Source organism: Peromyscus eremicus, chromosome 9, assembly GCF_949786415.1.
Source record: "Peromyscus eremicus chromosome 9, PerEre_H2_v1, whole genome shotgun sequence".
NCBI classification, from domain to species: domain Eukaryota; kingdom Metazoa; phylum Chordata; class Mammalia; order Rodentia; family Cricetidae; genus Peromyscus; species Peromyscus eremicus.
This window is the reverse complement of record NC_081425.1, coordinates 44,116,310-44,177,257: the sequence shown is the minus strand read 5'-3', so window position 1 is coordinate 44,177,257 and position 60,948 is coordinate 44,116,310. Positions and strand designations below refer to the sequence as shown.

Below are 60,948 nucleotides of genomic sequence, written 5' to 3'. Positions count from 1 at the left end.
GGTAACCATTTTATTTAAGAAGTGGCATTTCATCCAGGTTCTCTCATTTGCATACTTGTGATTTCATTTGCATATATTTTACTGTGCTGTTCCCTGGAAATATATTCACTTATTTCATTCCCTTCTTTAAATTCTGTGCATCCTCTACAATACCAAGGAATGTAAAAGAACAAATATGGAGGAAAATATTCTTGCTAGAAAGGGAGACCATTCTGGAACACTTGTATTCTATCTGCCATGAGTTTCTTCCCTTCTTTACCTGGTAACTAATCCTTCCTACTTTCTCTTACAGCTACGTCACAGGAGACCAGGGTTTCCTCGGTTCCTAACTGACCTGATCTTTAGCCCAAACTATCCAATTCAATCTATTTTTTCTGCGTCCTGAATATTTTCCCACTCATCCAGTGCTCGGGGGCCTTTAAAGTTAGTAACCAAATGTCACTCATTCCACTCATCACATTCCGGATTCGTTTCTAGAATTTAAAGGCTTTTTTTTTAATTTGATGTGTATTAGTATTTGGTTTGTATGTATGTCTGTGCTCCACCTATGTGCCTGGTACCTGTGGACACTAGAAGAGAATGTTGAATCTCCTGGAGCTGGAATTACTAACAGTTTTAAGCTGCCATATGGGTGCTGGGAATCCAATCCAGATCTTCTGAAAGAACAAGTGCTCTTAACCACCGAGCCCTTTCTCCAGCCTCTCATTCCAGATTCCCAATTCCTACCACCCCATCATGAAGTTGCCAGAATCAATAGCTGTATTTAGAACCCAAAGTCCCTTATTCCAACTCTGCTTCTCCTCTCCTATCTTCTGTGCAGCATCTTCCTCCTCTGTTCAGTTCCTTCTTGGAAAAATAGAGAAATGATTTTCAAAGTGAGAACAATGGCAGCATTAGAAGGGCTAAAAACTTCATTATCATTTCATTTTTATATAAGATAGGAAAGGCCAGAGATAGAAAACAGATAAAGACTTTAAGACACAGAAAAAGAACTTAAGAAAGAATTGAGTTAAGAGAACATTGTTGAAAGTAAAGCTATGAAACATCTGGGATATTTGCTAACTCAAAATCAGCTGAAGAAAATCAGTTCTGGGGGTAGAAACCTGAATACTAAAGGAAAAGTGAGACATGGCGAGGGCAGGCGTGAGACAGTTACTTACTAGTTTATTGCTTTAATGGTGTCCAAAATCCTATGAAATGGATGGAACATTGGATTGAAGGGAGTCCAGGATAGCCATGCTCTATGAAGTTAGCGGCGCTGCCTGTGCTTCTCTTTCTTGTTCTACTGGCATTGGTATAGTCTGGGTGGTCAAAGTTGGCCCAAGCCCTCAATAGTCCAACCCAGTGAGGAAGGGAAGAGGAAGCAAGAGACAGAGGCTTCTTGTACGAGGAGAAACTGAATTGTGCACACCACTGTTCACATCTGTGGACATCATCAGATGGTGGCACCTAGCTGCAAGAGAAGCTGGTCAGGGAGCTTGTCAGTTAAAGAGAAAGGAGAATAGTATAAACCAAGGGGCAATTCATAGCCTCTGCGCTTAGTCATTGCCTAAATCTAAATACATCTGTATAGACTACACAGAGTTTCAAGGCTGACATACATTTAGGTGGCAGAAGTGGGGTATGCTGGTTTCTGAGGGGAGCAGTAGATGAGAAAGGAAATCCTTAGAAGATAAATCTTGTTATTATGGATATCATGCTATAGTAATATATTCTGAAATCGGGCAGTGATGGCACATGCCTTTAATCCCAGCACACGGGAGGCAGAGGCAGGCAGATCTCTGTGAGTTCAAGGCCAGCCTGGTCTAGAGTTAAAGACCTGATTAACTAAGGTACTTGGATTCAGAAACAGGGTAGTTACTTTCCTGTGTTCTGGGAAATTCAAATCACAAAATCAAAATGGACAAATACAGAAGTCCATATAAACACTAAAACAGATATGAGACACAAAGTCAAGCTGAAGCTTGTCTATGTTAACAGCAGACTTCACTTTTTGCACGGAAGTTCGTTTTAACTAATGCATAGAATTTGGCAATTGCCTGGTTCATAGTCTTTATAAGATGAACCATCTGTGATTTAGAAAAATCTAGTGGGTCTTGGTCCTGGGATATGAGAGTTTCCAGTGACAGGTGGCAGACAACTTTTCTAATAATCTCATGATAAAAATAAAATCAGCTTCAATGGACTGCTATGTCTTTGGATTTTCAGAGCGTTGGGGTATAAGTTTGTGCAACTGCAAGTTTACGTGAGCTTGAGAGTTCCTGATCCATCTTAAGGTCCCCAGGTTGATCATTCTTCTTGGTTGCCATGGAGAAGAGAGATTGGACCAAGTAAAGTTCATAAAAAGATAGTTTTCCTCTCTTATCTTATGAACTTTGTTTAACTTTCTTCTCTTATATTTATACACTTAAATGATTTCTTAAAGAGGTCAACTTTGAGAGGGCAGGGGTTTTCCACATCATTAGATGCAGGCAAGAAAAAGCTTTTCACATTGTAAATCTTGCAACTAGATTAATGGAACACTGTTTCTATGAGCCATTATCTGGGACATGGGAATGGATTTTCCCTGGTCTATTATTATCTAGGACTTTTACCCATCTCTGCTAAAAGCTTAGTGAGTACTCCTAGAGTCAGAAATAGAAGAGAGGCAGGCTCTCAATCTCTTCTCACAAAGAGCATCTCCCCAGTGTTTTACCATCTGGGTTTCAGTTCCTACTCCTAAGCAAAACCAAATCCTTGCGGGATCTGTGAAAACATCCTTAGCGCAGTGACCTGCATTTGTTCATAATTATCCATCAACCTTTGGTGACTGAGAGATGTTGGGACTTGAGATGTTAAAGGGGATCGAGTCTAGGAAGGACATATGCAGACCACAGCTGCAGGTGGGACACATGGCCATGCAGAGTGCTGAAAACCTTCACTCACCAAATTGTTCTTTGCATTTGTCAACACTTTCTAATCCACACGTGGCATGAGTTTAGGGCCTTTTGGCAAACTATAATACACGAAAAGGAAAGTGATATAACATAAATATAGATCATTATAAATTATCAAGAATATGAATAAGCACTTTAAAATATCCACTTGGCAGACCAAGACATGATTGGCAGATTTGCAGGACTATCTCATATTCATGCACACATCCCTTCCCAATGGAAGCCTCTCTGTGCCACCGTAGTCATAATCTTCACTTTTATGACAGCTTTTGGGCATCCATAAATGCTGGCATTTTGAATTTTATATAAGTGTAATATATATATATATATATATACACATACACACATATACATACACACATATATATACACATACATATACATACATATATATATATATAGATATATAAAATCTAGCTTCCTATGGTCAGTCTTATACCTTTATTATTTATTTGTGCCACTGTGTGCTGTGGTTGCCATTTTCATAGCACTACAATATGTTATTGTTGTACAAGACCCAGTTCCTTATCCACTTTATTATTGGTAAATCTGAGTAATTCCTAATTTGAGTAATTGGTACATCTGAATGATTCCAAATTTGAAGACTTCCCCATTGCATTTTTCAATGACCCACATTGCTCTTCTTTGATAATGAACTTCATTAAATATAATGCGGTTTGAAAGCTGCCAACAGCCTCAACAAACTTTTTTTCTGGAATTGTCTTCTGCCAGATCATTTGGCCAAACTTATCTTCTTTAATTAATTAATTTTATTAAATATTTTCATGCAATATATGTATGTGTATCAATAATGGATGATGCTATTTGTTTGGAGTCATCCACCACTCTGGCTTCTATAATTTTTCTACCTCTTCTTCCACATAGATCCCTGAGCCTCAAGGGGAAAGCAGTTTAATAAAGACATCCCATTTAGGGTTGAGTGCTCCAAAGTCTTTCACACTCTGCGCATTATCAGTTGTGAGTCTCTGTGTTAGTTCCCACCTACTGCAAGAGGGAGCATCTCTGATGTGAGGTTAGTGAAACATTGACCTATGGGTAGAGTAGAATGTCATTAGAGGCCATTTTATTACTATATTCCTTTAGCAGAATAATAGTATTTGGTTTTTCTCTAGACCTGTGACCTATCTAGTCTTGGGATCTTGGCCACCTTAGCAGTGTATATGTGTGTTTCAATCCAAATAAACAGATGTTACATGGCTAGCAAGGGGCCATGGGTCAGGAGCAGTTCTTACAAGGACAGGGAAATAGAATATAGCATATACCAAACTTACCTTTTGATCACACGTGATGCTTATGACAGTGTCTTGTAAGTGGTAAACACTAAAAATAGTGAATAGTTGCTCTGATGCTGCAAGTTTTACACTATCAAAGTAAGTTTACCTCGATAACATTCGTGAATGTACACAGTGCCAGGCATTGAGTGCTAGCCTTTCTGATGCTCTGTGAAGTAGAAGCTAAGATAGTCTCCATTTTCAGATGAGAAACTGAGGCACAGAACTGGTTTCTCTTATATGCAATCATGCAGCTGTTTAATATCACACCTAGAATTTGGCTTAGAAAACCAGATTCCATGTTTGTGCTCCCAAGGTCAGACCAATACCTCAAACTAAGAGCAAGCATTGAAAAACCATTCAGAAGGAATACTCACGTAATTAGGTTTGGAAACACTGCATGATGCTTAGTTCTGATCAAAATCTTACAAATCCATACAACTGTCGAAACCTATGTCAGGGCACAAGGATTTACATGTGACTCCCCTGCAGTCTCCTGGGACTCTGTTTTATTCATCCACTGCAAAGATGAAGGCCTTGGGGGAAAAGAGGCTCAAAAGGCAGCCTCAGCAACTGGCAGCCGGACTCTCCAAGCAAATAGGGAAAGCGGGAAGAATAAGCTACCCAGCAGCCTCTCTTTCCATACAAAGTCTTTAGCGCCAAGCACAAGAGCTACTTGCTTGCCAGCACCATTCAATGTCTGGTAGATGAGCTCGAAGAAAACATGATGAGTTTCGGCAGCTCCCTCATTTTGCAGTTGGTGGGAATCATTAGAACTCATTCTGAGCAAAGCTCAGCTTGCTCATATCCTTCCTCCCTGGGAACACGCCGGGGGCATGCTCCTAAGCATCCCATCCTGGGACTCTGTCTGGCAGAGCATTTGTTCTTAGCTTTGCAGGCACAGCTGTGAGGTGTGGCATTGTCTTCTTGCCTCCAGAAGCAGAAGCAGTCAATTAAGATCCTGATTTATTTATGCCTCCTTCGTGTTTTCAATTGAATCTCTTGTTAAGCAGGGTTCTAATAATATGATTTATCACAATAAACAGCAGGGCTCCTGCTTTAATTGATTTATCTTTTCTCCACATAAAATCCCCCTGTTTCTGGGTCTTTGGTATCGGGCTTTTCCATCCTTCTCAACCCCCTGATCTTTGTTGGGTGATAAATTCTACAGGGACTAGATTTTCTTTAAAATTATACATATGGTCTCTGTCTTAAATCATTCATTTTCCCATGTGCTAAGTGCTGACTATAATCATTCCTTGCATTTACCGAAATTAGCATGGGGCTTCAAACCATTAACTACAAAGAAGAGGTTTGGGAAAAAGGCTCCCGCTGGTCTCTGAATGAAACAGTCGATGTTGTGTTAAGAGGTTTTGATCTGACGTTAATTTCCTGGCTTTAATGTATTCTTAACTGTTACACACAGAGTGGTCTGTCTTAAAAGGCAGTGTATTTGTGGCGGCGCCATTATAGCCATTCTCTAAAATGTATCATTTCGTTTCACACATGCTATAGAATCTGGAATTTCACCTTTACTCACCTCTGTTTCTTCACTGAAAACTACTCTGTAGCTCCAAATTCCTCCATCAATGGGTTGGCTATGCGAATCCATAGCAGTAATTGTTCATAAAGTCATATTTCATAGCATGTGCTAATAGAGTAATGAAATACGTTGCAGTAACAATATGCTCTATGGGCTAGGATTCCATGGTGAGACTCTGTCACTGTGTTTGGTGGGCATCGGCTTTTCAATGTGCCTTCCACTGTGAGGAAGTAAAATGCTCTGTACAATGGAATAGAGAAAGTGGGCTTCAATGGGAATTTCTAGAAAGCAGAAAGTAGAACAGCCAGTGACTAAACACTCTGACATTCACTGTACTGTCACCTACATTTCTACTCTACCACCTGTGGTGGTTTGGGTAAGAATGGCCCCCACAGGCTCAGATGTCTGAATGCTTAGTCATCAGGGAGTGGCACTACCGGGGAGGGATGTTGGAGTAGGTGTGGCCTTTTTGGAGGAAGTGTGTCATTGGGGTGGACTTTGAGGTTTCAAAAGCCCAGCCAGCCAGGCCCAATGGCGGTTTCTTCTTCTTCTTCTTCTTCTTCTTCTTCTTCTTCTTCTTCTTCTTCTTCTTCTTCTTCTTCTTTTCTCTCTCTCTCTCTCTCTCTCTCTCTCTCTCTTCCTGCTGCCTAGGGATCCAGATGTAGAACTCTCAGCAACTTTTCCAGCACCATGTCTGCCTGCATGCCGCCATGCTCCCTGCCATGATGACAATGGACTAAACCTCTGAACTGTAAGCCAGTTCCAATAAAATGTTTTCTTTTGTAAGAATTGAGTGCAAACTTGTACAGCCACTTTGGAAATCAGTATGGCGACTTCTCAGAAAATTGGGAATCAATCTACCTCAAGACCCAATGATACCATTCTTGGGCATACACCCTAGGGATACTCAATCATACTACAAGGACACATGCTCAACTATGTTCATAGTAGCATTATTCATAATAGCCAGAACCTAGAAATAACCTACATGTCCCTCAACCGAAGAATAGATAAAGAAAATGTGGTACATATACACAATGGAGTACTACTCAGCAGTAAAAATAAATAAATAAATAAATAAATAAATAAATAAATAAATAAATAAATAACGACATCATGAAATTTGCAGGCAATGAATGGATATGGAAAATATCATCCTGAGTGATGTAACCCAAACTCAGAAGGACAAACATGGTATGTACTCACTCATAAGTGGATACTAGATATAAAGCAAAGGATAACCAGACTATAACCTACAGCTCCAGAGAAGCCAGCTACTAAGGAGGACCCTAAGAAGGATGAATGGATCACTCTGGGAAGGGGAAATAGATGAGATCTCCTAAGTAAACTGGGGGCAGGGGGGGCAAAAGAGGGTAGGGGATGGGGGATGAGAACATAAGGGAATGGGATGGATGATTGAGCTGGAACAGGAACCGAGTGGGAGAGCAATGAAAAAGATATCATGATAGAAGGAGACATCATGGGGATAGGGAGAAACCTGGTGCTAGGGAAGTTCCCAGGAATCCACAAGGATGACCCCACCTTAGACTACTAGCAATAGTGGAGAGGGTGCCTGAACTGGCCTACCTTGGTAATCAGATTGATGAATACCCTAACTGTCATCATAGAGCCTTCATCCAGTAACTGAAGGAAGCAGATCCAGAGACCCACAGCCAAGCACCAGACTGAGCTCTAGGAGTCCAGTCGAAGAGAGGGAAGAGGGATTCTATGAGCAAGGGGCATCAAGATCATGATGGGGAAATGTACAGAGACAACTGAGCAAAGATAGCAGAAACTCCCGAACTTTAGACTACAGATGTGGAGCCTGCATGGGACCGGACTAGGGCCTCTGCATCCAGAAGACAGTTATGTAGCTTGGTCTATTTAAGAGGCCCTGGCAGTGGGATCAGGATCTATCCCTGGTGCATGAACAGGCTCTTTGGAGCCCATTACCTATGGTGGGACATCTTGCACAGTCTTGATACAGGAGGGAGGGGCTTGGACCTGCCTCAACTGAATGTACCAGGTTCTGCTGACTTCCCAGTCACCAAAAGAGAGGCCTTACCTTTTCAGAGGAGGGGATGGGGGTGGGTTGGAGGGGAAGGCTGGTGGAGAACTGGAGGAGAGATGAGAGGGGATCTGTGGTTGGTATGTAAAATAAATAAAATATTTCTTAAGGAAAAAGGAAAAGAAAAAAAGAGTTGCTGTGGTCATGGTGTTTCTTCACAGCAAAAGAACACTGGCTAAGACACACCGCTGGAGTCCAGCTGCTCTTCTTCCTGAACTGAGCATCTTTCCCAAGCCCAGCAGTAGGCTCCTGATTGGCAGCCTCAAAGGCCTGGTCTGGCTCTTCATCTTCCTCCTGCCGGCAGGTGTTTCCTTGCCCCCGACCCCACACGGGTTTTGACTTCTGTGGACTGTTGCTCCTCTCCTCTATTGACCTCTTCTGGATCCTCCGGAGTTCCACACTGCGCACCCTGCCCTTCCCCGCCCCCCCCCCCCCACCTCCCCGCCCGGCCCGGCCCCGCCCCGGCTCTGTTCTCTTGTTCTCTCATCTCTGCTCCTCTCTGGTTTACCCTACTTCCTCTCACCTCTTTGCCACTCCCCTACCCACCACCCCATCCTCTTTCCCCACCTAACCATAGATGTGCTTCCAACAGACCCTCTGACAAATGGGTCTTCACCTTCTACCTTTGCTTTTTACGTCAACATAATGCTACACATATCACAGCTCGTTGATTTTACAACATATATTTATAAGATTTTTTTTTATATAGAAAGCTAGACTTCTGAAACATCACCGACTTCCACTTGATTTTTTAATTAGCCTGCAAAGCTGCAGCTTTCTTTATGGCATTTTGTTACATACTAAGTTTTAGTAAACTGTTCCCTGCCTCCTCTGTCTCCTCTCCCCCCATCCCTGTGTGTACCCTTCCGCCCTCACTATTCTCCCCTTCCGTTTCATGTAATGTATGCTCTGTTACCCTCACAGACTGTTCCCTTTAACACCCCACCCCCCGCGCTATTTTCATGGTTCTCTTCCTGGTTTCTTGGCATCTACATACCCCTCCCACATAAATACACATCAGTAAAAATTAGAAGGCAAGATTTGCATTGTTACCTCACCTAATATTTTCCATTTCTATCCATTTTTCTTTATGGCTGAATAAAACTGCATTGTGTGTATATACTACATTGTTCTTGTCTATCCACCTGCTGAACATCCTTAACATTTAATGATATCAGTTAAATCATTTCAATTGTCTTCCTGGACTTAATGTTTAAAGAAGAAATTTGGTCTGGTGAGATAGTTGACTGGGTAAAGGCATTTTTTTACCAAGCTTGGGGACCAGAGCTCAAACCCCTGTTCTCACATATGTGTGGAAGAAGAGAACCAACTCCTACAAGCTGTCCTCTGACCTCCACAGGTACACACACACACACACACACACACACACACACACACACAGATGTAATCTTAAAAATTAAAGGAAGACATTTCTTTCTCTAGAACTTTTGTTTCTAGACAGGTCTTAGGTGCCTTCAGATCTAAGCTTCATGAACCAGGAAGTTTGTCAAGAGATCATGCTGCACACCCCAGTGTTCAGCCTTGTACAGTGAGTTTACTAATTGTCCTGACCTATTTGAACTGTGGTTTTCAGTAGCCACAGAGGTTCCCTTTTCTGGCCTGACTAAGTCCATTGTATAACTGGCACACTAGAATAGCTCTAACGTGGAGAAAAACACACAAGCATCCTCCAGAGGTAGATGGGGATTGATTTCCAAAGCAGGGATTGATTACACTTCAGGCAACGGACTGATTTAGGGAGAAAAGCAGAGTCAATGAGGCTGATAAAATGATTTCTTCTATATGGTTTCTTCTGTGAGCACCAATGCAATTAGGAACTCATGTTAATTGAAAAGGTGCGAACCCTTGGACATTTTCCTCTGGCCTTTATCACAAATAGGGATGGTACTGAAAAGATGGGGGGTTGCTTTAGAGGAACTGCATTGTGTAGTTAGTAATGCCAGCTCCAGGGGAAAGAAAGCGTTTTAGTAGACTCAGTGTTGTGCTGTAGCATGCCTTGGCTTTTGAATCACAATAATATGCAGTTGATTCATATGGGATATTGAAGGCTATCAGGGAGGTATTTCTCTTGCCTCTCCCTCAACATCTCTTCCATCATGCAGTTTCTACCTCTCATTTTAAAAATCAAATTTATCAGGGAGAAATTTATCTCTTCTGGGTTTAAGCACATTACTTTTTGAATCACACTGTAAATGTAAAAGGATGCTCTGCTTTACCCTGCTTAGGTATTAAATACCAGGGATGCTATCTCTTATATTCTGATTAATTGAGCCTAGGAGGGACACAAGAATTTGCATTTTAAAGCATCCTCACTAAGTCTGGTATATGGATTAATAGTCTGATAAATACTATTCTAACTGTATATCTTACACAGGAACAAGGCATCAATTATCAAATGTCTTCAGTTTACTTGGTATTGCTTTTCCCCTACAGTGTTTTGGGAGTTTTAAAAAACAAACTTCAGGAGGGTCATGCAGGACAGCGCCTGCAGTGTAGAATGGTTGCCTTCCAAGACAGCTAACCCTGACTAGACTCAGACGTTAGCTTGGGAACGCACTGGGTTTGTGTGGCCAGCAGTGAGACGACAGTGATGCGGATGGGGAATCAAGTTGGAGTCCCCTTCTGGGCTTTGTAAGAACAAGTCTTTCCTTTCCTTTTGCACATTAAGCATGCCAGCCATTCCCCATCGCCCATAAAATGACACCCAATGAGCCCTACCTTCTAGCAGCCATACCCTTGGGTAATACCCTACCCTAGTGTGGAATTTGGACCTGGTGGTTTAATTCTAATGCATACAACATCAACACCAGAAGTTATAGACGAGGTTATAAGTGGCTGTGACTTCTACCTCACACACATTCTGACCCTGAGGCAGTAAGTCACCATTTTGAGTTACCTTATTGAGATATCTGTGACTGGAAAGAGAGGACTGTCTCTAGCTAGTAAGAACCCCGGCTCTGAGTGCACTAGATCCCAATGCACAAAATTCTGCCATAACCACCTGAGTGAGCTTGGCAGTGGGTCCTCCCCTGGATGAATGTGTAGACATCACAGCTTCATCACACACCTCCATTGCAGCCTTGTGGATTGTGGCTAACTAACACCTCAGTTAGCCAGCTAAGCCATGCCCAATTCTATGCCCCACAACCAAAATGTGATACGATAAATAATGCAGTTTTAAGTCACTGACCTTTGGAACAATTTAGTATGTAATGATAAGTAACTACAGATTTGGGGAATGAGAGGCCTGAAGGAGAATGTAAACAAGAAAGGTGAGGAATTAATGAGCCCATGCTGACGCTGCACCATGCTTCCATCCAGGGACGGTCCTCCCTGAAGAGGCTGCTTCTGTCCACATTCCTCTGCTGGCGCTGAAGGGTTGCCTTTCAGGGCGAACTGCTAAGCCTTGCTGTTTCTTCCATTACATCTCCAAGAATCACAGCAGCACCACCCCCATAACACCCATGACTGTCTTCTCTAAAACCTGCCACTGAGAAAGTGGCCATCACTCATAGTGGCAGTGTTGTCCCCAAACCCAAGCTGCTGGGCAGCAATAGTCATTAGAACACAAACATTAAACCGTGTAACATTTCTAGGATGGAGAATGGCACAGCCACTTTGGAAAGCACCATGGCAGTTTCACATATACTGCAATGCAATGCAGATATAACATATGAACCAAGTGTACTTCTAGATATCTTTCTAAGACAATCTAATGTTCAAATAAGACTTACATTCACTATCTCTATCTAGTGCTGTGTTCAAAGAGTTCAAAACTAGAAACAACACAAATATTCATTAATGGGTGAGTGAATGCTTGAATTGTGGCACATCTAAGCAACGAACATCACTCTTCAATGAAAAAGAATAAAGTACTGATATATGTAACATGATGAATCCTAACAGAAGCATTACACTAAGCAAGAGAAGCCAAACAAAAGTCCCACTTCTGTAAAATTCTAGAAAGGCCAGACTACAGTGGTCAAAGCTGTGGTGTCCTTCCGTCACAGTTTGGTAGAGGAAACTGACTACAGAGAGCCATGAGGGGAATTTAGAGGAATGTAAATACCTTGACAATGCAGAAGAGCTCCCCCTGGTGGTGAAGACAGGGGAGAGTTGGCGGTCTGACCAAGGATGCAACTACCCAGGCCCAGAACCAGGATTATGCTTTGGCCTACCCCAGCAACAACCCCATCTGTGATCTGCCAGAGCATGGCGGGGGAGGGAGAGGAGCTGGTCCTGCAAACACAGGGCTGTAAGATCTCCATGACTCAGGGTAGCAATGGGATGTTCAGGAAGAGTCCCAGGGAGGGCCCAGGGTTGATTGTGTAGCAGAGACCAGGGGCCTTGAACCAGACCAATGATTCTTTAGGATGAACATCTGCATGTAAAAAAAGAATCTATGGATAAAGGGTTTTACTGCGTGACTCACTGTGTCACACTGCAGCTTCCATGACGAGATTCTCCCTTTCTTCCTCCCTGCCCCTTTCTTCTCTTAATTTTTTTTGGGGGGAGGGTTGGGGGGAGTTGGGTGAGATTGGGAGATATGATATGGAGACATGATGTTAAAGACACAATGAGTAAATAAAAAGAAAAGATTTTTAAAAGAAGCATAAGCTGTACAGTGGTTAGAGACACATCAGTTGATAGTGTGCATACTGTGAGTCAGCCAGGTAGCAGGCTGGATTAGGCTGCTTTCTTCTTTGCTGTAAGGGATTAGGCTGCTTTCTTCTTTGCTGTAAGGAAATATCATGGTTTTGGAGACTGCGATTCTGAACAGTATGATGTTCCTTCTGGCTCTAGGGTCCTCTCCCTACACTACCTCATAGTAACCAGTATCATGGGGGGTTGGGGGGGAGAAACCAAGAGATGAGCGGCCTATTGGAGAGCCTCCTCCAAGACTGCCTCCAAGGCATGTAAAAAAAAAAAAAATCCACAAATGCTGTGAGCGCTAGACTTTTCCATCTGAGGGGGAAATAAGGAAGCACACACTTTCTGATCGTAGCTTTCTCTTTTACCTTGAAAGATCTCTCTTCTACATAGCTACACATCTTTCCACATTGCTACATCTCTCTCCTCAACAGCTGCATCTCTTCTCTACATCTCTCTTCCATACACATGTCTTCTCTCTACTCTGCTACACTCCTTCACACATTACTACATCATTCACGCTCACTCTCTCACTCACTCACTCACTCTCTTCTATACACACATTTCTGTGCTACATACACAGCTCTGTCTCCACAGTAAAAACTCTGGACAAACATGAGTTACATTTTCAACATCACAAAGTATTTCTTGAGAGAGAGAGAGAGAGAGAGAGAGAGAGAGAGAGAGAGAGAGATTGAGAGAGAAGAGAAGAGGGAACATGTCAAACAGGGAAGCCATTGTGCATTTGAGCATATTCAGGGATCAACACTTTCATTTCAAAAAATTACTGAGTATGGTTTATTGGGCACAATGTTTTGTTTCCACAGTCATGCATGAGAGAATATACAATTGTCTAAGAACACTTGGATATTTACAAAATGGCTGCTCACCAAGAGGCACAAGGAGGTATCAGAATTGCTGTCTCATGACTGCTGGGCTTTGTGACAGCCTTTTCCTGAGAACTACCTGGGGTCTCATAAGAGTCACATCAAGTCCCCTGAGAGCGATGTCTCCCATAACTCCCCATAAACCTGTGAGATTCCACATCACAGCAGCTCTGTCCCATCTCCACACATCAGCACACTGAGGACAAAACTCCCGACACAGGTCCCATTCAGTTCAATCAAACAATATCTGAACCATAACACAAGAAGTTTTCCAAACTCTTTCCAACAGAGACAAGAAGGATAATTAAAACCCAGAACTCGTGTTCCCTTAGCAATTGTTTAGGATTTATAGCAAGGAAGGAGCGGGGAACACATTCTGTCCCTGACTGTCTTACGGCAATTATAAAATGGAGACCAACTTTACCTGGCTTTATTATCTTTTGAAAATTCTTTGCTGCCCCACTATTGCCTGCACCTTGGATGAACTGTTCTGATCACTTCCCCCTGATAACCACTGCCAGGCCTCCCTAGTAGTATAGCTTCCTGGGACCCTTGAAGCCCATCCCAAACCCAGAGGCCAGTCTGATTGCAGACTTTGAAAACATCAGTATTGTTCAACAAGCATTATGGAGCTTTCCACAGTCAGGGTCCCTTTCAGGTGTCAATTTTAGATAAAATGGATCCTTGATATCCATGTGTTGATGGCGGCCATTGTGAGCCACAGCAGCATAGTCTCCAATTGGTCAAAGCACTAGTGTTACCTAAAACCTTCGTGTGTCCTTTCTACCCCCTTATCTTTCTCAGTTTTCTTTTTGGTGAGCATCTTTTTATTTTTTTTTTAAAGCTTTCTAACCTACCACATCTTTACAAGCTTGAAATGTGGGGCTCTAGCTGTAGGGGAAACATCTTCTCAGAAGGGGGAATCAGCAAGAAGGGATCCTGCACCCATTTACATCTATTAAACCCATTTGTCCTTCTTACGGGCCGGTGACATTCAGCTGCCCCTAGGATTGTGAAAGCCTCTGTTGGAACAAACGCTCCAGAGAGATTTTGATACAGGGTTGCAGCACGGATCCTCCATGCTTGTTATTCCTGTTATTCTGTACCACAGGCTAACGCTGACTCAGCAGGTACCTAGGCCAACCAAGTCACAAAAGCCCACGATAAAGTGCACCTCAGCAGTTCACAGAGATAAAAGGCTCAGAGTGGAAACAGGGGAAGGTTAATGTTGACTGTTAGGGCTACCATCATCCTCTACCTCTTAGGAGGGTTACCTCACAGCTCACCCCAGTTCTATGGGGTTTTTTAAAGCTACCTAACAACCCCTAATATAACAGTGTGATCTACACAGAGTACTTGAATCAGTGCCAGGGTGCTCAAGAAGCTGCTTCATGATTAGGCAAATGGCCCCTTAGTCTCTCCACGCTGATGATGGACAGTATGAGCCACAGCAGCATAGTCTCCATCTGGTCAGAGGTTGTTCCTGCTTTCCCAAGACTTTCTGACCGACGGGTGGGACAACCAGGCCCCTCACACCATCCAAAGAAACGTCAGGTGGAATCATAGACCCGACAATGAGGCTCTTTAGAAGCCTTCGACTGATTTCATACCTTTTATGTTAATGGCTGCAGAGAGAAGGCAATTATCAATGAGGGAATTTTGTGTTTTTGCTATTTTGGGTTTGGGCTGGAAAGGGTGTGTGTTAGTATTGTAACAACTTCTTTTCGAATGAATGTTCAATCTCTCTTGTAAAATAAGATCTATCTCAACAATTTCTTCATGGGGTAACAGTCATTGGCTGACATGAGTGGCATTAAAAATAAAGATAAGGAAGTGACAGTTTTTAATTTGACTGTATAGGATCACTAATTTTTGGCACACACGGGAGAAAAACTGGTGAAGAAAGTCATTATTAAACATAACTAATATGACACTGTGCCATTTGCAGAGAAACCTGACTGGCCGTTTCTCATCTGCTCATTTGCATGGGCTTGTATGAGTTCTTAAGATCTTCAAAGACAAGACTTGAGATCAACTCTTTGGGGCTGTTTTCTGTTCTGCTGAGAGTGTTTGTTACTGCCAGGGGCAGGTGTGTGCATGAATTAGCTTACCCATGTCAAGGCCAATCACAGCTGTCTAGAATCAGCCTGGCAGTAGCAGACTGAAGAGCACAAATTTCAAAAATGACAGAAATGTGATTGAGTCAAGAGAACCAGAAACTTCAGGACCACAGTGAATCTCATTGCCTGGTAGGGATAAAGGTGGGAAGAGGCATGTGGCGCTCGTCACTGACGCTGTGACTCCGGAAACCTCCGTAAGCAGTATTGACTGTGTGGCTTTGTGTATTTTCAGATGTGCAATGGGCAGCTTGCTGGCAGCTGTCACCCAGGGAGAGGGGTCCAGTCACTTGTCCCCTTCTACTCCTCTGAGACTTCACTGGGACACTGGAACTCAAAAGCAGCTTTTACTTTGAAAGCTTTGAAAGCCCCTTCATTTTACAGATTATATGTGGTAAACCTTTGTTATTATCTGCTCTATAGCTTGCAGATCTTCCAACTTCTTCTTGTTGGTGACATTTATATGAAGATGGGATTATGTGTAGGTCTGGAGTTTATATTAGTATTCTTTTATTCATTGTCATACAACAAACAAATACCAAGTACCCACTTGCTAGGAATACACAGATAAGCTATCTATTTTAGAGATTATGCATAGTTTCAGGTCTTGATGCTCAGTGTGCTGTGCTGGGGGCCCTGGGTCTAACTCTAGACTCTGGTTTTGCTGGTCGGCGTTTTCTTTGCGTGGCTGAAGAGTTTCGGGGAATGGTCCTTTGAGGATCTACCTTGGTTGAGGCTTGCATGGTTGAATGTCTAAGCAGAGCAGCACAAGACAAGGCCTCCTGCTGAGTGATATAGCCTGAGCAAAGAAATGAGAGGAATTTCAAGGTCAGTATTTTTCTTTGAAAGGTTTATTTAGTTTTATGTGTATGAGTATTCCACATGTGTGCCTGCTGTCCCCAGAGGCCATAAGAGGGTGACAGACCTCCTAGAGCTGGACTTGCAGGTGGTTGTCAGCCAACTGGGTGATGCGAAATGAACCCAGGTCCTTTGCAAGAACAGCGAGTACTCTTAGCCAATGAGTACTCTTAGCCGACTCAACAATTTTATAGAACAAAAATATTCACAGAGGCAAACAAAAGTTCTACTTCCATGATTAGCATGCCCTGGTTATGCTGTCTTTGAGGACAGGAAGTGTTTATTTTTTATTTTGCATTTTACCTTCAGTGGGCATGATGGTTAATCTTCACTGTCAACCTGAATGACCTGGAGTAACCTAAAGATTGTTGAGGCACACCTTGTGTGTCTGTGAAGGTTATTTCTAGAGAGGATTAACTGGGGGAGCCCCTTCCTGAATGTGGGTGAGTACCCATACTCTCTGTTCTCTTCTTCCTGGCTGTCAGGATGTGAAAAGCTGTCCTATATTACCCCTTCCATGTCATGATGGACTGACACCCCTAGAAACCATGAGCCAAAATAAGTCCTTCCTAACCAGAGTGGTTTCTGTAAGATATTCTGTCGCATGAATGAGAAGAGCTAAGTAACACAAGTTACTATAGTCACCAACTAGCATGTCAAGACATTTGGAAAGAAACTTGAGTGATGAGTAGCCTTCTCACGTGACTTATCTTAGTTATCAAAACTTTCTTCAATTCAGAGAAAGATATTCTCTGGTTAAAAAGATAAAAATTATTTCTTTCAGTGTTTCTCAAAATGTGGTCTTCACTGTACCTACTAGATGCTCTGAATCCATGTGCTTTTTAAAAAAAATCCCATTATAATTCAAAACTCTACTCTCTTCAAAGACCTTCTGAAATGGAAGCCCAGAAAGCAAGGCATGGGAATCTGCATTTTAGTAAGATGACAATTAGATTTTATGAACATTACTAAATGCCTCTGCGTTTACGTTGATTGGCTTCTTTGGCATTTGGCTCTGAAAACAAAACCACCAGATGGGGCTTCCACCATACTTCAGACACTCTTCAGTAATCACCAAACTCCAGGTCCTCGTTTACTAGTTTTATGACTGTGGTAAAGTTATTTAACTCATCTGAGTTTTAATTTTCTACCTGAGTTGGGAGGACTGTGCAGCGGAGGGGACAAGCAACTAGAGACCTTCCTGTAGGATAAAGAAATTGACAGCCATGAAGCCTTGTAGCAGGTTGATGCTCATGATGTGTTCATGTCTTTTGAAACCACGGTTTCATCTGAGCTTTGTAAAATCTGAGTGGATTTGGTAGAAAGGGAGAAAGCAAAGTGTGAGCAGATGGAAGCCATGGTCTTTGGAGAAGTCACCTCTCGCCTGAAGTCCTCTTTGACGATGGCTGGCTGAATGGTCTTCATCACATTACAGAACTGTGTGGGATCCTAGTTCTATAACTATATTGAACACAATGCCCTTGGCAGGATGTAGGGGCTATGCCAAATGCTGAAACACACAGTTGTTATTGTTGGGAGTAAACTGTCTTTGATCTTACACAAACAGGAAGGAGGGGAGCCATTGTTTCAGCTTGTGTTGGCTTTCCAAGTCCAGTGTATCGATCTACTAGATCAAGTTCATATAAATCTCAGAGAGTTGTTAACATTTTATAAGAATCCATACTCTAATTTCTTTAAACCCTCTTAATTCACCTATAAAACTTCACTGTCTATTGTCAGGGATAATCATTTTTAAACTTGGCTAGCCAACCATTTTGATAAAATAGGCCGGCAGAGGCCATTCTTCTTGGATTATTTATCTGGAGATGTGACTTCTAGCTGTAATAAAAAGTTCCCTGCTGATATGCCTGGTTCTGGTAAGGTAGTTAAACTCACCCAGCTGCTGCTGGTACCCAAGGCTGTGAATGTAGCGGGTCTGCAGGGCCTTCCACTGGGGCCTGGAGTCATAAATCCTCATGATGCTGTAGAAGTAGCGTTGCTGCCCTTGATTTAGGTCCTGTTAGAACAAAGAGGTGACTTTGATAAACCCCTATGTAATTAAAAGTGTAACACATTCCAAACTAGTGTCCACAGGAATAAGACGCTTCTCTTAAGGCGACACATATTTTTAAGGACATTCCTGGGACATGAATAATCAGGAAATTTCCCTTCACCATTTGTGTAAACAGTCTTCTCCGTGTCTGGATGACGATGAAGGAAAAGGTGTGGATGACAGGGAAGGAGAAGGTTCTAGGTGCCCTAAGTCATAATTGTATACTGAAGGAGATATAAACACTTCCAGGATGTGAGGATTTGGGTGATCTTTATTGAGAAAAATAGGTTGTGGGAATCTACACAGGGCGGAGGAGGAGGCTTACAGATAGCTGAGATGTTCAGTGGAAGTTCCCAGTAAGGAACTGGAACAGACAATCAAGTGGACAATGTGCTAGGAGATTAACATTGGCAGTAAAAAAGGGCCATGGGAACAGAGGAGCCGGGCATGGTGGTACATGCCAGCCTTTAGGAGGGAGGGGACACAGGAGCACAAGTTCAAGGCCAGCCTGATCTACCAGTGAGTTCTATGCCAGCAGGGCTACATAGTGAGATCCTATTTCAAAGAGAGAGAGAGAGGGAGGGGGCGGTAGAAAGATCAGAAGTTTCAAGTCCTCCTTAACCACATAGTAAGTTGAAGGCCAGCCTGGGCTACATGAAACCCTGTCTCAAAAATAAGTGGGAAAACCGTGATAATGGCATGAACCTTCTAGAAAAGCCAAGTTAAAATAAGTTTGTCCTGGATACAAAATACCCAAGACACAAATTTCAAAGCCAACTGGAAACCATATGGGAAAGCTGCTCTTACACTTTTACATATATAGGTTAAGGCAACTTACTGGTTAGACATTTTGTGTGGGACTAAAATCTGAAATCTGTGAGACAATTTGTTGTAGTACGAATCTTAAAAGGTCTTATTAATAAAAACAAACCCAGGAGCCAGGTATTGGGGTGAACGCTGGAAGATCAGAGAAGCAGAACAAGCCACAGCCACCTCACCTTGCCAATTCCTCAGCTGATCCTGTTTCCTCAGACTGGAAGCCTCTGAGTCCTCATCCAGAATGAATCTCAGCTGAACTACTGCTAAAAAGCCTAAAAGCTTAACCAGCTCTAGTTCCTGGTCCTCACGCCTTATATACCTTTCTGCTTTCTGCCATCACTTCCTGGGATTAAAGGCGTGAGTCACCATGCCTGGCTGTTTCCAGTGTGACTTTGAACTCACAGAGATCCAGGCAGATCTCTGCCTCGGGAATGCTAGGATTGAAGATATGAGTGTCACCATTTTCTGGCCTCTATGTCTGTCTAGTTGCTGTTCTGTTCTCTGACCCCAGATAAGTTTATTAGGGTGCACAATATTTTAAGGAACACAATATCACCACAATTTGTTTTTAAGTCTAGAGTCTTTGAATATGATATTAAAAGTAAACCCAGAGTAAAAGTAGCCAGGCCAAGAGCCTCACAATGCAAGACATCAATTCACTCCCTGTTTCTATATTATGTATGCTTGGGGATAATACATTTGAAGAAGAGAATGGATTTCACTCCTGAGTAACTAATTAAGCCTTTCACATGATTGCAGACAAGATAATAGGAAAATTGCTAGCCCACTTCAACAGCAAAGCTCCCCAGTACAATGGGAATTTTCCTTATATCAGATAAAAAAAATCTTGAAAGTTACAGTTTTTATTTTATCAAGAAAAACTATGCCTACTTCCTTCCCTGTGTAAAACTTTAAACATCCTAAATGAGAAGTCAGTAGCAGGTTACGTTTCTCATATTCTTACATTGCCTCCTATCTTTCTTGGAAGAGATGGAAGAAAAATGAAATTGCTACAGAGAGTTCCTGTGTGAATGCTATAATTAGCTTGGTGGGAAAGACATCTCAAGCAGGAAGCCACGATGTTGATGTTGCCAATTAAGTGAGTTCCCATGGTGGTGGGACAGCCAAGAAAGGAGAAGACCGCTTCTCAGACTCCAGCCACTGGGGGTGTTTAGGGTTAGGCGGTCCTGATCCACCTTCATGCACTCCTTCAGCAGGCACTTACTGTGGGGTCAGACAATACCCACTTCCCACACAGACAGTCGAAAAAAGTCCTCAACCCTCCAAAGAAAGAAGATCAGGCCTCCCTCTTCCAACAAGATGTGGCACCTTCAGTAATGAATTGTCAACAGCAGAGGCAGGTACTTGGATGCGAGGTATTTGTGGAACATTCTGGGGCTGGTACTGCTTTTTCAAGTTTCTCCTCATTTTTCTTTGTCTTGTACCTCCAAGGAATAACAGACACAGAATCAGTTTTCATTCTGTTTAACCAGCTTTGGGATGGACCTAAGACAGTTAGTAAGCAAATAAGTAATATTTTTTTTCCCCAAGAAGAATATTTTCTCCTATTTCCAAGTAAGGAGATGTCTGCAGTCTTCTAGTATCCTGTCTTTTCCAATCCTCCCTCATAATGATGGAAGGAATCATCCAGAGTTCTTGTCTTCCTGCTTCCCTGTGTGCAGAGTGGGTATCTTATAGAGAGACATTCCAGTCTGTAGCAGTTACTTCTTTACAATTTTAAATAGTGCTGTAAGCTTATCTGGCTCTAAAAGAAATGTCTATGTCTTTGCGAGTTTAGGGGGTGAGGGTGGGGTACGCAGAATTCAAATTGGAGAAGAAAATAAGATTATCCATCCTTAAATACTGTTGGCATTTGATTAGTTTCCATTTATTTATTTATTTAGTAAATATTGTATTTGATTTTAGGAAAAGGTGATCACAATACAGATACGTTATGAACCTCCCTACGTCATTAAACGTTCCCTAAAATACAACTGCTAGCAGACACAAAGTATATCCATTTCTTGCACCTTTCGATCTACAGTTTTCCACCACAGTGCTACAAAATAAACTGTGACTCCATCAGGTTTCTCTCCCCTGCCTGACAAAGGTCAGAATGAAGGACTTCTGTGCAGTGACATGTCCTTTCTCAATGGATTAGGGTTTAGAATCTAAGGTCTATCCAATAAGGGAAACCTATCAGTTTGAGAAGAAAATGTGTGTTGGTTAGGGTTGCAGAGGCACATAGAAACCCTGAGCATCTTCTCTGCTCACTCCTCTGCCCTTACCAGTACAAACTACAGATGACAGAAAAAAAAGGACACAACAAACCAAGAGTAGCAACAGGCCCTCTAAATATAGCAGACTGCTATCAATACCTATATCACCGGCTAACTAGAGAAGAGGACCTGGAATAACGGCCACTCAGACCTGAGTTTCTTCCCTTGTTAGCCCCCTCCGGCCATCTTCATGGTGGTAGCCATAATGTCTGCTTCATAGTTTATTGAATTCACTGAGTCATGAGTCCAGAGCTCTCTTTCTACCTGCCCCTAGTGAGTGCTCATGCATGCACATACACATTCTTCAAAATATTTCAATAGCCAGGCGTGGTGGGGCACACCTTTAATCCCAGCATTTGGTGGCCAGAGGCAGACAGGTCTCTGTGAGTTCCAGGCCAGGGTGGTCTCTACAGAGAGCTCCAGGACTACATAGAGAGACCTTGTCTTAAAACCACAAAGAATATCCCAATACATGTGAGAATTATGATTGGCTCAGATATGAGGTCTAGCCATGGGGATCTTCTATAGCTGAAATTTATTATAGAAACACCAGTCAGCATCTCTTTGTGTTCTGTTTCCATGATATAAGCTCATAAATAAAACTATGAATATTTTATTTAATATTACTTTTCTTTAGTGGGCACCCAGGAATCTGTACCAATCTAGACATACTCTTTGCATGTTCTCTCTGATTGAAACCCACATTCTTTCCTGCACTCAAATTATTTTGAAATCCCTCTTCCTATTTTCCATGTCTGCAGAGCAAAGAATAAATATTCTTCAAAGTTAAAATGATTCCTTCTGTCTTCAAACAGTGTGAGAAAATGACTGATGATGTTTCTTGTGGCAACAGCTCACGTATGCTTTTTCTTGGGCTATTGCTGAAGAAATCCATCTTACCCATTCAAATGGTCTACACAGGATAAAGTTTGCTTAAAATGCCTGGAGAATGCATGGAAAAAACAACCTACACGTTAAATGAAATCCAAAACCAAAAGACAAATTTGCTTAAAAAGAACTTACCTTATATTGTGGGTCCCTGTTTTAAATGCTAACATTCATACCCCAGGTAGCTTTCTTGCAATGTTTTCTAGTCACACAGCAGTAGCAGGAATTCCGTGTGTTGATAAACTAATATCCAAGCAACACAAGGAGATGAAACAAAGAACTGGGGAAACTTGGCTTCATGCCTTTCTGTTTGTGGGTGACATTCAAGAGCACAGCTGAGGTTTTTTTGTTGTTGTTGCTGTTGTCCTACATTTCAGATCTAATGAAGGGTCAACTTCTAAACCTATTATATCTGCATTATATACAGGAATAGCAGAAAAGTTCATGGAGATAGATGCTAAGAGTTAAAGGTAGAGAAATCTATTAGTGCAACAGGCCACTCCATGCAAACTCCCCAATTTCGAGTCAGAAACATCCATCCCCCTTGCTCAGAATGGTGAAGAAATGATTCCTACACACATAAGGCAGGAATTTGACTGTGATAACCTATGGAATCACATCATAATTCAACACAATGTCCTTCTTCCTATTTCTTGGGGGGAGTAAGGTATTCTCTACACTCATGTTGCTCAGAAGCTACATGCATGACAGAAGATATTGCCTTTCTCTGTGATGGCATTATTATTTCTCAAGAATCCTTTTTGCGGGGCTATGTGAGGGGTGTGCCAACATGGAAGATTAGAGGCAGTTTCCATGAGATTCCAGGATTGAGAAAAGTCAGATGGAAGGGGGAGGGATGCTAGGCAAAGAGGGAAAACATAGAAGGGTGTGAGAAAACACCAAGGAATTCAGAGACAGAGAATAGCCTGGAGAAATACAAAGGCTAAGCAGCAAAAAGCGAGGAGCCAGTCCAGCAGGCTCCCAGTGGAAGAAAGGGAGCCAAAAACTCTTCCACAATGTAAGCCAGGCCAGCACGGGACTGGCGAAATTGCTCACTGGGTAAAGATGTTTGCTGCCAAGCCTGACAACCTGAGTTTGATACTCACATCCACACTGGAGAGAACAAACTCTCAGAAGTTTTCTACTGACCTACTACACACACACACACACACACACACACACACACACACACACACACACACACACATTCTCTCTCTCTCTCTCTCTCTCTCTCTCTCTCTCTCTCTTTCTCTCTCTCTCATGTATGTGTTTCTTCATATATGTATGAAGAGAGTCAGTCCTACACACAGAACAAGTTTACAGTTCTCACAAGTCCTAAATCCATCTGGGTATTTGGCATGACAGACTTGTGGTGTGCCACAGTCAGAAGTCCATGTGGCACTCTCTATACTCAGGGGCTATTCCCGAACTATCAGGATAGGGGACATATTGCTTAAGACTGGACTACTCAGGTCTGAAAACACTGAGGTGTCTGCACCAAGCCGTGGTGGCTCCTCTGAGAACTTGATAGGGACATTCTTAGAAAGCTGCAGGAGGCTCAGACTGTGAAGCCTGGTGGCCCTAGTTTCTTTGGCTGGAAACAGGTCACTCCATGGAGATTGATAGCCCCGAGCCAGAAGTCAGCACGGCTCTGGAACTGCATGGCTTCCTCTTTGCCATGCAGTTCTCAGGTCCTGTGGACATTATTACATACTCTATACTATAGCGTGTTTAATACTGAGCAAGATTGGGTCCTTCAGCAATCCAATCAGTGCTTCATTGCCTCTCCCACACCCTAATATCCTCAGGAGACACCCCTTTGCCTTAGACATTAGCAATGCAAAGATGTACAAGCTGAAGAATCCCCTGAATGGGAACCTGCCTGGCCCTCAAGTGCCAAAGCTGCTCGTGGTCAGAAGCGGCTACTCATACACAAAGAAATGACTAAAGCAGCTGACCCTCAACCATGCCAGGCACAGCACCAGGTAAACAGAATAAAGCTTTCATTAGTTTTGCCATTTGCTTTTCTATTGGTGGTTTAACAGTTGCTTTTAAGTATATTTCTTTGTCTGATTTTTGTCTGGAGTTGTTATTGCTTTTATGACAACTTATTACCTTCATGTTGAGTGGTTCGAGATTTGGGGCCCTCTAGTGAAGACTGCTCACTAAAGAGACTCACAAAACCAGAAAATATATCCATCCCAATAGATGCATAAACCATAACACAGAAAAAAACAAAAACCATGGAAAACCAAGGCAAAAATAGTTCTTCTAAAAGATCATAATTAAAAAATGCAAAGACCTTGGGTAATGGATGAAACACTGGGTAACGGATTCAGAATTTATTTAAAAAAAAATCAGTGACTGCAAAGTGGATACATACAATCAGACTATTGAAGCAAAAACTCATTCAGGACCCGGAGAAGAAAGGAGAAACATAGATGGGAATCGGTACCATGGATGAGAAACTTGATACTGTGAGCAAGGGAAGGGAAGGGAAATTTAGCCAAAAAGCAAATAGAAGAGTTGGAAACACATCTCCCCCAAATTAGACTGGCTAAGACTAAGAAAACAAGTGACAAATGCTTTTGAGACCATCAGGAGAGGGAGCCGCATGCACTGTAGGTGGACTCCAGCAGAGGGACAGCCTCTGTAGAAATCAGCGTGGTGCTTTCTAAACATCTAGACAGAGATCTACTGTGCGACCCAGGTACAGCACTCCTGGGCCTATGCCAAAGAACCCTACTTGCTACTGCAGAGCTACGTGCTCATCTGTGTTCATCACTGTTCTATTCACAAGAACAAAGACACAGAAACAGCCTTGATGTCTACCAGTTGAAGACTGGCTAAGGAAAATGTGGAGCCAGTATTTGTTATGTCTCTGCTACTGAGACAGAGCACTCTGCCCAAAGCAGCTTAAGGAAGAAAGGATTCCAGTAGGATGGAGTCCATCAAAGCCGGGAAGGCATGGCGACAGGCTGGGAAGGAGTAACAGCAGGAGTAAACGCCTGGGTAATCACATTTCTCCCACAGGCGTCAGAAAGAACACAACGAGAAGCAAGACTATAAACTCTCAAACCTGTCTCCCCGTGACAGATTTCCTCCAGCGAGGCTCCACTTCCTAAAAGCCCCATAATCTTCCCAAACAGCACCACCAACTGGGGGTCAAGTGTTCAAATAATGAGGCTATGGGGGCCATTTCTCATTCACATCAACACAGCACCTATACATGATGGAATTTTATTCAGCTATAAAGAAAATGAAATTAAGAAAGTGGAGGGATGGAACTAGAAAACATTATACTGAATGAGGTCACCCAGACCCAGAAAGAAAAGCACTGTGTGTTCTGACTCATATGTGGACCCTAGCTTTGAATCTTTAGGGTTTTGTTTTTTATTTTATTTTATTATTTTTATTTTGAGTACCATTAAAAGCTAGGGAACTAGAAAGAGACCATTGGTGGAGAGGGGGGAGACAGTGGTATGAAGGGGGAAGAGGGAATAATGATTGGGGGATAAATTTAAGTGGGGAGAGGGATGGGAGGATAGAGTAGAGGAAGGTGTTGGAGGAAAATTACTAACACTGAGGGTGATTTAAAAAGCCATATAGGCCATATACGCATACACACACACACACACACACACACACACACACACACACACATGCACATACACACATTGGAGCTACCTTACACAGGGAATAGTGTATAAAAGTCCGGTGCCAGGGGGGAGATAAGTTCCCTCAAGTTATTGGTTGCAGGTGTCCTAAGACCCCTAAAACAGTACAGGGAATTGTCATTGCTGTTGGTTGCTCACAAGAGCTGGATGATAAGACCTTATTGTAAAGATATCACCTACTTTAGTCATAGGACATGGGAAAAAAATCAAGTTGGTACTGACCAGGAACAACAGTCTTACCCAGCTGTGAACCCTGTGAGCTACAATAATGACTGACCTGGCAAGATATGCCCATTGGTGCCATAGCAGCATGAATGTTAGGGGAGTAGCCAACTGTTTTCTAATTGGATCTAAGGCCATGCCACAGGAGGAAACCCATATCTGGTACTGTAAATCTGGCCAAGAAATCATGGCTGGCAAACTTATAGGCCCCAGAAGTGAGAGTCTAGTCCTATCATTTTGTTAAATGAACACAATATCCAACTGCCTTCTAAATGTGTATCTCTGTACCCACAGACTAGGGCTCTCCTCAGAATCCATCAGGGAAGCTTTGTCGTGCAGTGGAAGGCGGTTAGTGCAGAAACCTGCAACTTATCAAAGTGCAGAGGATAAGTGTCTACGGCATGCTCAGACATAAATGGGGCATCTATATCCTCTGTTCCTTAAAGCTCAGGACCATCATGGAACAGGAGGCAGAAAGATTGCAAGAGCCAGAGGCCAGAGAGGACAAGGGCAAAACAGTGTCTTCCAGACATGACACGACAATGCATCCATGGACTCACAGTGACTGTTTGCCTGCAAAATAGCTGCATGAGATCAAACCAGTCAACATTCCAGTATGGAGGGGAGAGGGGCTCAGGAGCCCCCACTCCTGGCTGAGGAGCTATTGACAATGGATGGTGTCTGGGGTAGGGAGAGTCCATTTTCTTTAGTGTGTGGCCCTTGGTAAGTCAGTTATGCTCCAGTAGATGCCCTCACATGTAGGAGTACATGGGCAGCACAAAGACTCGGGGGCTATGCTAAAACAGGACATGAAATTGGGAGGAGACGGGGTTAGAGGACACATCTGGGAGGAGTTAGAAAGAGCAGAGAAAATATGATCAAAATAGATTGCATGCATGTATGAAATTCTCAGAGTTAATTAAAATAGTATATATTTAAAAAGAAATATTGGAAATGCAAACTTCAAGAACCCAAATTAAAAATCACAGTGGAAATCATCATCAAGTAGAAGGAAGAATGCCAGAAATGGGGGGGGGAAGTATTATATTTATTTATTCTTGTCTTTTTAATTTTTAGAAGTACTTAGACACTAGTGCTTTATTTTAATTACCATATAATTTACTTTCATAATTCTGAAATACAACCTAGAGAGCAAGCCTAAGAATTCACAGAGCAGATGAAGAAACTGAGGTGAAAACTAAAAGCATAGGAAATATATTTAATAAAACTATAGCAAAAAAAACCAACCTTCAGTCTAGGGATGAAAATGGACATTTAAACACAAGAGCCCCAAGTACTCATGACCAAAGAAGAACCTCCATTCCGGTCAAGACGTCAAAACTTCAAAGCAAATAAACAGTGTTAAACCTGTGAGGGGAAAATGCCAACTCACCTCCAAAAGCTGAAACCCAAGAGTGAATGAGATCACAACTGAAACTCCCAAGCCAGCAGGGACTTACAAAGTGTGGGATGCTAGACTCAGAGCCCTGAGAGGGAATAACTGCCAACCAAGATTTGGATATCCAGTAAATTCCTATAAATTAATGGGAAATGGAGACATTCCTCTATAAGATTTTTAGCTTCTTGTCTAGGGTTGGGGCCCATGAGGTTTTACCCAGCCACACTGGCATGCCAGCTGCTGAGGCCAGTGTTAAGGTTTTGTTTAAGATTTCTGAAATGGAGTTGCCCCGTCATTTCTAGAAGGCACAGTCTTGGAACAGGCTTGCTGGTCCTCTGGCCCTTACAATCTTCCTGGGCTCCGTTCTTTGACGTCACCTGAGCCTCGGCAGTAGAGGTTGTGCTATAGATGTACCAGCTGCTGCTGGGTACCCCACGGCCAGCTGTTTTCTGCATTTTGAACAATTGTACATTTCTGCAATGGTCTCTACTTACTGCCAACAGCTTTTCTGATGAATCATGAGAACTCCACATATCTGTGATTATAAGGATAAATATTTGGGATACTTACCAAGTATCATATTTTTTAATGTATTTTTCATATATCGTTTTCTGACTGACTCCCATTCTCTCTTCCAGCTCCCTCCAGCACTATTGACATAGCCAAGGTACAGAACCAACATACATATAGATGAACAGACAAATGGATTTTTAAAATGTGCATATATTCAATGGATTATTTTCAGCAATAAAGGAGACTAAAACCATTTCATTTTTCAGGAAAATGGGTGAAACTAGAGATTAGGTTAAGCAAACTTAGTCAGACTCAGAAATATAAACATCATGTTTTTGTTTTCATTATACAGCAAATATATGTGTGTACATATATATGTATATACATACATATATTTGATAAAGAATTAGAGTGGGGAGAAGGAGAGGACAGTGGGAAAGAATAAAAAAGGCATGCTCTCACATGTGAAGCTTGGCTATACACATATATATGTACATATATATATGTGTGTGTGTATGTATATATATACATATATATATGAAAGATATGAAAATAAAAAAGGGGACATTTGCAGGGAGAGACAGCACTGGTGAGAGGTGAAAGGTGACAAAAGATGACAAGGGAGGCAAATGAATGAATTACAATAATCCACATGTATTAAATGTCATCAACTTATTTTATATACCTACTAAAAAATCAATTAAAAACTGTCACATATGAAGGAATGAATTAAAAAGGCACCCTGAATACAATGTATCTGCAAAGAGAAAGAGTTTGAGAGAAAACAAAAGCAGAGATCTCAGAAGAAAACATGGATTGAAAATTCTTTGGCTGAAGGGAAGAAAAGGCTTCAGGAGATAAGAGCATTGAATCACACACCTGAAAGATGAAAGCGTTCAACAGACTTAAAGGTTTGCAACTCTTGTCAATAATTTGAATACATTCCTTCTGGAAATGAGCATGGTAGAGACAAGATCAGTAACCGTCGGCGGAGAACATGAAGCCTCACACAGGATCTGAGGGTTTGCCCATTCTCTCCTGGGAGAGAAAAGAACTGTTGTGTGCAGAGCTGAGATTGCCCACTGAGTCTTCCCTGGATGTTTTTCCAGAATATGACAGCTTTCAGGGCACACCGAATCAGCTGATGTTGTACACCCTTGTTCACTCATTACAGTGTGCTGTCATGCCCAGTCAGGAAAGTACTAACAGATACAGGTGTTTGATAATGAAGGTGTTTATCTAAGGCAGTACGTTATAGAAATAGCAGCTGGGATAAAACAAGGCAAGATTGGGTTATCCTAGCTATTACCCTAGCCATTACTAAGCTATTACACTAAACTACCTTGAATACAGAAGAGAGCTCCGATGCTCCGACAGTTACCGCATACAGCTGCTTCCGTCTTCAGGCCCTAATTGCTGATATGACGGTTATCACCACTGCTGCTGTCTCTATTGCTGCTGCTACTAATAGAGATAAAGGAAGTTAAGGGGAGAAAAACAAAACAAAACAACAACAAAGAGCTCTGTTTTCCCCAAACCTTCATATCTTGTATCCCCTGGATGCCAGCTTGCAAGGAATTCTGGGAAATGCATTTGTAGTTTTCCTACTCCCATGGGAAAAGAAGGGTATAGAAGGGTAATGATAAACCTGGAAGAACTCTGGGCAACACACATCAGCAATAATGTAAGAAGGCACTCTGGTCTGGGAGCCAAGAATTCAGACAAGAGGTTGAAGAACTTCAAAACGTGCCCAGTGTTTGCCCATGTTACTGAAGACTGAAACTTTGTAAGAGAAAATGGAAGGAAACTGGCCGGCTGTGCAGATGGTTTCCAAGAATGAGATGTAAACTTTTTAGACAATATCTTAAGATTTAAGAGTGATGAGATGCTTTATAGCCTCAATTAAGGACAAAAAAAATATTTGAGTGCATTTCTGAGGGCTAGAACAAAACATTTCAAACGGAATAAAACTAATTACAAGTAGAATTTTTGTAGAGAATACAGTATTGACTACTGTTTGAAATGGAATGTTAAACCCAAACTCCTAAGACAAGTGAAAGAGTTTATTGAACTGTTACAGAAGTTAGCCAGGGAAGAAAGGCTGGTCCAGCAAGTTCTCCTGCTATGTCCCTGGAGCAAGACATGGTATCGGCCAATAAAAGGTCTACTGGATCTAGAAAGTCAAAGTATGTTATAAAGTAACTTTGAAGTGGTCAGCGGAAGTTGTTCATATGGAAACTCCATTGGCTATAGACCATAGGTGGCTTACCGGAAGCAAGGACAGCTTTACCCTAAGAGGGCAGTTTATAAAGAAGAGCAGAATTGTCTCTGGATTGGCTGGGAGACTGTGTGCAGTTTCTCCTAGGTTCTCACAATAGGATTTGGGTTAAGGTGTGATGGTCAGTTTTTGCAAACTTGATACAATCTAGAGTTACCTGGGAAGAAGAAACTTCAACTGAGGAATTGCCTTTCATCAGATTAGCTTGTGGGTGTTTCTGGGGGGCATTTCCCTGACTAAAGATTGATATGGGAGGACCCAGACCACTGCAGGCAGTACCACTCCTGGGCAGATGGTCCTGGGTTGTACAAGAAAGCAAACTGGGCAAGTCATGAGGAGCAAGCCAGTAAGCAGCATTCCTCCATGGCCTTTGCTCCAGCTCCCGCCTCCAGCTTCCTGCCCTGCTTCCTTTCATGGAGGACTGTAACCTGAAGTTAGGTAAACTCTCGTCTTCCCCAACATCAATGTTTTCTCAGTCTTCAGTGTTTTATCACATTAATAAAATAACAACCTAGACATAAGGTTTCAACACACATTTAAGAATGTGAAATCTTTTCTCCTCCTCTTTTTGTTTTTTATATTAAAAAGATTTTTTTATTTATTTTACACATTAAAGATCCCCCTCTTCCCTCCTCCCGCCCCCCAGCTTCCCCCTTCCCCCCCCACAAGAAGGCAAAGCCTCCCATGGGGAGGCACATCCAGTAGTGGCAAGTCCAAGCCCCTCTTCCTGCCTCAAGGCTGCACAAGGTGTCCCATCATAGGTAGTGGCTCCAAAAAGCCCCCTCATGCACCAGGAATGGATTCTGATCCTACTGCCAGGGGGCCCCACAAGCAAATCAAGCTACACAATTGTCTCACCATGCAGAGGGCCTAGTCCAGTCCCATGCAGGCTCTGCATCCATTGATCCAACTTTCATGAGTTCCCACTAGTTTGGTTTGGTCATCTCTGCAGGTTTCCCCATTATGATCCTGATGCATTTGCTCATAGAATCCCTCCTCTCTCTCTTTGACTGGACTCCTGAAGCTCGGCCTGGTGTTTGGCTGTGGATCTCTGCATCTGTTTCCATCAGTCACTGGAGAAAAGCTCTGTGATGACAGTTAGGGTATTCACCGGTCTGATCACTGGGACAAGCCAGTTCAGTTCAGGTACCCTCTCCACTATTTCTAGTAGTCCAAGCTGGGGTCATCCTTGTTTGTTTGTTTCTTTGTTTGCTTTTTGGTTGGTTGCTTGGTTTGGCTTGATTTCATTTTTATTTTGGAGACAGGAGACAGGGTGTCCTTTGTGGGAATTACTTTTTCTTCAAATTCCTCTTGCCTTCAGAAACCAAACTTTTGCTGGGCCTTGCAATCAAATTACTAACATGCTTTGGGACCATCTAAAGCTTTGTATTCAACCTGTTTTCCCATTGTATACTCAGTTTGTTTAAACTTACCTAAGTCATTTCCCCAGTCCAAATGATCATTTTTTTTCTTTTTATTTTTCATGTGTGGGTGATATGTGCACATGGGTGTGTATGTGTGTATTGCATGTGTGTGGGTACACATGTGTGCTTCTGGGTGTGTATGTCCATCTTACATGTGTGTTGGTACACATATGGGAGAGATATGCACGTGGGTGTGTATGTATGTTTTGCATGTGTGCAGGTACACATATGGGAGGGTGTGCATGTGGAGGCCCCAGGTCGATGTCAGGAATCACCCTCCATTGCTCTCCCACTTTATGCACTGATGCAGAATGTCCCAGTCAAACCCAGGCCTTGCAGCGACGGTTGGTCTTGTTAATCAGCTTGATTCTGGGATCCTCCACCTGCTTTTCCAGACTGGAATCACGGACTGGCCACCACACTCACCTGGCCCTTCAGTGGCTTTCTAGGATCCAAACTCCAGCCCTCAAGATTACACGCCAAGCATTTTTATCACTGAGCCACCTGCCCAGTTCCTTCCTCCTCTAATCAGATTTTCAAGCATTTTTCATTATGGACTAGGAATGTTTTTCTGCAAACAAACTCAGTGTCACGGGTCTTGAATTGCAGTTGCCAGACTAAAATCCACAGTTGCCTGAAGTCTGTCATTTCTTCCCTTGGTCTCCGAAGCTAAAAAAGAAATTCCAGTAACACAAATTCTGCTGTAATAGAAATGTATCCCTCCTGCCCAGCCATTGTCCACTGAGAAGATTCATGCATCTTGATTCTCTATGTCCTTGGGATGTGTCTGTTCACACCTGAAATGGACCTTGGTTGAATAAGGGAAGGCATCCGTTCCATAATAACTCACAGTTATAATTTTGGAGAAAGATGTTAGTCTTACTGTTCCAAGTAAGTCACTGACCTTCTAATGAGGCTCCTAGGAAGTATCCCTACAAAAAGGCAGACCCACCTGCCCTCACACACTCAGGCATAACCAAATCCACAGTGTTTCTCAGAGGGGAGAAACCTGGAAACCATGGAAAACCTCTCCAAGCATATCCCAATTTTCAGAGAAGCAAATTAGATTAAAATACCATCTAGTATATGACAATGGATTATCAGCACAACTTGGGAAACCTTTAAAAGAAAATGCTCAGTTCATCTAATGTTACCTGCATGCCTATTTTCAGAGCTGATGAATTGGATAACCAATTGGTGTCCTCTTCCTTGGAGAAGACTATTTCTCCTGCTCTCTGTACTCCTCCTTAGTTGCCTGGTTTTTGTTTGTTTGTTTGTTTGTTTTTGTCTAGGGTTTAGATAGTTCTCCCTTTAGTGTCAACATGGCTTTGGGTGGCATCCTTGTTCAGGTCATGTTTAGGCCGCCATGTTGATGAGACTTCACGGGTGTAGCTTCTCTGACGTGTCTAGGAGACACAATCTCACGGCAAACCTCGGCTTTTCTGGACATTAAAATGTTTCGACCTCTCTTCTGCAATTATCCCTGAACCTTGTTTAAATTTTACACCAAAGGTTCCAGACTAACTAACAGATCAATGACAATTGGTTTCAGCGGCATGCCCTGGTCATTTCCAGTTTGGCAAAGGACCTGGATGAAGACATCATAGACACATTTATCATACATTTTATATGACAGCTATCTAGATGGGATGAGAAATATAGAAGGTGACAGAATTAAGACAGAAAGAAACCTTGGCTGGTTAGAACAATGACTGTATCTGATGGAGCAGAATTTAATGAACAGTGGGGTAACTATAAGAAAACAACATGGGATTTAGGGGGTTTAGACACAAGGAAGGAAATTCAGGATGCGCTAGCAAGACTGCCACAGGGATTTGGATGTGCATAGACTGCATCAGCGGAAGTGTAGCTTGTGAAAGAAGAGAGAAACTGGAATTGCATGGTATGCTTTATTCTGTAGTGTTGTGCTCACTCATGGAACATGTGTCCATCGTGTTAGGGGCTAAAGCACAAGCGTCAGTCATAGAATGAGCCGGCATATGTGGAGAAATACTGACTTGGTAAAAGGCCAACAGCCCTAGAGGTTCTACATGGGCAACATGCTAGAAAAAAATCTAAAAGGGTTAATACATTTAAGAGGCACTAGACTTACTCTATATATCCCTAAAAATTTAGTATTAATAAGTTGAAGCCACAGAGCTAAAAGCTCCTGAAGGAATGAACAAACTCAGGAAGGAGCATTCCTTATTTTAAGAAGTCTGAAGAAAAACAGACTCACCTGATGTAAATACTATACAGAATATTTAAGCCCTGTATTGGGACACTGACCCTATAAAGCTGTTTTTCTCAGAGGCATGTATCAGCCATTATATACTGTCTCATTAGCACCCTAATGTTCCACAGACCTCTCCAAACATCATCCATGTTTCTCTCCATGCACTTCAGCATCCTAAATGTTGGTACTCACTGTGAATCTGGCCAGTTCATTCATGACTGTGGTTCACTATGCACCATTCTGGACATTTTATGTGCATGAGCTCATTGAAGCCTCCTAACAATACTATGAGATCTATGATATTAACATCTTCATTTGCTTATTTATAACAAATAAAGGAATTAAAATGTGCTATGTCTTATGAAATTAATGTTTATGCCCTCCTCAAATTCATGTGTTGAAATACCAACTCTCAACATAATGATAGATTTAGATGAAGTCATGATGTTGGGCCATTTTGGGATCAACGTCTTTACAAGAAAACAAAGAAGGACCACCAACAAATTGAGACTTTGTAAGAAGGGAGCTGTCCACAAGCAAAACAAAAGATCTTTCCTGGAACTTGGCTTGCTGGTACCTTAAACTTGTACTTCTTGGCTTCCAGAACTATAAGAAATAAATATTGTTGGGGCTACCTAGCCTATGCTATTCTGTTGTATAACCTGATCTACGACAAGGCCCAGTTCTACAGCTGTAAGTGGTAGAACTGAGATCTGAACTCAGACAGTCGTACTATGGCATCTGTGATCTTTCCTCGTGGCACAAGTTTAGTTTTAAAGTGAACATTCTAGAATGATTCCTGTCTCACTTCCTGTTACCTCACTTCCTGTTATATAGGAATCTCACTTTTATATATCCTTGACCCAGATGTAATGACAGAGGAATAGACACTCTTGAAAGTGGAGACGCATCCCTGAAGGGAAGGAAGCTTTGTATCCATCAACATGATTGTGGCAAGACCCCTGGAGGAATATCCTAAATGTTTAGGGTTTTTCTCTAGATTCATAGAAAATGCTGAGTCAGCAGTGTGAAATTACAATGATCACGGACCAAAGTGACTGTGGGGATGGTCTAATGCGTTAGCTTATGTGTTATATTTCCACCACTACAACCAAACTAATTAATAAGGAGAAAAAGCGTATTGTGGCTCCCAGCCTCAGCTTTGTTCGGCCCTGTTGCTCTGGACCAGTTATTAGACAATACATCATGCTGGGAATGTGTGACAGAGAAAATTTGTTCATTTCATGCCAGCTAGGCATCAAATAAGAAGACAGGAGGTGGCCACAGTCCCGACAATTCCTCTTTAGAGCATGGCTGCAGTGACCTCGCTCCAAGCTACCAGGTCATACCTGCTAAAGCAGTGGGTCTCAACTTGGGGGTTGTAACCCCTTTGCAGGGTAGCCTATCAGATATCCTGTATATCGGATATTTACATTGTGATTCAAAATGGCAGCAAAATTACAGTTATGAAGTAGCAACAAAAATAATGTTATGGTTGGGGGTCACTATCACATGAGAAACTGTATTAAAGGGTCACAGCCTTAGGAAGATTGAGAACCACTATACAAAATGTTCCCACTAGCGGCATGTTGCTAACTAAGACTAACTAACACATAGCACTTCAAAGGGCCACGTCTGTAGCCCTTAGAAAAACAGTCAAGATCCAAAACGTAGGGGCTTATGTCATAAAAACAGAAACAGCTTAAGCTTAAGTGGGTTTCATTTCAATCCTGATGTGTCTCAGTTATCAGCCAGCTGCAGGTGAGAAGTGATGCCAACAGCTCATGGCTTCGACACCCAGGGCTCATTTTTCTTGTCACTTTGGAACAAATGACAGACAATGATTGGTGGCACTGGACCACGGATTTGGGGTTGCTGTCTGTGACCCCCTATGGTGTTAAGAGGGCACCATTAAAATTTAGGATGTAAGCCGGGTGGTGGTGGCGCACGCCTTTAATCCCAGCACTCGGAGGCAGAGCCAGGCGGATCTCTGTGAGTTCGAGGCCAGCCTGGGCTACCAAGTGAGTCCCAGGAAAGGCGCAAAGCTACACAGAGAAACCCTGTCTCGAAAAACCAAAAAAAAAAAAAAAAAAAAATTTAGGATGTAGCACTGAGAGATAGTTATCTCCATGTGCCTATCCCTTATCCAAGGGGGGGGGGGGAAACTATATTCCAGAAGCTTCCTAACTACTTTCCCACTATCTCAATGGGACATCAGCCATTGTTGTCGCCACTGAACAAAGAAACTTTAGGTTTCAAGGAAACATGGGTCATCCAGGAAACTTGTTCCTGGTGTAACTCAGTCTTCGAGACCTGGCCTACCCGACACAGGCCTTTGTATGACAGAGGTCAGTGATTCTCTGAAGAGCAAGCCTCTGCATGCACTTGGCACGTTCTTCTGGTACCCTGCCAACTTAAAAATCAGTGGGGCGGAAAAGGACACTCTTCTTGCAGAGGCCATAAGGAAGCATGTCTATTTGATGAAGGGTAACCAAATACTCCACTAAAGGCATGGAATTAGACCAGAGGACAGGCTGACCTTTGTGGAAGCCGAAAGGTGTTTACCCAGCTTTAAGCAAACAGAGAGGGCTGCCAACAGAGAAGGCGGCGATTAATGGCTTCTAGACGGGAGACCAACAAGCAGCTGCTACAGGTGGCCGTCTGACCTCTCCACACCTCAGACAATAGAATGGCACTAGCCTGCAGTGTTTTTCAGGAGGTAATTGTCCTTTTTTATTTCTGTTTTTCACCTCAAGGAAGAGGAAAGAAAATGAGAAAGGAACTATCATTTATTATGTGTCTAGTGTACGCCAGAAAGTGTGCTGGGAGCCGAAGATAAACTATTTTATTTATTCATAACCCTCTGAGATAAATATTATTATTATAGTTCTATGAAAGAAAAAAAAATGAAGACTTTGGGAAGTAAGTTGACAATTTATATATATCATGTACGGTGGAACTAGGATTTATGCCCACGTTTGTATGGCACCAAGGCATTTATTCTTTATGCTATACAGTGCTGGCTTTATCACATTTTGTTCTATTTGTTTAACAGTTATTTCTAGAATATTCTATATAGAATCTCATGGAAGATGCTTAATTCCCCTTAAACAGGAAAGTTCTTTATATGGGTAAGCTCAATCCTTTTGTCTCTATAAAACTACTGCCCCAAATGGTTAGAGAGAGATCACTCAAAAAATTCCTGTGTCATGTGGGTAACCCTGAGAGACTTCTACTATTTTGCAAGTCCTCACATGCCCAACCACATAGTTACCCTCTAACTAAAACAATCTGGACTTGTAGCTTATTGGTGAGTCACAAAAGACAATGGACGCAGAAACATACATTTTACATCGAGAATGATGTCTACATATGTCTTACATATATAAACATTATTTATATGTATTACCATATAAGTGCTATTTCATTTAAAATACATGACTAGAAATTTATTTTCTAGTCTTTTGATACAAGACCAAGGCCTATTCTTTGAACATAAGCAGTTAATTTCTGTAGGGAGTACTGAAGGATTGTAGTTATTACAAGGAAAATTTGTTAGTCGTTAAAAAGGTTTTTGACTGAAGGCCATTGTAGAATTGGCTAGTATAGGCCAGGAGATTAAATGTCTCAACACTGGGCAGTCCTACTGAATGAACCATCATACCCAAGATGTCAATAAGACTCTCATTGAATCATTAACTGATGGAATTTCATGTTAACAAATATGAAACACCCACAATGCACTGCTTAAGAATTACAGCTTCACTGCTTTCAAATAGAAGCAGATCATGGAGGGTGCATGTGAGACAAATGGGAATCAAGGTCCTCCTTGTTTTTATTGTTTCCTCCTCTTTTGCAGTTACCCTAGGCACATGGAACTGGGCAGCACATTTTTGAGTGACTCGTAATTATTAACTACTCCAAGTCATTCAGTGTAGTTTGCCTAGAAACAACTCTTGTAATCAGTTTATATAGTGTTTGGTGAAGTGTGCACGTATAGTAACAAACACAACAACGTAATGTGTTGAGCACATCCACCTTGGGAAGCACACAATCAAACTGAACTGTCATGGTTGGGGGATTCTATGAAAATAAGGTTGGTTCAGAGAATGTCCACTAAAATATGCTTCCTGGAATCGCCATTGGTGAATTAAGGAAGCCCTTTGTAGCCAAATCACAGATACAGTGGACTGAAACCTATTCTGTGGTCTAATTTCTCATTATCGTTGTAAGTTTTCTGATGCTAACAACACAATATATCAGAATAGCTTAAATTTTTATGTTTAAACATGTATATGTTTAATTATATGTGTGGATGTGTGTACATGCACATAAGTGCAGGGGCCCACTGAGGCCAGAAGAGGGTTTCAGATCCCTTGGAGCTGGATTTACAGGGGTTTGGCAGCCAGCTGATGTGGATGCTAGAAACTGAGCTGGTACTCTCTGCAAGAGCAGAATCTGCTCTTAATCTCTAATCTATCTCCCCAGCTCCAAGCAGGCAAGTTTTAAAGACTGGAAATATGTTTTAGTTAGCAGTCTGGTGGTGTGAGTCTAAGGGGCCACATCTAGTGATACCTTCTTGCTGGCAACTCCCAAGAAGGTACAGCACAACATGTGACAAGAGCTAGGAAGTGTACATGTATGGGTTGTCTGTCTGTCTGTCTATCTATCTATCTGTCTATCTGTCTGTCTGTCTACCTATCTATCTATCTATCTAACTTTCTCTCTCTCTGCCAGGGTTTAATCATGGAGGCTTAATGACCTTAACACCATAATCAGCATAATTAAGTTTGCATTTTCTCTACTACCTCACAAGAGGAACTAAATTTCAGCACATGACCCTTATAGCACACACTCAAACTACATCTAAACCATAGTAAGCGGTTGCTTCTTTCCTACTGTTTCTAAGGCTTCTTTTTTATCCATTTTGATCCATAGGAGTCCTAGTCAGTGTGCAATATGAAACCCAAAGAGTGGCTTCACCAGTGATAGCTTTATTTTTCCCTCAAATAGTGAGACCAGAATTCTCATCCTACCTTATTCTTGTGTTGTTGCATTTGGATGAGGCAGTTATTTGCCAACAACTCAACTGGTCCAGTTGTGGTGTCACCTCTTATAGGTGTTACTTCAGCTCTGTCCAGTGTTGGGGAACTTAACTGGTGTTGCTACTCCAGCCTCTCAATCCTTCTAACATCAGAGATCAGTCCTTGCAGCTGTTATCACCAGCCCCTCCAACTTGGGTAATAATGCTCTGGGCCTACACTGTGCATAGTGCTGAGGTGAGCTTGCGAGTACCTTGGCATCAAACTCAAGGCAGTAAAGCACATAGGTTAAGATCTCAAATCCTAGAATAAGAAATCCTAAAGTGGTGAGCAGGTTCCATATTATTTTACCTGAGTGGCTTTGAAAAGATTTCTTAACCACTCAATATTTAGCTCTCTCATTTGTAAAATGATTTCAATCATTGCTATGTTTACTAAGGTTGTTCTTAACATTACATAAGATAATATAAGGATACAATATGATTTCTATCCATGATAAACATGCATGACACTTATGATTCAGGCACAAATCTAAGACTTTTTCCAGTGCTAAGAATTACACCCAGAACTTACGGTGTGCTAAGCAAGTGCTCTTCCCTAAGATAGACTCCCAACTCTGTTCAATCTTCATACCAAAGCTGTGAGTCAAATGCCATTTGTTCTGTTTAATAGATGAAAAATTCTGAGGCCCAAGAGGTTTAACAACATAGATATTGAGTGGTAGTCCAAGGGTTTGAACCCAGGCAGACAGGCTCCCGAGTTTGACCTGTTCTGCTATTGCTAGACTCTACGCTGTTGTTGGTGTAACGCGGATAAAGAAACAGCAAGGTCTGAGGCTTCCCCTTCACGTAAGTGCTTTTTCCTTCTTTCCTATGATGCCACCAGTTTATGTTCGCCTTTTGCCTTTCCTATAAAGAAGATAAACTTGTCTTCACGCCCTCCCCCAAGTGCTGACTTTTCTCTCCTCTCCAGATTTCTGCTTCCTCCTTGCCTCCTTAGGAACTGACTGGGTCACTCCTACTCTCCAATTTAGCTTCAGCAGCTGTCAAGGCATAAACTGATGGATTTCTCAATTAAGGCTAATTGGAGCCAAACCGCATGTCCTGTCTGGATGCCTGGTCCCTCTTGTGCTTATGGAGATAGCCTGCAATCGTCCAACTGTTTCACCCTACACTGCACACCACCTGAGTGACCACAGAAGACTCCCCCGAGGCTGGTCCCTTCCCATGAGCTGGATACTGTCCTTTTACTACTGCCTTTGCGTATTTCGGATCCCTTAGAAGGCACGTTTAGAAAAGCTGTGTTGATGCAACTAACCATCACAATGAAGTCATCCTAGAATAATTCCTCCCATCTGGTAATGGTAAAATAGATCTTTCTAAACTTTATCATGCTAATTTTGCAATTGTATTAAATCCTGTTGTCTTAATTACTTTCCTGTTGCTGTGAAGAGACACCATGACCAGGGTAACTTGTAAAAGGAAGCGTTTAATTGGGGGTTCACTTACAGTTTCAGAGGGTGAGGCCATGAGCATCGTGGTAGAAAGCACAGTAGTAGGCAGGCTTGGTGCTGGAAGACTAACTGACAGGTGGCATCCGACTGTAAGTTTCAGAGAGAGAGAGAGAGGGAGAGAGGGAGAGGAGGGGGAGGGGGAGAGGGAGGGGGAGGGATGGGGAGGGAGAGGGGGAGAGAGAGAGAGAGAGAGAGAGAGAGAGAGAGAGAGAGAGAGAGAGAGAGAGAGAGAGAGAGAGACTGGGTGTGGGGTGGGCTTTTTGTAAACCTCAAAGCCCACTCCCAGTGACACACCTCCTCCAACAAGACCAGATCTCCTAATTCTTCCTAAGCAGTCTACCAGCTGGGAACCAAACATTCAAATAAACGAGCCTGTGGGGGCTATTCTCATTCAAAACACCACACCTGTCAAGGAAATCTTGATTATGAATTATGCCATCTTCTATATAGTTACTTCCCAGTGTTTGTATAATCAGAAAAAAATCATACATCGTGGTTTGAACGTGAAATGTTCCCCATAGGCCCGTGTGTTTGAACACTTGCTAGCCAACTGGGCGTGCTGTTTGTGGAACCTTTAAGAGGTGAACCCTTGTTGGAGGGAGCTGGGCGTGGAGAGCAGGCTTGGAGGTTTTATAGCCCGCTCCACTTCCTGTTTACCCTCTGCTTCCTGACTGAGGATGGAATAGGACCAGCAGCCTCCAGCTCCTATTGCCATGGTTTCCCCCATCACGATGGATCACATCACCTTGCACTGCAAGCCAAAGTAAACGGTGCCTCACTCAACTTGCTTCTTGTCAGGTGTTCTGCCCGGGGAATGAGAAACGTATACACTGTATGTGTATGATATTGATTCTTCGCAGAAATACGGCTTTCACGGCAGTTTATGAGATTTTAGGGGAAGAAAAAGATGGCCACCATTCGGTGCCAGCGGGAGCTCGTCCAGTCTGGGTTGGGCGGTGCTGACTTCATTTCCTTTAGTTGAGTTGTTAGTCAGAGGGATGCCAAACACACATTGTACTAAATGGAACTCTGATTATGTTGCTGTGAATAGAAGTGTGGTCTTTAGGACAGAACATACCAGGGGGATGCTCCACTTACTGAACATCTAGCTCTCTGTCTCCCAAATATTGATGAGTAACTTTCAATCAGCATAGCTCATAGAACCACACATAACAACTTAGCAGCAGATGTGGTGGTGTTTAACGTTCGTGTCAAAGATTTGCATTTATATTGTAAATAAATTACAAAAATGTAAAAAATTACATATATACATATGTAGATAAATAGACTGATGTGTAGATAACATTGGTACTAGCATTGAAAATTCGGATACTTTTTTTGGAATCTCTCCCACATTTGTTATTATTCAAGAAGGTGATTAAATGTTCGTGTAGCAGCTGAGATGCCAGTCACCTGGGCCTGGAGCTGTGGGCACTTCAAAGTGTGTGCTCTGGATGGCAGTCCCTCCTTTGTATCGCCGGCCCTGCCTTACCCTCTCCAGCTTGCATTTTGTTTTTCTCATTGGAGAAGGTAGCGGTGAAATAGGAGTTGAGTAATTCTGCTGCCACCTAGTAAATTGTCCTCACACTCCCCAGCCCTCTGTGCACTTATCTGCTTCTTATTCCTTGTGCCCTTGCATTTTAAATGTCCCTCCCTGCCCGTCTGACGATATTTGCAAGTTTTAGTTCGTTCTGGAATTTTGCCTGTTTGAGATCACTTTGTAGGTCTTGGCCATCTATTCAACAAATTTATGGAGTGCACACTCTAACAGAGGAAGAAAGACAGTAACCACCACAGACAGGTGAGTTATGCCGTGTACTATAAGGCTAGCGCAATGGGGGAAATACGACCACATGGAGATTTATAGTTCTGAGTTAGGAGGTTAGAGTTGGGACCTTTCTGTTTGTTAGTTTTTGTTACTGTTATTGTTAATTTTATTTTTATCTTTGTGAAACAGGGTCTCATCATGTAGCTTCCCTGGAATTCTTGTTATGTAGACCAGGCTGGCCTTAAACTCACAGAGACTGGTCTGCCTCCTCTTACTAAGTACTGAGATTAAAGGTGAGCGTTTGGATTTTTCTTTTTTTACTTAGTTCTTTGGGAATTTCACATCATACACCCCAATCCCATTCACCTCCCAGTCTCTCCATATCCACCCCTCATCCCTGCAACATGCCCCCCAAAATTAATTAAAAAACAAAACCAACCAAACAAACAAAAACAAAAAGCTGTCACTCCTCCATCTTTCCAACATCTCTTCATTTATCTTAGTGGCATCAGGAACTGTGGTGTGTCACCCAGTTTACCCTTTTGTCCAATCAGCCCTGTTCACAAAATATTCATTGCAATGAGTCATTCGTCTGGTCCAAGGCACACCCCCTGACACACCATCATCCCTGGACCCTCACCGAAACTCCTCTCCAATATCCTGCTGTTGCTCTGAGCCATGGAGATCCTGTGGTTATCTTTCTGCAGTCCCCTCATGCACTTCAGCAGGTTATAGGTGGAGTAGATATTAGGGTGGGAGAACCCAAGGCCCAGGATGTGAATATGGGTAGTAGCTGAGCTGATCAGTCCAGACCACTGGGACTGCCCCCTCGGACAAGGGGCAGAACCAGCTCCCCTACATCCATGCCATCGGGGCCAGTTCTCCCAAGACTGTGGTGAGGGGTGGGGCCATCTCTCCCCACTATGGGGGAGGGGCAGCTATCTTGCTTCCATGTCCAGTGAGAGGTCGGGCCAACTATCTCAGGACCAGTGAGGGGTGAGGCTGGCTTAGCACAGCTCTCGTATTGTGACAGGGATGGTTCCTATTACCCCCTGTGGTAACACGGGCATGGGCATCATCACAGACCCCAGCTGCAGCATAAACACAGACCCAGATATGCCCTCGGCAGCAACTCTGGCCTGGATATCACCATGGCCCTAGTGGCACCAGAGGCCACCCAGATCAGTATGGCCCTGATGGCAGCTTGGCCCTGGTTCACCAACATGGCCCCAGGGAGCTGACCAGACCCCTGACATTGGCATTGCCTTCAATGGTATCAGGAGCCACAGACATTAACACAGACTCTGGGTGCTATAGGGCCACAGACCCAGACATGGCCCTTGGGAGCAGCCCTGGTCCAGGTGACACCATGGCCCCAGGCGGCAGTGTAGACCACTCAGATTGGTGTGGCCCTGGCAGTGGCATGACCCTTGGGCACCAACCTGGCCATAGGTTGCAGCCTAGATCCCAGGCATCTGTGACCTTTGGTGGCACCACAGGCCACAGACATCAACACAGACCTTGGCTATGGTAGGACCCAGATATGGTCCTCAGCGGCAGCCTAGGCTTGGATGTTATCTTGGTCCCAGGTGGCAGTGCAGGCCATTCAGATCTGTATGCCCCCAGCAGCAGCATAATCCTCAGATCCCACCTGGATATTTGCATGGCCTTTGGTGGTATCAGGGGCCATGGATATCAACCCAGCCCTGGCTGCTATAGGGCCACAGACCTAGACATGGCCGTACCCCAGGCTCGGATGTCACCATGACCCTGGGTGGCAGCACAAACCATCTAGATTGGCATAACCTGGTGGCAGCATGGTCCTCAGACACCAATATGGACTAAGGTGTTTGACAAGACCCAGGTCATCCACATTGCCTTCAGTGGTTATTGAAGCCATGGACATCAACACAGACCCTGGCTGATGGGGCCACAGACCTAGACATGTCCCCTAGTGGCAACACAGGCCACTCAGATCAACATGGGGTTGGGGGCAGCATGGCCCAGACACAAAAATGGCCACAAGTGATTGCCCAGACCTCAGGCATCCCTGTGGCCTTGGTGGCAACATGGGTCATGGACATCAACACAGACCCCAGCTGCAGTAGAACTACGGATCTAGACATGCCTCCAAGACCCAGATGCCACCCTGGTCCCAGGTGGCAAGCAGGCTGCCAACACCAACCCATTCCTCACTGCCCTCACTTCTTCAGAACTTCCTCTTGCCATAGCACATGAACCATTCTGCCTCTTCTCTCTCGTCTCTCCCATGTACTTGCTCATCATAATGGCACCACCCAGCACTGCTAGGTATGGGGTGGGCCTGCGGATGCTTCAGGCAGGCCAGGAGAGTTTGGATCTTAAATGTCCCCCAAAGGCCTGGTGCTGGAGGTTTGATCAGCAACCTTTGGCATACCTGGGATGATAGAGCCTTGAGGATGTGAGGTCTAATGACAGGAAGTGAGGTAGCTGGGCAATGAACCCTTGAAGGGATTAGTGGGATCCCAGATCTCTTTGCTTCCTAATTACTCTGAGGTGAGTGATTTTGCTCTGATTCCTACTTCCTACCAAGGTGCTCTAACCACACTTGGGGCTCCAAAACAAGGCAGAAACCTCTGAAATGGTGAGCCAGAGAAACTCTTCCTTCTTCTAAATTGACTTTCTCAGCTACATTGTTGCGGTGATGGGAAGCTGGCTACAGGACCGGCGGGGTGAGCTGTAATTTTGAACCCGGTAGCCAAGGCAGTCTCTGTGATCCCTCATCCTCCGCAAATGAACAGAGACTGAAGCCTGTGAGCAGGAAACTAACCTTCTGTAAATGGTACTAATTACACACCTCTTCTCTGTTCTCGCTCAATCACAGGGTTTAAAAAATGGACGTCACATCTATCACACTCCAGTTTTTCCATTAACACCCTGTCTGTCTCCCAGTTTCCTTCAGTTAAGGACTAAGATCTACAGGGTAACTATGAATCCAGTTCTTACTTTCAGCCAAGTAACTGGCTATATGCTTCCTTGGCAAATAATAGACACTTAGAAATTATTTATTAAATTGATGGCTAAGTGAACAAAGGCTACTAGCTTAATAATAGAAGGTGAGAGTTAATAATAGATTTTGGAGCCTCTGAGGCTATATTCCTTTGATGGAGATCCATTAAAGAGGCACTCAGATGAATGGTAAATAGAAGTAATAGCAAGGGGTAGGCTTATTGTTTGGGGTCAGCTCTGATCTGCCGGCACTGTAGTTAGGAACACTTGTAGTTAGGTGGGAACAGAAGCTCACTGCCAGAAGTTGCCCCTGAACTTGACAACCGCACACCCACACACTGATTCCCTGAGAATAGGAAGTGGACAAATCGCCCATGAGGTATTTTCCATTCAGCTTTGAATCTCCCTGAGTGAGCTTTTCTGCTGGCCACCACAAAACAAATAACAGCATGCAGTTTTCCCCGGGTTCCCACATCTTGGGCAGGCTGAAAGTCCCAGCCAAACAATCTGCGAACTCAGCCTACTGTCGGCAAGAAGAGAAAATAGAGATTCACGAAGCTTGGGGTCTTCATGACAGTCTACATGGGAGAACTATTCGGAACTCACCTTCCTTGGCTTGAAAGATACCAAGTGGAAAAGTAATGCCTTCTGTATTCTGTAATCACAGATGATGAGCAAAAGAAATACAGAAGATGGGTGATGGTATAATTTATTCTCCAACTTGGGGCACCTATTTATCCCAGCAGAAAGAGTTATAAATCAAGACTTCATAGGTAAACCTCACCATATAGTGACCTATACAGAAAAAAATACTAGGAACAAAAAGTATACAGAGAGGTATAGGCACAATTGAATTTGTGTCTCTTGCTTTTTTGCATCCCTCTGACAGGTTCATTCCAAGCCTCTACTCACTGTGCCATAGACTTGTAAACTTTAAGGTAGGCTTGGAGACAATCATTATTCCCTTTGAGCCAAAAGACGGTCCGTAGATTGGTAGAATAGACATTATCTGCCAGCTAGAACAGACCTCCAGGCTCTACTTCACCCCAAAGCTACTTTTTAACAAGTAGCTGGGTTGTTTGTATGCATATCAAAGCTTTAGAGGTAGTGATTTAATCCTTTTCACCAATTTAATAGTTTAGTTCAAGAAAGTTAGAGATCTTGATGGAGTTCTGCTTGCCATACCCAAGGCACTATCAAATTTCTCCCATAAGGCCCTTCGGCATCTGAAATGCAATAGTTCTCTTGTCTAGAATATCTAAAAATCATGAGTTTAATGGTACATACCTAAAATCTTGTCCTGGTCTCCACAGATTCAAATGAATCATCACATCCCCCTTCCTCATCAATAAATTAAAGAAATTTGACCATACTGGCCACTGAGTATCCCTTCAAGGTTTGGAGTTCCATAAGTCCACAAGCTGTCCAGCCTCTGAGGAGTCCAGAGCTAATGAGGAGAGTCATGGACACTGAGGAATAGGACAGGGTTCTTATCACCATCTCTAATGAGGAAGGAAGAATGTGGAGGACTTCCGGAAGTAGAAAGATAGACACTGCTGATTGGAGATGGAGCATCTAGGGCCATTGGAAAGACAGGGTATGGGACAATTACAAATGTGAGGGGAAAAAAAGACAATTTAAACCATGGCATATGATAAATTTTTAACATCCTTCCTCAACTGGAGGTAACTTACATTCTTTGCTTTGAGTCTTTCCCTTCCCAGCCTTGGGTACTCATGGCTCATAGGCAACATGCTGGTTCATTTATGTGTCAATTTGACTGGACCTTTAGCTCAACATTAGTCTAGACGTGGTGGGGAAAGGTATTTTTAGATGTGGTTAATGTTTACAGTTAGTTGACTTAAAACAAATTACAAAGTGGGTAGGCCAACTCCAATCAGTTGAAAATCTTAATAGTCAAGCCCAATGTTTCGGGACACAAAAAGAATTTGCCTCAAGACTGAAGTTTAGAAACCCTGCCTGAGTTCTAGCCTATTGGCTACTCTGTATACCTAAGGTTTAAGTTTGAAATATCAATTCTTACCTGGATTTCCAGCCTCATACTTCCCCTACAAAATTCAGACTTACCACCACTCACAATTATGTGAGCCAAATTTGTTAAATCTTCATCTTTTATTATACATACTATATATTACTTATTAAACATGTGTGTTTTATTATGTATTCTATATTATTATGTATGTAATATATATAATCCCAGCTCTATCACTTGGTAGCTGTGTGACTTTCGGGAACTCAGGTTTTCCTTCTCTCAATCCATTCCTTTAAAGACTTGGCATAGTAATGTGCCTGCCCCAAGTGGCCTATGGGAAGGCTAAGTGAATTCACACAAATGAAGTGTCAAGATGGTGTATTCAGTAAACACACACAGAAGTGTTAGCTGTCATTGCTATTGAGAAACCTGACTCCTAATGAATGCTCAGTGTCTGCTAACTGCTGTATATGAAAGCAATAATAAACAAACAAACTAAAACTGGATGGGGTGGCCTAGGTTTATAAACTGGGTAAACAGGAAACTAGGGTCAAAAGATCATGAATTCCAGGCTAGGCTAATCTACATGTCGAGACCCTGTTTCGAAAACAAACAGTAGTGTAAGATGAGACACTAACCTGAAAAATCATGAAATCCAATGTGAAGAGTGCACAGAACACGCTCCTCAATCTGCATCAGAGCACAGAAGAGCGCGAATTATCTGAACGCCCACATAGTTTGTGAGGCTTCCTGCAGGAGGTGACATTTGGACTAAATCTTAAGAAATGAGTGAGAACTCAGAAGTTGAAGAAGTGTGAAGCACATTTCAAACACAGGGGGAACATTTACAAGAAGCCTGAGGGCAACAGGAGGATACCAGAGACTCCATGTTGAGACTGTGAGGTGTCAACAGAAGAATTGCTGCTTGGGAGAACACCAAGGGGGTCTGGAGGTCAGCATCAGCTGGGCTGGAGATGTATGTAAGCTGCAGCTTCAGCTGTAAGTGCAATGTGAGAGTCACCAAGGCCACCATGTTCAGAGAGAGGAGGGTGGCATAAAGGAAGCAGAACTCACCAGAAGAATTGTGAGGCCTTGAAGGAAAAACCCTTCCGAAGGCCAGGAAGAAGATTATCTCCAGAAAAAAAAGGACTGCAAGACTACTTTCTATGCAAGTGGCTTTTCATTTTGTGGAAATGGGAAGATAAAATACGTGGCCTTTTGCATCTAGCTTCTTTCAGTTAGCACAGTGTTTCCCAGATTCATCCATGTTGTAGGACATCACAGTACCTCATTTCTCTTTATTGTGAAGAAAACTGCTTCATACAGACTGACTTATCTACTCATCAGCTGATCGTCATTAGTACTGCTCGCCTTTAGGGCTGTTATGAAGACTACTACTGTGGTTTTCATGGACAAGGCTTTGTGTGAACATAGGTTTTTAATTGTCTTATAATTGAAGATTAGCTAAGTAATGCAATAAAATACTATGAGGTCATTAAAAGGAACAATGTAGAGCTGTGCCTACTTGTGTGGCAAGATTATCCAATGAAATTTTAAGATGCATTACACGGTAAGTTGAAAAGTCTTTGTAATTCCAAACGAACGGCCATGATGGGGCAGAATGAAAGGATGTTTAGGAAGTGGATGATAAGGTGCATTTCTCCCCAAATGCACGGTCTGATGTGCAGTCAGCTGCACAGGTGTGTGAGGGGCCCCTTACCCCAAGGTGCCTGGGCTAAAATGCAAAGAAGGCAGTCAGCCCACTGCTTAGCTTCAAGGCAACCTTATTTCACCTCTTTGGTGAGCTTTTCTTGAATAGGCAATGGAGGTAATTGCCAGTAACTCGGCAGACTTGGTCAAATTAGAAAATACACACAATTATAACTTGTGTGGGCACAATTAAGAAATAAAACAGAAAAATGTCTCTTAATACTCTGTAAACGCTTCCGGTACTCTATGTTTTCGGAAAATACTCCAAAATGATCAGTAATTTTAGTTTTACCCCTGTTCCCCCTCCCCTAGGAGAGTACCCTCTTTTTCCTTTTGTTTAGGGAAACCTTTCCTGGACAAAGGCTGTTCTGATCTGTTTCCCTGGTGGCTGCTAAGGGGCTTTCTCATTGGTGTCTGTACTGTCCCCTCCCTCCCCCTCCCCCCTGTGTGCCACTGCAGTCTGGCTGGGCTGTATCTCACTCTGACTGTGTGGGGGGATCACAGGACTGGGGTCCCCCCACAGTGCCCCCACACTGCAGATCATCCCAGGTCACATCCCCAAAGCCACTACCATCAGCGGTTCTCTTCCCAGAGCTAGACAAGGTACCATTCCAAGTTATACCTTCTGGGTGGTCCAGGGAACAGCAAATATGTATCTTGGCACAGCTGGTACATGGGACACAGCGGGAGACGGGGCGGCATTAGAGGCTTCTGATGTTTAAGGCAAAAACTCTCGAGTCGGGCTTCATCTCCCTCTTTCCCTGTGCTCCCTCCCGGGGATCATGCAGACACCTTAATGGCTGCGGCGGTTTGTTTTCCCAGGCTGCACAGCCACAAACCCTTGCTGTCACGAAACTGCTTCTTCCCTCTTTGGCACAGCTGCTGTGAGAATTGCAGCCATTCCAGGCTCTGGAGGTAGAGGTAAATGGCAGACAGATGGGTGTTGTTGTTGTTGTTGAACACTATTAAAAGAAGCAAATATTTGGGGGGTTCTTCTACTGGCACAGCTAACGAATCCGTTGGAAGGAGAGGAGACAGGGGTTAAACTCAAGAGCAGCTTTTCCCTTGCTGGAAGCCGAGCAGACCTCCCTCTTGAATACCATGAAAAGAGGCCATGTGTCTCTGTGTTTAAGCTTTCCCAGAAGCTGGATCTCTGCAAGAGCCCTTTGGCTGCAGCAGCCCCAAGGACACAGCTCAGCCTGAGCAGAGGGCCCCTTCCTAAGCGGCAACTGAGTCACACACTGGGGGGGAAAAAACAAGGACCGGCTGATAGAGTTATTAGGGCAATTGTCATCCTGAGCAATTACTGTGCAGTGCGCACTTGACTCAAAAGATAATGAAACAGGTCCAGGGAAATTGGGGGACTTGTTCAAGGTCACCCAGTTAAGTGGCCAAAGCTGACTGCCGTTCAGGATGGATTTGGCTCCATTCTACTGCCCAGCACCAACCAGGGCAGCTTCTTATTGACGATGGCCCTTTGAATGCAACATGCCTCATGCTGTTCAAGCACCTTACATAATTACTTCATTTAATCCTCATCATTACATGGCAGACACCATTATTATCCAAATTTACATAAGAGGCAATTGAGGTACCAGACGGGAGAAGGACTCACACGGCTAGCCAGTAGCTCGGCGGCAGCGGCTGGCTTTGAAGTCCTAGCTCTCACCCACTGAACCTCCTCAGGCTCTAGAATCAGCTAGAGAGGCTCTCGGAGCCCGGAGTACCCACCACTTATTAGCTGCAGCATCTGTGACAAGTCATGCAAAAACCATCGTTTTCCACATGGGCCTCCCAGAGCCTGTGGATGGTCCTCTAACTACCTACGTGGGCAGACAGCAGGTGCTTAAAAAATGGAGCGCTAATGGAGTTAACATTGACTTTCAAATTGTTCCCCAAACTAAAGACAATACAGGTTCATTGCAGAAAATGAGAAAATGCAGATAAGGCTGAAGACAATGGAGATGGTTACAATTCCAGCAGCTGGAGACTAGCACTGTTAGCATTTGACTTACATTCTTCTGGTCTCGTCTCTGCCTATGTGCTCAACTCATAATGTTGAGATTACATGGTATGTTCTATTGTATGAGTTCTTTTTCATGTGAACCCTGCATCGCTAAACGTTCTTCTGTAATGCCTTTGTGTGTGTGTGTGTGTGTGTGTGTGTGTGTGTGTGTGCACTTATGTGCAGGGGTGTTCTTGCACGTGCAAGTTTCTGTGTGTGGAGGCCAGAGGTCAACTTCAGGTGTCTTTATTGCTCTCTACTACACTTTTTGTGACAGGATTCTTTACTGAACTTGGAGTTCACCCATTCAGCTAAACTAGCTGGCAGCAGGCCTCGAGATCCGTCTCTCCTTTCCCACACCCCCAGCCCCGCCCCAGCACTGGGACCACAGATGCACACTGCCTCATTCAGCTTTTTACTTGAGTACCAGGGATCCTAATGCTTATATGGCAAGTACTCTGGCAATTGAACCATCTCTCCAGCCCCACAAGGCTATTTTTAATGTATATCATTATAGCTATGTGATTTTATTGTTTTAAAATGTAACTCCCTAGTGATGGACATCCAGGTTGCTCCCCATTTTTGTCTTTGAAGAGTTGTGGGGGTTTTGTTTGTTTGGCTGGATGGTTGGTTGTTTTCTTTAAAAAACAAACAAACAAACAAAAAAAAACAGACAGACAGACTCTCCCAATGCAGCTCAGTAAGTGTACTATCCATTTAGTCCAAACACAGGCTGCTTTAGAACTTTAGATCCTCCTGCCTCAGCCTCTCAAGTGCTAAGATTTGCAGACATGCTATATGCCCAGCTCTAAGAATAACTTTGTTGAAATAGTTTGTATTAGGTATAACAATAGAGCTCTAGCATGATTTGTGATTGAAGTATTGTGTCTGAGATTTGCATTTCTGCCATTTCTCATCAATACTTACTGTGCAACCTTCTACAAGTTACTCACCCTTTCTGAGTTCCATTTTCTCTCTGGTAAGTGAGCATGTAAGAATGTAAACTCATGAAATCATCTCAAAAAACCAGACTGAGAGCTGAGCACAGGCAACCAAGGTGTAACTGTCAAGTCAAATGGTATGAATATGTTCAAGATATGAGATAAAAATTGTTCTATTACCTTCTAGAACAGCTGTTCTCAACCTGTGGGTTGTGACCCCCAACCCTTTCGTAGGGTTCACCTAAGAGCATCAGAAAACACAGATATTAGCATTACGATTCATAACAGTAGCAGAATTACGGTTATGAAGTAGCAATGAAAGTAATTTCATGGTTGGGGGTCACCATGACGTGAGGAGCTGTAGTAAAGGGTCACAGCACTAGGAAGGTTGGGAAGCACTATTCTAGAATGTCTGAGCAATTTATATCCTTGCCAATAGTAAATTACAGTACCTAATTTTGTAGAAACATGACAACATTGGGTATTAATATTAAAAAAAAAAACCAAGATGTGCCAGCTTGATTGACAAAAAAATAATTTCAGTGTTGTTTTGATTTGCATTTCTGATGGAGTGGATGTTGAATAAGTGTTCACCTCTAGGGTGATGTGCTGTTGCCAACTGAGAAGAGAGAAGATTGATGAGCGTACAAAAATAGCTGGAATAAAGGATGGCAGGGTAATAAAACATGCAGCTGATGGGGAGAGACAGGGCTTGGAAAAATGACACCCCATAAGTCTATAAAGTGCTCCCCCAGAGGCCTGCTCTCATCAGCGCGGGCAACATTTTACATGGGGTTGGCTGGGAATTCCAGGCAGCCAAATACAGTGCCTGGGGGGGAAGATTAAGTTGGAGGGTGGGGACGCAAGACAGAGGAGCCTGCTCCTCACAGGCTAGCTGGCTGCACTCATTCCGTTCCCTGCATGGTGGGGATCAGTTCCCACGGGGCTGTGCTCCTGCTCTGTCTTCCCTTCCCACAGTGGTGGGAGGAGGAAGCTCGAAGGCGAGCCCTCAGCCTGAGGACTTCATGCCTCAGCAGCTGCCAGAGAAGACCGGCAACCACTGCCAGTTACAGAGCATCGCAGTTCTGGGAGTTCGCCTTGGCTCTTCTTCAGCTTTATTTCAAGTCAGAGAAAAATGAGTAAGCCAGATGCAGATACGGGGTTGAAGTCAGCACATGTGACCCTGGTGGATCAGAACATCACCGCCTCCCTCACACACCAACGGTACTTACTGAAAGGTATTTTCAAGTTTACCGAGTTCAAATGTGAATTGACTTGCTGTCGGAGGTCTTCCACGATGTGTTTGATACTCCCACCCAGGACTAGGACACCCCTTACTCCCTGAGCCATGCTCACCCCTGTGAATCCGTTACAGTCTTGTCTGAGGATGTGGGGGAAATAAATAATCACCCACTTGCAAGTGTTTCCAACTCCGTGCCTTAGAAAGTCTGCCAACACAACTTTAAAAAAAATGTGAAATTGTAACCAAGTACCAAAGAGGTCACTTTTCTCCAAGAACCAAAGCCAGGTGAGTATAAGACTTGCTGATGACAGTCTCTGGCCAAAAAGGGCTGGGCGTGGGGGTGGGGGTGGGGGTGGGCTTGGGGGTGGGGGTGGGGGTGGGGGTGGGGGTGGGGGTTGGGGTGGGTGGGGTGGGGGCTTCCCTGCTCTGAGGCCCACAAACCAGCCTGTGCCTTTCCTCTGCCATGTTTTGTTCACACTGATGCTTCCAAGAACCACTCTCAGTCCCCCAGAGGTCTTCACCATCCATGAGTTTCGTCACTTCCCAGAACTTCTAATGTAGCTCTTTGCCCCCTCTGAAGGGAAAGCCCTGATATGCTTACAGCCAAGATCCTTCTCAGGCTTCCAGAATATTCTGTCACTTCCTAAGTACCCATGTATTGGCAAAGGAAGAGAAGAGGTACCCTGTCCTTTACTTGCCTCTCCTATGCCCAAGGTAAACAAGAATCTAAGGTCTCCTGTATGCCCAAAGTTCTGCTTGGCATTCAGTCTCTAAGGTCATTGACTTCCCTTAGCATAATTTTCTATCTGGACCTCATCTTGCTCACCTTCCAACAGGCAGTCTCTCCTCTTGTTTTTTGGATATCGTCTCCTAGCTTCCCAGCACACTCGTCTCTGATTGTGTCCAGCACCATCACTCCATCTCTAACATCTGTTAGGATTTTCCAGGACTCTGGAAAGTTTTGTCTCTGTATTTTCAGCCCTTTTTCTGCTTTAGGTCATTCTCGCCTCCAGACCTGAGAGATGTTAAAATACTTCAATGACTTCCCCTTGACTTTGATGGATATTCCAACTCTTTGACATGACCTCCAGGGCCTGTATTCTTGGACATATATTCAGATTGATCCTGCCCTGTGGCAACCTAGCCTCTTCCACAACGGCCACAAGGTCCCTGATGTTGTATTTCCTTCTATGTGGACTCTTTCTGTCCCCAGTATTGAATTCATCTGAACCCTTTAGATCACAACCCAAAAGCTGCTGGAATTGAAGGCAGCTTGTTTTCTTAACTCTAAGTTGCTATCATTCTTTTTGTCCCTCAGCTGTGCAACCCCAGCCTAATTGTGTCAGAGTAAGGAGGCTCTTCAACCTGTATCACATCATTAGTCACACACCATCATGTTGTCCTAACTGGTTGTCCTTATACAAACTTGTCAGGGTTTGCCAGATTTAGCATTTTTTTTTTTGATGGTATGTTTCACAGCTTACCTGTTTTTTCCTTGTATTCAACCCAAACTTCTACCGTAGCTCTATTCTTGGCATTTTCCTCTCCCAAATCCTACGGGTTGCCAAGGCTGACTTGTTCTTCCAGTCATTTCAAATGAGACTCCTTGGAGGCCATTTTCAAAGAAGTGGGCCAGGGTTGTAAAGAGCGGGCTTCCCGAGTGGTGATTTCCCAGTTCATCATTAATCACCTCCTCGTGAACAACTGGGAAAGTGAATTTCATGTGACTGTAGGCAGATAGCAAGCAAAATCCTCTGCTGGGTCCTGTGAGGATGGAAGTAATTTCAGGGAATGAAGAAAAAATAAGTTTTCCATTTTTCTAACCTGAGATTTCTCCTTCCATTTCAAAGTCTCAATAGCTTTCACTTTTATCATTTCAATCAATCATAGGGAATGATTCCAAGGAGTTTATTTGTATAGCTGGTAGAGAGCAAGAGTGTTCCAGTGAGTAGGGTGTGTAAAAGGTGTCACCAGTCCAATGGGGTCACAGTCTTGTCTGAGAAATAATTCCCACATCACATGTTAGATTTATTAAACCAGAGGTCTATGGCAGAGGAGAAAGTAATGAGCCATGTGGACCCCTTAGTTCTAAATTGCCTTCACTTACATGTGACCCAGCTCCACATGATGAATTTATTATAGGCTACAGCCCATAACCAAGAGCTATTCACACTACAAAAGCAAAGTCTTAAGAGGGTAACCCCAGCCTTGACACACAATTACTACCCCAAGGTGCTTGGAAGCTCTGGCAGAGATTCTGACTTATAATCAGTCTACATTTTCCTTGGCAGAATAGGTAGTTGTCCTCTATCTTTCAGTAGCAGTGAGCTCAAAAACAAGACAGAATGTACAGCTCTTGCTTTGGCAGGTGGGGTGACAAGCTGAACTGAGGGGGACACAGGGAAACCTAGATTCTCCAGGAACACAAAGCTGTGAACTGATGGGAGACCAAGGGCTTAACCTTACAGATCTCCCATTGGAAACTAACCACCAACAGAAACAGTCCCCAAGGAAGCCAGCACATCAAATGAGCACAAGCAGTAACCTGGATTAGTGCTGTGGAGATACTCTGGATTGCAACATCCATCCTCAGACAGAAAAGAGAGCTGCTGAACCCCAGGGTGGGATGCACTACACAAAGGATCTTACTTTACTGTACGTGAGAGGCCACTTCAGGAGGACAGTTTTCTCTTCTTCCTCCTCCTCCTCCTCCTCCTCCTCCTCCTCCTTCTTCTTGGACAGTTTTCTCTTCCTCCTCCTCCTCCTCCTCCTCCTTACTCTTCTCCTTCTCCTCCTCCTCTTCCTCCTTCTTCTTCTTGGACAGTTTTCTATTCTTCCTCTTCCTCCTCCTCCTCCTCCTTCTTCCTCTCCTTCTCCTCCTTCTCCTTCTCCTCCTCCTCCTTCTTCTCCTCCTTCCTCTCCTCCTCCTCCCCTCCTCCTCCATCACCATCCTCATCATCCTCATTATCACCACTATTATTATTTGTGAGCATATAAAAATGGATTTTGTCATGGCACTTTCACACATATCAATACTTCGTTCTAATCATTTCCCCCTCCCCCTCCCCTCTTCCTTCCTTCCCCCTTCTACTTCTTGTTGGTCCCTTTCCTCCTGTCATGTTCCCACCTACTTCTGCCCTTGCACCATGTATATTCCATCACTTTCCTTCTCTTTTTTCTCTTCCCTTTAAGATCTTTTCTATCCCTTTCATACAGTCCCTTTTCTAATTCCATGACTATAACACACACACACACACACACACACACACACACACACACACACACACACGCTAAAATATAGGAACCACATGTGAGAGAAATCATGCAGTGTCTGTCTACCTGGGTCTGACTTATTTCACTTAAGTTCAGTGATCTCCAATTACACTCATTTTCTTGCAAATGTTTTGATTTCATTTTCCTTCATGACTGAGTAAAATGACATTAGTAACATGTACCACACTTAATCTATGCATTCAGCGGTTAATGGAAAATTAAGCTAAGCTATCATGACTAGTACACCAATAAACACAGAGATGTGCAGTTATCTCTGTGGTAAAACTTAAGAGGCTTTGGGTATAGCTGGAAGTTTTTCTGTGTCCCACACCCTCTCAGTCCCAAATAAATACACAGAGGCTTATATTAATTACCAACTGTTTGGTCTGTGGCTCAGCCTTATTATTAACTAGCTCTTTCATCTTAAATTAACCCATTTTCATTCATCTATGTATTGCCACATGTCTCGTGGCTTTACCTGTTTTCCATTACATCTTGTTCCCCTGGTGGCTCTAAACATCTCCCTCAACTCAGCCTTTCTCACTCCCCTCCTGTATCTCTCTTGGATTTCCCGCCTGACTATAACCTGTCTTATCACAGGCCAAATCAGCTTCTTTATTAACTAGTGCTAGCAACACATATTCACAGCATACAGAAAGACCACCCCACAGCATTTGGGTATCTGATCAGGAGCAGTACAGCTTGGCTCATATGGCAGTTCCAGTTTTCGGTTTTTGAGGAAACTCCATCCTAGTTATTACAGTCTCTTCACAAGTTTGTTTGTGCTCTTGATGTTAGTCAGTCTTACTGGGATGAGATGGAGTCTGAGTACTTTCAATTTGCATTTCCTGGGTGGGTAAGGATGTTGAACTCATTTTTAAATATTCATTGGCTGTTTGTGTTTCTTCTTTAGAGAACTATCTGTCCGGTTTGCCAGCCATTTATTGTTTAGGTAAGTTGGTTTTATGTGCTTTGATTTTTGTAGTTCTTTATATATCCTAGATATTAACCCATGGTGCATAGCTGGAAAATTATTTCTCCCATTCCGTAGGCATTCTTTTTATTCTGCTGATGGTTTCTATTGCTGTGTTAAGGACTTTTTAATTTCATGTAACCCCAGTGGTCAATACTAGGGTCATTTTCTGTGTTATCATAGTCCTTTTCAGTAACACCTTGCCCATGCATATATATTTAACTGTTCCCTTTATATTTTCCTCTAGCAGCTACAGCATTTTAGGTCTTCACTAAGGTCTTTGCTCTATTTTGATTTAATTTTATATAGGGTGAGAGATATGAATCTACTTTCATTCTTCTACAGGTAGATATCTAGTTCCTGTAGTACTAGTTGTTGGAGTTACTATCTTTGGAAATCTTTGTCAAAAATCATGTGACTGTATCTATGTGAGTTTATTTCTGAGTTCTCTATTCCATTCTATTGTTCTACATGTCTGATTTTGTCCCAGACCAACAGTTTTGGTTATTATGGCTCTGTATCATGATTTGAGATCAGGTATTTGTGATCTTTCTAGTATTATTCTTTCTACTTACGATTGCTTTGCTCTTAGGGATCTTTTGCATTTTCATATAAACTTTAGGGTTCCTTTTTCTAGTTTTGTGAATCACTGGAATTTTGATGGGATTTTATTAAATTCATAGACCACTTTTAGGAAGACAGCTGTTTTCACTATTTTCAACCAATCCATGAACATGGGAAGTCTCTCTATCACCTACTGTCTTCTCCAATTTAACTCTTAGGAAGTTTTTGCTTGGATCATATTTAAAATATTCAGAATCAATGTTGCTTGAATATGACCCAAACAAAAACCCAGGGATAAGGGTGGTGACAGGAAAGAATCTATTTCAATTCTTTGGGGCTTTGTTCTACCTTGAGACTGGATCTCACATATCCTAGCTTGGCTACAAACTTTCTATGTACCCAGGAGATAACCTTCAGTTCATCCTAATCATCTTGGCTCCCCGCCCCCCAAGTGCTGGGATTACAGACATGTACCAACCAATCACTGTAGTTGCCTTACTTTATACAGCTTTTCATTTTAAAATGTTGCCTTATTTTCAGTTGCATCCAGCTTAAGGTTTTCATAATTTATTAACCACGGGCCTGAACCTGTGTCAGACATCGTGACAGGAAGATGATCAAGGCACGAGATTCTCACGGGCTCCGGAGCGGTTGAATGAGAGTGACCTCAGTTCCCAATTCTACTTCTGAAGGATTTCTGAGAAATAACGTTCTTTCGGTGCTATGATTTTCTGAAAGGAACTGGCTTACAGATTGAAGAAATACTATAGTTACTCTAAAGATTCTAATTTAATGGAGACACACCCCCAAAAAGTGGCATACCAAGCACTTGGCCAGAGTTGGAGAGCAGCTGCCCTCAGCTGAGAGTCTGCATGGAAGTCATCAAAAGGATGGCTCCCGGTATCAAAGATGGCGTCTATCTGGCCAATTTTTGTTTCCGAAGTAAAATCTGGAGGAAATTTACTACAGGCCTCTGAGCCTGCTGGCTTGTCTTAGTTACTGGTCCATGGCTGTGAAGAGACAACACCATGATCAAGGCAACTTATAAAATAAAGCATTTAATTAAGGGCTTGCTTATAGTTTCAGAGGATGAGTCATGATCATCATGGTGGGGAGCATGGCAGCAGGCAAGCAGTTAGGACGCTGGAGCAATAGCAGATATCGGAGCCACAAGCAGGTTACAGAGAGAGAGAGAAGGTGGGCATAGGCTTTTGAAACCTCAAACCCTACCCCCAGTGATACACCTTCTCCAACAATGCAACACTTTTTAATCCTTCCTAAACAGTCCTCCCACTGGGAACCAGACATACAAATATATAGGCCTATGGGGGCCATTTTCATTCAAACCACTACATGGTTGAATGAAAAATAGAAAGAAACAGGTAAGAATGTATATATTCTTTTAAGCCAAGCAATAAAGGACTTTCTCTAAACGCTTAACATGTTGCAAGCAATGTTTACAGTGGAAAAACAAAGCAAATGAGAAGGGTGCTCATTTACTATGTGTGGCAGTGATGTAGACGGCCATCTTGGATAAAAGAGCCCAGAGAGCTGGAGAGAAGGAAGCAGCATGCCCTGACTTTAATATCATAGAATGAGTATTTCCATAACTAGGTTACTGGGTGAAAGTGATTTAGCAGATTAGATCTGCAAGAAAAGACTATCAGGAATGTGATAAAGCCAAGAAAAATGATAGCAAATGGCACTTTTGTGATAAGTCCTCCTCAGAATGCCATACTTGCCCAAACATATGGCGAAAGACAAAACCCTTGCCAACAATTTTGGCTCTAAGTGAAAATGAGAGTTGAGGAAAAATATATACAGTCATATGGTTTCCACAGCTGTAGTCATTGGTTCAAATATTGACTTCAAGTCTAGCAAGCCCTACTGCTTGCTTTATAGTGGTTGAGGAAGACTGAAAAATCACAGCTATGCTTTCAGACAAGTTTCTGGGATGTTACTGGTAGTTACTTACCTTAGAGTCTGGGGAAGTGTAATTGAAGGGTTTGGGGAAATGTAACTGAAAGACTATGTGAGCCTACCCCGTCTGAGGGAGATATGAACTGCTTTGCTGTAAACTCTGGCCTGAATGACTGCTCTGTGAACTGTGGGATCGTCTCCTCCCTTTTCTCCAAGAGTCACAGAGATGTTGGCACTTAGGGGATTCGTTGTACATTGTGCGCCTTGCATGATTCTGAGATAGAAAATGCTGGAAACCCCCATTTCCTGGTTAATTTCACACTTTCCTCTCCCAGTGATTCCTCTCTCACAGAAGGCAGCCTCCATGGTTTGTATCTCAGCGGTCACACCTGGACATTGTCCCCTCAAAATTTCATCGTGTGAAACTGATGGTCCCTGCTTTTCCAACTTTCCTTAGATGTGGATGCACCCACATTGCAGCATCACCACCACCCTCAGTCTTCAGCAACAGACTCGGAGGGCCATGTTGACAAATGCTCTCCCCCTGGAGCCTCCCGAAGTCCTGAGGTAGCCTTAACAGAGCTCTGACCATCTTTACTTTGGAAATCTTTGACTTGTCCTTCTGGTCTGTGAAAGAATAGAGACTTAACAGGCTGAGAAAATTAATTTCATTCAAATCTTTCTCTGAGTTCTGATGTTTATTCTCTCCACGGCCTGAAAATGTGGGGCCAGCAGAAGCTTCTAAGTCCATCAGCAGCCCCTGGGACAAGTTGGGTGGACAGAGCCCAGAACATCTCTTCTCCTGTTGCAACCAGAGTACACGTGACCTATTTCTCTTTTCAATAATGTGCTTCC

The 60,948-nt window shown here is 43.1% G+C and overlaps 1 protein-coding gene across 1 annotated transcript; it reads right to left on the bottom strand.

Annotated features, from left to right (window-relative positions):
* Window positions 1-16,162: 16,162 nt before the first annotated feature.
* On the bottom strand, window positions 16,163-20,672 carry Fam216b (family with sequence similarity 216 member B). The gene is given in 4 exon segments (XM_059274294.1): window positions 16,163-16,218; window positions 16,221-16,313; window positions 18,269-18,389; window positions 20,574-20,672. Coding segments are annotated over 4 exon segments (369 nt in total).
* Between the last annotated feature and the right edge of the window lie 40,276 nt (window positions 20,673-60,948).